Below are 72,089 nucleotides of genomic sequence, written 5' to 3'. Positions count from 1 at the left end.
CACGTTCCGGAGGTTGTCGAAGATCGTCATCACTCCGTTCTCGATATCCACCTTGCATCCATTCTCGTCAAGCTTCCCGATAGAGATGATGTTGTTGCGAAGCCGTGGGATGTAGTACACTCCGGTGAGTATGCGATGTTCGCCTGTGAGACCCTCAAAGAGGACAGATCCTTGCCCGCAAATCTCCACAGCTGAACCATCACCGAACTTGACCGAGCCTTCAACATCGTATTCCAGCTCGAGGAATTTCTCCTTGCACCCCGTCATGTGGTTACTGGCACCCGTGTCGAGATACCACGACACATTCTGATCACCGGATAACTTTGGTGTCACTTTTTCCTCATGAAGTAGCACCTTCCGGCTTGGTTTCACCACCACCGTTTCAGCGAGATCACAAACTTCGGCCATCAGAAGACCTGGACCTTCGTCTTCCTGCTTTGCCAAATTTGCCTTGATCTCCCGCTTGTTAGGCTTTGGACAATCCTTCGCAAAGTGACCCATCTTATTGCAGTTATAGCACTTGACCTCGGACAAGTCCAAGTTCCGTGGTTTCTGCTCTTTAGATTGGCCCGCCTTACCACGACCTTGTGGTTTGCCTTTTCCTTCGCCTTTTCCGGTTTGTCCATCGCCCTTCGTGTTGCTTGAGCCTTCGCCACCGTCACGCCTTCCTTTGCTACTTGGGGCCTCCCAATCTGCGCGCGAGCACATGAGTTGGTCGCTACCTCCTTCTTTGCCTTTCCGACAGCCACGAGCATTCTCTTCCCATGTCCGCAAGCGTCCGATTGCCTCCGTTATGGTCATGTCGTCGATGTCGTAAAGCTGCTCGAGCGTGCCGATGATGTACGTGAATTTATCAGTCACCGAACTGAAAAATTTCTCTACAATCTCGGTCTCATCGAGCTTTGCACCAAGCGCGCGGATCTCTCCCACTAAAGTAGTAAGACGCATGGCATAGTCGTTCACCGATTCAGTTTCCTCCATCTGCAACTTGTGAAATTGGCGCTTCAGCACTTGTGCCCGTGCCTTGGTGACGCGATCTTCTCCGATCCTCATCTCCTTGAGTGCGTTCCACGCCTCTCTTGCCGTCTCGAACTCCGCCAATGTCATCAGCACGGAATCCGGCACGGACTGGACTATGGCGGCCATGGCACCTTCGTCGGACTCGTCATCGACGTCGTCGTCCGTGATTGCCTGCCACACTCGGAGGGTTCGGAGAATAATCTTCATCTTCACCGCCCACACGCCGTAGTTGGCGTCGGTGAGCATCGGGTACTGGATGGGGATGTTGTGATGCGCCTAGACGTTGGCGCCGCTCGTTCCTCCACCACTGGTTGCTGACTTGTCGCCGTTCTTGCCGGACTTGACCGACTCAGCGTCGCTGTCCGTCATCGTAGATCGTAGATCGTCGAGGCTCTAGATACCAATTGTTGGCTTTTGAACGTGCGTATGCAGCTGTACATGCGTGCCTACGCGATTCTTGCTTCGGTCGGCTACTTGACGGAACTTGCGTAACTAACGACATGAATAAAACTGATCGATGGATTTGATGGCTAAAGGCCCGTGTCGAGCCTTTGCTTTGTATTGCTTTTCGTTTTTTCTGATGTTACAATCAACACCCCTAGGGTGTCTTTTATACACGTCCACAAGGGACTATGAAAATAGACTAGGACTAGGAATCCTAATACTATTAGGACTCGGTTTGGCTTTCTTTCCTAATCCTAAATAAACAACATGATTAACTTCTACAGCGAGATAGCTAATGGCGTGGCGGAGCGGGCGTTGGATGACTCGCGGTGGCTGGAGTGGAGTAAATGCATATATTTCCATGGTCTTCTCTCCGGTGTCACTTTCATATATACTCTATACGTATTTCATAGGGGTACGTCTAGCATTGCTCCTTGGGTGAAAATCTTTCCTCCAAAATACTCTTAATAACTAGTCTATCGTCTACCCGAAAACAAAAATACTCAACTAGTCATGTGATGAACATGACAACATGGTGGCCAGAATTTTCTCCTGTTGATTTTTAGATGATGACGCGCACACGATCGACCGATACTACGCGGGTCCTTGGTCGCCACCAAAGGATGTGCAGAGCGACCAACTGTTCTATGGTTTCCAGCCAGGGGCGGAGCCAAGGAAATTAAGTCCATGGGTTCATTCATTGACTTCTTTGAGAATCCAGTATGAATTATATAAGTGTAACGTCAAATTTCACACTATCATATAATAAGAGTATAGCACTAAAAGATAACACAACAACGGAAAATTTGATATCGCATATATATATATATATACTTTTACTTTAAAAACAAAAATAATGCAAGATATACGGGTTGGATGCATATGCATTGGGCTTCTCACGTTAAAAGTGTGTGGACTAAAAGGTCTATTCCAACTTGCCGATAGGTTCATCCTTGTATTTCTATTGGGTTCAGAAACAAAACTACCAACCTGCATGTGCGTGGCTGGAATATTTCGTTGGGTTCAGCGCCACAACGCTGGCTCCGCTCTTCCAGCGATAACATTTTCTTTTATTGACATGACATTTATCAAATTCATTCAATTAGAAAAGAATATTACACGTAACACACTCAAAGGAACGATTAATACATAAGGTGAGTGCCAAAAAGAAAAAGGAAAGACAAAAAGAAAATGACCGATCGGTTTATCAATGAGAACCAAGCGAAAATATAAACACCATCTATCTAAACGAAGCCTAAAACACCGCATTAGATACAACATATCAGAAGGCAAACACCCCAGAACACGCCTGGCCTGGTCCCGGTTTTTTGGTTTCACGTATGCTGCTGCTGCTGCTACTTAAATTTGGCCTGGATGGGTCCAAGTCAGATTTGCTATTGCTTCTTAAAGTCAGATTTGCTAAGCCCTGGACAAAGTCTGGTCAATACGACAGTTAGCCATCCCCTTTTACAATTTGTGATAGCTTCTTTTACCCTATTGTGAATCTCACTTTTTACCCTCTTTTTTTTGTAAATTCACGATGGGGCTTATTCCGTCTTAATCGCGCTGCCACATCTAATTTACTCCAAGGTTTTTACATGGTGTCAGATTTGGGAAAAGTTTACCATCATCCGGCGGATGGCAATGTCCGCGTCCGTCACGTTTCGTGCATGACACGTGTTCAACTGAGGGCCTGAATTCGAATACCGTCCTTCCTGAACAAATTCCTGTAACAGGGGCTATGTTTCTGAAACATACACATTGTTGCAATGATCTACGATAGATCCATGTTTTCCAAAAAAAATCATTGTGACGGAAATTTTCTGCAAAAAGACGCCAGTTACAAAAAAAAAACAACTTGCAACAAAACTTTAGTTGCAAAAAAAATTTGCAACAAAAAATTCTGCAACAAGACATATAGAAATAATTCTGCGATAAAACATGTGTTGCAGTGATGAAGACGCGCTCGATTTGCTCGACGTGCCAAATTTGATGGCTCACGACCCGACTGATCTTTTAAAAAGACTAGTAGAGTGCCTCCGTGTGTTTCCACGAGCCTTAAAAATTGAGAAGACATTTCTTTTTTTTGATATTGTTACCAGTATTCGATATTGGGTTATTCATACCTTCTTTGCATTGTAGGTATACGAAAAATAATAAAAATCGGCTTCACTTGCAATGGCATTTGGTAACATATATTCCAGATCTAATGCACAAAGTATAGAAAGTGGTACAGAAACATAAATCTCTTTATTGTGCATTGCATTACAAAAAAAAGATGGCGCATGAATGCCTTTTTGTACTTAAGATGAATCATGTCATGAAAGCATGTTTATTGCTATTATCCGTTAATTAAAAGATGACAAATGTAGGATCGTGTTCCCTTATTCCAAGATGTTACAACCAGAAACTTGATTGCCTTATGCAATTCCCTGATAAACTATTACACATAAAATTAGGCACATGAAACCATACATGTTACCATACCATTTAGGAACTACTGTAATAAAACACATACCTCATACAATTTAACAACCATGGCAACAAGAAATATTTCAACCCTATTCCATCTACTATTCATAGTTTGGACATGCCCCATCTACTTATTGGCTCAGAAGGACTAAGGCCCGAGGCCTCTTCTTTCAAGGCCTTAAAACAGTCATGCAGTAAGATCATTCCTGATTGTAAATGGCATTTATAGTTAATTGATATTTTCATATGCAATATCTAAATTGTAAAGTCTATAAATCAATATTTTAAAAAGAATTAATGCTGCGGGACAGGTATTTTGGCTCCCGGGTGCATTTGCACCCGGTTAAACAGTAACCCGAAAATTAATAGTAAATGTTTTCAATTAATTCTGAATTTATTAATAGATATGCGTGTTACTTTCTCAAGCATGCTTGACAATTTTCTCGGGAAACATAGCAGTGGTGTTTAGTCGGTGAAGTAAATAAATTTGGGTATTACATTATTGATGTTTAATTTGTTTTTTGTTTTTTGCACGCGACAAACAAAAGAGCTTTCCATCATGCCCTAATGGAACCTCATAGGCTGAAATGGACATGCGTGATCGTATTCCAACGGATCCAGATATCTTGGGCAAGATCTCGGACTGCAGTTCCGAAACATGTCGATGACCAGATCGAGGAGGACTGATCATGCAGGAAGTTGTCGTGATGCAAGGGGAGTGCGATGAGCTCGAGGACAGCTACCATGGCCAAGGACAAACCAACCTAGATCCAGATCTAGATCGATGGGGGGGGGGGATCACCACGACTACGGGCTGCATACATGCGCAGCCACCACCGTCCTTCCGCCGCCCAGGCACCCACGACTGCACGAAGGAGTGCAATGCCTTGAGCTGCCGCAACATCCCCCAGCTCAACGACAGTCGCCCAGGAATGCCACGGCGCTGCCCCCGCCCGATCCATGCGAACTTTGCCTGGCAAAGAGCATAGTGCGGCGGCGAGGGGAGGGGGAGCATGGGGTAAGGCCTTGAACGGGCATGGATTCTCCTCCGCCCGAGTGGCACCGGGAAGGACGACACGGGGGCATGAGTCCTTCGTACGCCTACAGTATAAGGTTCGCTTAACAATGGCGATGTGTCTCACTAGTAGTAGATACATATATTATGATCGTTTTCTCTTTGGTGTCACTTTCATATACTGTGTACGTATTACATAGGGGTACGTAGCGTTGCCCCTCGGGTGAAAATCTTTCCTCCAAAATATTCTTAATAACTAGTCTTTTGTCTACCGTTTACCAGAAAAAAAAATAGTCAATCATCTACCCAAAAAAAAAAAACAATACTCAACTAGTCACGCGATCAACATGACAACATGGTGGCCAGAGTTTTCTCCTGTTGATTTTTAGACGATGACGCGCACACGATCAACCGATACTACGCGGGTCCTTGGTCGCCACGTAAGGATGGGCAGAGCGTCCAACTGTTCTATGGTTTCCAACGATGACATTTCCTTTTATTGACAGGAGATCTGTCAAATTCATTCAATAAAAAAATGTATTACAAGTTACACATCCAAAGAAACGATGTAAGCATAAGTTGAGTGTTAAAAAGAAAAATAAAAAATAGAAAAATGACTGGTCGGTTTATGAACAAGAACCACACGAAAACATAAACATTGTATATCTAGACCAAGCCTAAAGCATATCTAGACCAAGCCTAAAGCACCGCAATACAGACATCAATTCAGAAGGCAAACACCATAGAACAAACCTGGCCTGGTCAGGCACCCAAACACTGACACCGCTATCAAAGTGCACTCCCAAAACCCTCGTATATATTAAACCAGGCTGCCACAAGCATATTTTTAAAACTCGGCGACATCAAAGAGGATTGCTATGTGCAATCACTTCTGCTTCGGTACACCCCGCCTAACATGGTCATTTCACGTATACGCTCTAATTGTTTTATGTACACGCACACCCTCCCCTTATGGGCCGGCCCATTCATGCTTTGTTTATTTTTATTTTTGAAACAGCAAAAAGAGAATGTGTTGTGCAGGATTCGAACTATCCACCTTTTAGAATTACCACAGCCGCACAAACAAACTAGGCACGCGATTTGACATGCTACATACTTTTTTTTTTTAACACAAAAGTGCTATTCACACTATTCTTTGTTTGTTTTTCTTTTTCTCTTTATATTTTGGAAAAGTCTATCCTTCAACCGGCTGATCTGCGCAATCCATCCACCACCTGCTCGTCCGTTCGATCCCGCCATCGCAATCGTTTCTTGACGTTTTCTGAAACTGGATCGTTGTTTCCGCAACTGGAGCGTTGTTTCGGAAAACTGCCCAGTCCATGTCTCCGCCTCCGCCTCAGCCCCGACAACCTCGCCGCCGCCGGCCTGCTACGGCTCGCCGCCCTCCGCCGTCGGCCTCGCGTGCCCTCCGTTGCCGCCCCTGCTCGTCGCCCGCCCGCGGTCCCACCGGCCTGCCACAAGGCCCGCAACCCCTGATCGGCGGCGTCGCCGGCCTGCGTGTGGCCCCGCCGCACTCCGCAGCCGGCCTGCGCGCGGCACCGCCAGCCTGCCAGCGGCCTCGCGTGCCCCTCTGTCACCGCCCCGCCGCCCCTGCTTCTGCAACGTGACTTTCGTTGCAAAATTTTCTGAAACTCGACCGTTGTTGCAAAAAATTCTTCCGTAAAAATACTTATGTTACAGAAAGATGAAGAAAAAAATTCTGCAACAAGCAAATTGTTTCTGAAACTCGACCGTTGTTTCAGGAATTAACGGATCCAAAGTTTATTTCTTGCAAAAAAGCGAAAGTTTCTGCAACTCGAGCGTCGTTTCAGGAATTAAGTACAGGAGCGGATCGGACGCTACGCGCGAGATCTAATGGTTGTCGAGGCGGTGGATGTTTAATAAATATCCACCGATAGATGCGTAGCAGCCCCCTTATATTTTCCTTATATTTTTTTGGTTTCCTTTTCCATTCTAAATGCCCGAGCTTTCTAAAACTGGTGACATTTTTTCAAAATTGATAATTTTTTCTTCAATTTCGTTAATTTTTTTTCAAAATCGGTGAGCTTTTTCCAAAACTCATGAAGTTTTTGCTAAATTCGTAAACTATTTCCCAAATAGGCAAACTTTTTTTGAATGTTAATGAACTTTTTTATAAAATTGATGAAATATTTTTCAGAATAATTAACCTTCTTTGAAGCATCCATGTCAAGTTTGGAAGAAACAATATATTTAAAATCATAATTTAAATAGGTACTTAAAATTGTTATTGGTTTGGTAAGAAACTGTCTCAATCTAATGATGCCTAGACCACCACAACCCCATGGGGGGAACGGGTAGAATTTATTGAATAAAAGGTGAATCAACCTAGGTATGTGTAAAAGGTAGGTGAGTGATGGAGGAGTTCTTCAATGCCCACACACCGTACTGCATTTTTATTCACCTACCTCCAGCTTTGACCGTCTTGATCACTACATGGCTATTATAAATTTGCACTCGGTCATGATCGATGTTAGTGTTCACCTGTCTTGCCTAGGCTAGGCAGCTACATTCGAGCGGTTGTGTCGTCGCTTCACAACATGAAAGGGTTACTCCCTGAATGCTAGCCATGTATGAGCGCACGCCATTGATTAACTAGTATGAGGTAGGATTGTGAGGTATCAGAATTTTGACACAGCAGTAAACGAAAGGAGGTATCTGCACAAGGGCTTCTATGTGTACGACTAGTTCATGCGCAGTTATAGAGGTGATAGATGCTCCATCCCAAGAGCAAGGAACGGGAAAAAAAGGGAATCGAGCTAGGGTGAGATTGCGGAGTTGTGTGGTGAGCGTGTTAAGAATGTGTCGCGGATGGAAGAGACGGGCTGGCTCGCTACGGTTTGAATGAGCTTGTCATAATCAACGGTGCTGCTCCACCAGGGAGACCGTTAGGCCTGGAGCACAGTAGGACACTAGTGTTTGCATGCTCACTTGAGCGCCCCGACCTTCATGTGATGAGATCGTTGTGGTCACGCCCACCTCTCTATGAAATTGGGATTATAGGTAGTTCTCTCTCTCTCCCTCCCTCCCTCCATCCATCCATCCATCTCTCTCTCTCCCTCCCTCCCTCTCTCTCTCTCTCTTCCTCCCTCTCCCTCTCCCTCCCTCTCTCTCTCTCTCACACACACACACATACACACACACACAAAAACATCATGCGATATTTTGAAAGAAGACAAATTTTGACAAAAATCAGAAAATGTGTCACCAATCACAAAACAAGAGCGGACGATGGATACATATGCATGGTATATCACGAGCATGATAAACGGAACTGCTCGGCACATCATAAGATTAACGGAACTGCTCGGCGCATGATATTGGTGCACGATTTTGTTACCAGCACGACGTGGCGGATGCGTTGCTTCGAGCAATTCATGTAGGCGCACCTCTCCTTGATGGCAGGTTGCACCGCGTGATTGACGGCCGCCTCGATGGAGCTGACGAGCTGGGCTTTCCAATCCATGGAATTATTGATGAATGGTGAAATTGGAAGGAAAGGAAGGTGGGAATGGCTCTGAATTTTAATTGTTAGCAACACTCTAGTATATAGACCAATTGTTCACTGATTCTAACTATAAGCCATTGATTCCAACGGAGTATTCTCAGTTAAATCTATGTACACGGATCTCATTAATAATGCACTAATATCTAGATCGCTCCATATATGGAAAATCAAGATGCCCCTAAGGATTAAAGTTTTCATGTGGTTCATACACAAGGGTGTGGTATTAACCAAAGATAATTTAAAAAAACAAAGATGGAGAGGCAGGGTGAATTGTTGTTTTTGTGAGCAAAATGAAACGATTAAACATCTTTTCTTAGAATGTCCGCTTGCAAAACTTTTTTGGCGCACACTACACATAGCTTTTAAAAAATCTCCACCTACATGTATGAATTCGTTATTCACAACGTGGCTCAATGGAGTCGACGGCAGAATATCGAAACTTATTAGAATTGGAGTATGTGCGTTATGTTGGGCTATATGGAATGCTAGGAATGACATGATTTTTAATGACAAGAATTTCAACAACTTTTTGCAGGTTATTTTCAAAGCAACGTCCTAGATCCGTATGTGGTCGTTACTCAGTCATGTGGACTCCAGGGATCTTATGGATATTGGGTGCAACCGATGGGAGACGGCCGCTCGGGTTATCTTCATCCGATTTGGATGGCGTGCTAATAATAGGCTAGATGTATAGGCATCGTAGTCTGTTATCAGTTGAGCCGGATGGGCAATTTATTTGTTTAATTTTTATACTCAGATTCAGAGATTTGTGGACATCACATACTTTACGTTTATTATTAATAATATGGCTGCATGCATCGATTGATGTAGAGGCCGGGGGCTCGTTTCCTCCTTTTCAAAAAAAAAGGAGAGGATAGGAACACGAAGAGAGGAAGCAGATAAGATGAGGAGGCAGAAGACGTCCAAATCCTAGCCGAGTTGTTCATAGCCCGTTCACTTGTATTTGTAGTCGCTGCCTTCCGTTCCTTCCCAGCCAGGCCCAATAGACGCACCAATGGTCCAGCCCATGATAAGAGTAGGGTTTGTTGCTAACAGATTTTCACACGACGAATGGATCCGGCGGTTGTTGCCTTTCACTCCCTCCGTTTCTAAATATAAGTCTTTTAAGCGATTTTACTAAGGGTCTACATATGAAACAAAATGATTGATCTATACTTTAAAGTATGTCTATATACATCCGTATGTAGCTTACTAGTGAAATCTCTACAAAGACTTATATTTAGGAATGGAGGGAGTAACTTGCATGCATGTGGGACTCTAGATTTTCACCGTCATCTTTACATCGTTCGAGTTCTGTCGTTCGAATAACATGGCTCTAAGATTAAAATCTCACAATACAGCAAAGAGGCGCTGGCATCCTACAATAGTGGGCACAGGCATTTTAGAACAAACCTACCAGCCCCACGAGGAAATGGATGTGTCTATATATACACATCACGACGGGTTTTGCCTTTTAATACGGTGCATGCACGAAACGGCTAAATCATGGCAAATAATAGTGCGAGCAATGTTGGCAAAATGACCCATTTTGCAGCACCACACTGGGCTACTGTGGCAAAGCCCAAAAACTGCAATGACACAGAACCAGCGTGAACCTCTACCTATGTACTGCACCATCGCGGCCACTGCTAGGAATCACCGCCAAAACCATCATCGGAGAAGCTCCACGTAAGAGATGGAAATCGGCGACGACCGAGGAGAGAGAAATGGCGAGAGGGAATTGAGTGACAAGGGGACTTGGAAGAGAGGGTGATTGGGTTAGACAGAACAGATGCAATTGTTCACTCAGTTTTTTTTATCCCTGACTGAACGTTTTTCTGATGAAGACTTGACAATAGCACTTGCACTGAGATGTGTGCAAAACATCTAACGTGTCGACACGTTCACCCGAAATTACTACAATACATGTGTTTTTCTTCGAAAAGGAGGATAAACCTCTGTCTTCTATATCAATTGATGCACACAACCATACTACATCTTCATGTATCATCTTAAAAACAAAAAAAATGATTTCTTTAACAGAGTACTTCTATTAAAGCCATAATATAAGACGTTTTTATGAGCTAGTACTACAACAACCAACATCCATGGCCCCGGAGTAAAAGACACCAACATCACTACGACAACCATAATATAAGACCTCTTTACAAACTAGTACTCCTACGAAAGCTAGTGAAAGAAATCATTTTTGTTAAACCTGCTTACGATGTACTTTTTTAAACCTTGAAAAGTTATTGCTAAAAAATATAAGTGTGCGAAAAAACTCCTACAGATTCGATCAAAATACAAATTAGAAACACCAATTGTTATCTAGCAATCCACCGGCAAACAAACCCAAATCATCCCCAAACAAGGGGCAAGTACTCTTGGATCATAGCTAATTCATACTACTCAACTGATTTCACCTATCACTTTAGAAGTTTAGATGCTAAGCAATAACAATAAGAGCTTGGAGTCCTGACTGGATCACTGGAATTAGAGTGGACGGCAGCCGATGAGAATCAGAGAGTGATGTTGGTAATCGTAGTCGTCGGGGCCATGGATGAATGTCGGGCACCGGTACCGGCGGCCGGTAGGCGAGCGACGCACCGTGGTCACCGTCGCGAAACTCAAGCAGATCCGGGAACTCCTGCATCCACCGATTGTCCGGCGGGGCCAAGTACACCTGTGACCACGGCTCCAAGTACAACACGCCGTCGTCGCCGCCCTCTTGTATCCACTGTCCGTCGAACAAATCATGACCCACCTTCATCGGCAACCACAATAACGACAGCTGGTAGTGTTCTCCGGCGTCGTCCTCTTCCATCCACTAGCCGTTGAACAAATCATGACCCGCCTCCTCCGCGGCACCAGCGGTGGGAGCTGATACGGTTACCCAAAAAGAGTTTTCTACGCTTTATATACAAAGCAACCAACAACGTACAGAGATCATTGTTGGGGCGAACAACACATCAAAAAGGAAAAAAGAAAAAGAAACAAATGCCAACAACATTAGCTCGACATAGAGCGGATGACCCGCCATCGCTGCGTCTTCCGGAGACAAACAACCACAGCTCGAGGCTCCGATCCGCCGCGCGCCAAGCAGCACCTCCAAAAAGGGATGCGACATCGACGATGCTGATGCCCAGACGAGTCCTAGGGTTTCCGCCGACACGTGGAAGGAGGTAGTGGATGGCTACCACCGACACCCTCCAGGAAAGAACGGTGGCACCCGCCGGTGTCACCGCATCGAAGCGGGACGAACCCGCAAGGATTTCTCCCGCACTCCAAACCCCACCGCCCAACCAGAGCAGACCAGCCAAACCACCGTCTAACCCCATGGGCAAGCACGGTTGCGCCACCATCCACGTAGTCTCACTGCGAACACCAACACGAGGCCAAAGAGACCGGGGAGCTGCGCCAAACGATGGATCAGCAGCACCGAAACTGAGCGGGAGGAGAACCACCTCCATCGCCGACGTGCGGGAGGCCCACACCTCCGGCACCGTCGCGGTCACCGATCGGAGCCGAAAGCAGGGCATACCAGGCGACCCCTGGCACAGACGGGCCCAAAATGGGCCCTCTAAGCCCTACTCGCCATGTTGCAGCGGGCTGACAACGGCGCCGCCAGCACCCAGCCGCTCGTCGCCGCTCCCCTGACTCCCAGAAATTCCGCCATAGACCCGCTCCGCCTTTGGCCCGCCCAGGCCTAGATGGGCCCCGCAGGGCCCAGATATGCGCTGCGAGATCGCGACGCAGCGTTACCCCGCTGCCAGCGACGCCGCCGCCGTCCAGCCGTCCGCCCACGCGGCGTCGGGGAGCCCCGCCGCCACGTGAAACGCCGCCGCCTAGGAGCACCAACTGGTGCAGCTCCGCCCTGCGTCGGAGAGCCACCGGGAGGGGAAGGGCAGGGGGCCGCCGCCACCAGCGAACCCTGGCCTAGGCCAGCAGCGGGTGCTAGCGACGGCGGCGGAGAGGAGAGGGGGGATCTACTAATTATGAAGTCTTGAGGCTTGTTAGACATGACATGATGCGGTCGCGGGAGAGATGATACGGTTTGCCGTCGCTGGCCTCCTGCATCCACTGGCCGTCCAAGACATAATAACCCAACTCCTCCTGCGGTGGCACCGGCTGCGGGAGTTGGTGGGCATCAGCGGCAGCAGGTGCCAGAGGATGCCCCGCCCGTCGGAGGAGCATCAAATACAGCATGGCCCTCCTCCTCCGGCGGCGGTGGTTGCGGGAGCTGGTTGTTAGCGCACCTCCTTGTGCAGTGCCGGTTCTTCTTCTTCCTCTTGACTGCCTCTCACTGCCTCTTTTTTGAGTTTGGATCATTCTGAAGCTCCTGTTTGAGCTTGTTTTGAAACCGAAGACTATGTTATTGCTTTCTTTTATTAAATGGGCCGCATGCATCTTTTTATGTAGGGCCGGAGGTAACCTTCCTTTTCTAAAAAAAAGCTAGTGACGGGACTGGCATCCACAATATGTAAATGCAGCTAATGATGGGACTCAAGAGCACATTTGTAATACTGATCGTGCGTGTTTTTTTACCAACATGCAACCACAACTCTGCTCAGTCTTTTTTTGTTAGCGTTGGATATTGGGAGGTCGGTATGAATTCGGAAGCTTAATTATCAATATTTGTTTTCCGTGTAACATTTTTCTCAACACCAATGTCTAATTAGGCTGACAGGTAGGCAAAGCAAAGTGCAAAGTGCCAATGACATACCTAATTAATGTACTATATATATTTTTCTTCACGCACAATGTTGTAGCTATTTGTTTGCTCTTACCACTATGTCATTGCTTTTTGGATGATGTACCATATAAAGTTTTGGCTTGTCTGGATTTCTCAAGTAGATAAAATATCCTTGTCATTGTTTCCTAGTGGCGTACGCCATGAACTAGCTAGCGCTGCCTCATTTCATTAATAAAGATCCAAAAGCGTGACAAAATTAACAAATAACATACAGTTTCAGAAATAATGACCAATGTGATCGTGGACCTTAACCCCAACAGTCCCACCCTGAACATAAGATGCCACTTGTCTCATATATTCAGCTGCAAAATCTTTCATGTGAAAAGCTTGTCGAAGAAAAGTCAAATTAACTTTATTGTAAGCCTTTTCAAAATCCTAACTCCATCGAGCTTCGTAGTGAAGACCTCATGAATCTTCTGATCAAGAATAACAACACCCTCAATAATATTATGTTCCATGTGGGAAATATGGCAACTTTTTCCATTTTTCAGGAAGGTAACGCCCACGTAGCATTTTCCTCGATGTAGAGTTAAGGGTCATCATGATAAGCTTCTTCAACCAAGGAAACAAAACTTATGGAAACAACATTTATCAAAATTACTGATCTAAGACTTTAGATGATGCTGATCCACACAATGGTTCCCTCATTCCTCAAAAGCTGAAGGCTTATGCAGGTACAACTATCTGATCATTCAGACAGCGTTAGATGGAATTTAACTGTCAATGGGGTTTTTTCAGTTAAATCCATGTACACAGATCTGGTTAATTCAGGACCATTAGCTAGATCGTTGCATATTTGGGATATTAAAGTGCCGTTAAAGATTAAAAAATTTATGTGGTTTTTACACAAAGGTGTGGTATTAACCAAAGATAATTTAATTAAGCGTAGTTGGAGAGGTAGATCCAATTGTTGTTATTGCGATCAACATGAAACTATCAGACACTTGTTTTTGGATTGCCCCCTCGCAAAACTACTTTGGCGAACTATCCATATAACTTTTAACGTGATCCCGCCTACGTGCATCAATTCAATGTTTACAACGTGGCTCAATGGAGTGGACGTTAAACTATCCAGACTTATTAGAATAGGGATATGTGCTCTCTTGTGGGCTATATGGAATACCAGAAACGACATAATATTTAATGGTAAGAAATTCAATAATTTTTTGCAGGTCATTTGCCGAGCAACGTCCTGGATCCGTACGTGGTTATCACTCAGTCTTGCGGACAGCAGGGAGCTCATGGCTACTGGGTGCAACCGGTGGGAGATGGTCGCACGGGTTATCTTCAACCGGTTTGGATGGCGTGCTAGTAATAGACTGGGTGTATAGGCATCGTAGTCTGCTATTAGTTACGCCGGATGTACGTTTTTTTATTATGAGTTTGTTTAGTTTCAGATCCATTTTATTTTCAGCCTTCAGGCTTGCTTTGAACTATTTTGTTACTTTGGATTTTTAATAATATGGCTGCATGCATCGATTGATGCAGAGGCCGGGGGCTCGTTTCCTCCTTATCAAAAAAAAAATCCTCAAAAGCTGAAACATTCTTTTCTTCCAATGTTTTCCATTTGCCATAAAATGGAGGAACTTCGTGCTATTAGAGCCTTTGCGAACAAACCCATCTGTTGTCTGTTGGTCGCATTTAAATTCATCTTCTTCCAAAAGCTTATCCAAAAAAATTGATCACTTATCTCCCTTCGCTTCACGTCCATTGTAGAAAGAGAGAGAGAGAGAGAGGAGGGAGGGAGGGAGAGAAGGAGAGAGAGAGAGATGTGATTCCGCCTTAGGGTCTAAAGCATTAACAAATCCGAGGAGGCGATCCTTTTCCAGTTATACTCACCACTAATACACGTATCCCAGCTTTGTAAGAATTGCATCATGAATTAATTTAAATCGCCACTTCTTAATATTAGTAACTCCACTGGCTTCCTTAGATCATAAAAAGTACTATATTTCATACTATAACTTGGCACTTCAGCGAGATGCTCCATTCTCACGTGCCAGACTAAAATGCTAAAATAGCGACAGTTTATTCATAGGCTTGTATGACTTCATGGTACCTCCCAATTCTATTACACTAGTATCTAAGTTTTCAAAATAAGATATTTTCTATACCTAGTTGGATGATATATACAAATAAACTAAGTAAAGGAGGTCTGCATCGGAGACCAAGCAGAGGCAATGGAGGCCAGTATGAGTATGCGTTTTTGCTGCATGCTCATTTTGTATGGAGGCTTGCTTCGTCGCAAATCGTGTATCGAATGGTTGTTCTGAAAAATTATTACCACGAATCATGATGAATTAATTATAGAGATACCAGTTGTTGGGAATGTACTACAGATTCAATGGTCCCTTGGTACATCACACAAATTAAAGTTATTTGTGCGGACTGTCCTCTACATTTCACAATTGTGCATTCTGGAAGAGAGGGTAAACTAATATTGTCTAAATAACCTAGGGATTAACACTCAGAAAGATATGAAAATTACATAACTTCGTGCGTGATGGTTTTTATGACAGTGATAGATTAATACGAACTGTCATCCAAATCTACTCGAAAGACCAGATCCACAAATACTAGCTGAGTACTTGAGCACTATATGAATTTTAAAATGAAAATGGAAACAGAGAGTAAATAAATCCTCTGAAGCAAAGACATAATTGGAAGTCTGGTTATTTTCCTCAAGCAGGTGTCTTTGTTTGCTGTGTGCAACTTAACCTCTTTATTTCTGCACGGGGCAAAGTTAAATGATTATCACTTCATCAACAATCTGTATTCTATTGGTCAATTCAATACAAACAATTCCACAAAAGCACATTGACGGTGACGCCCAACGGCTGCTTCCATCGCCATCAAAATGTTTCCTTGGTCACTTGCACAACTATGTCCTAGTAAGATAAAATAATGGTGGATACTATTAAGCAAATGATCTTTGAGTGTACCCTGGATAAGGGACTTCAGATTTTTCTTGGAGTTTAGGATGTCATAAGGAGATCCTGTATTGTTGATCATGTTGGTCGTGCAATCTTGCTGGGGTTCTTGCTGAACATTCTAGAAAATGAGGTTTTGGTGCTAGGACAAGTAAGATTCAAGGAAATTGATGCAATTCCATCGTGGTGTCTTTCTTGGGAATGCAGGAAATTGAACCAGGGTGAGCATACTCAACCAACGAACGAGGTGTTACTATCGGCGAAAACTCTTGTGGTTAACTTCTCACTTGTGTCTTCCCCTGTGGCCATGTCAAGTACATTAGGATGCTCAAGACCGAGACGAGACTATGTGAAACTCAATATAGATGTCATGTTTGATCTTATTCTATGCGGGGTGCGTTTAGTGCAGCGATGAGGGATAGTAATAGAAAATGTCTTGTTGTTGTGAATGAGAAGATTAAGGCTTGTTACGGGCATTAACAACATGAGCGACTTCACTGAGGTTTGGCTTGGATCTGCCACACACAATTGGATGCAGCAAACTTCTGATTAGTTCAGACAATATGGAGTTGATTACCACCATGCAATAAGGGAGCCCCCTCTTCTGCCAGAAATGCGATCTTTGATGGTTTCTTCTTCATGTCATTAGATGCTACTCGATTTATTTATGTATTACATTGCTATAGGGAGTCAATCATGTTGCACATGTATTGGATAGATTATGTCCTTCTAGTCTTTGGGTTGACTCAACTCATGAGGACATAGTTCCTTTCCATGTAAATGATGCGAAAATTCTTATGAGTGAGTAAAAGAGGAGTGAAGTTTCAGAAAAAGGGCAAATCATTGATTGGGCTATGGTAGGAGAAACTACGCTTGTCTAGCGGGTTGTAGTTAGCAACATAAGCTCGGGAGGTTCGAGAATGATCGCCTCTATAATGGTCCGTGCACATGATGCTACTTCATCGTGAACAAGGATGTCTATGGAAACATTGAATTCTCTGGTTGCCTGAAGGTAACAGATGGCCTGAGAATGATTGCCTTTGGCAGGACCACAGATTCATGGGATGAGTACATGGTCAAGTTTTCTACTAAAAAGGTCAAGGTGTTTAGAGCGGATTACTTCCCAACTTCATGAGCACAATCCAACGATATTCGTGGAATTTATCCAAATTCAGCTACAAATTTGTTATCAAGCAACTCATGAAAAACTCCAGAATGATCTGGTTCAACTGTGGTTGACGATTTGAGTGGAGATCTGAAAAATATGCTCAAATAATTTGAAGTTAAATTTGAATTTTTTTATTGCATAACTTCATATTTTAGTTGTAATATTTATATATTGAATTATTGTTGGATTGCAATATTCTCACAACATGATTGTGGACGAAGTTTGCTATTTGTCTTACTTTATTTTATTTTAAGTGTTTCGGCTATAAGATAAAAATAGAGGCAAACATTTGATGTATAGGGTATGGGACAGCCCATATAAGACCCTAATTAAGAGTCATCTCTAGATCGGTTTTTACATGGGATTGTCAGGCCTGTTTTTCCAGTTTGTTTTTTTCTGTGTTATTTGGACGGTTCTCACCAGGTTTTTTGTTGGCTCTTTTTTACTTTCTTTGGTTTTTTTCTATTTTTTTAGTATTAACTTTTCTTTTTATATTTCAATTTCTGAACTATTTTATTTCAAATCCATGGACATTTTATGAATTCTTGAATAATCTGAAATTTCATGAATGTTTTTTCAAATTTTCTAACGTTGTTTTAAAGAAATTAACACGCTTTTGAACTCTTGAACAATTAATTATTTCATAGACATTTTTTCAGATTTGCTAACGTGTTTTTATAAACCCACTAACATTTTTCTCAATTCATATTTTTTTTAAATCCGTGATTTATTTTTAATTCTATGAACTTTAAAAAAATCATAAACTTTTTGATAATTGTGAATTTAATGAATTCTCTTTAACTTCATGATTTATACTCAAATTCATGTTCTTTATATAAATCCGTGAAATGTTTCTACCTCATGAATAAATTTTTATCCATTTAGATTTTTTTATTTCATGAACATTTTCAAAACAACAAAAATGGGCGGACCATTTTTTTCCTGAAGTAGCAACATACCAAAGTCGGGCGAAAAAAATAGGGGGTGAGCAAGATGAGCTATGTGCCTATGTGCGAAAGAGCATAGAAGATCGACTGAGGGAGGGAGCGAAGCTTAATAATGAGCCACAACTAGTTGGTCTTATGGAAGCAATTTCATGTTGAAAGCAATGTATAGGAGCTCCAAGAGTACCCGGTGCACAAGATTTCTCGTGCAGTGTATCATGCCAAATTTGACAATTCAGATTTGTATTTCTTTTTTCTAAACAATATAGAACTTAGATGCTCGTATCTTACATGTTGCAAATTTCAAATTGGAACTCATAACACGGCTCAAGAAATAAAATTGACATATTGTATGCTGAATAATACATAATGTAAATTCGTCTTTAAATTAGGCCCATCACTGCTTTTCATAATGTAAATTTCAAGAACCTTCGAGTTGTGCTTCTGGTTTCTACTTAACTGTTTTGACATTCTATATTCGTGTTAGGTCTATGCCTTGATTGTTTATCGTATTTATTTATTTTGAAATTACCGAAAGCGTCAGCCGAAGTCAGGTGCAACAGGTGCGCAAGAAATCCCAGTGCACTGGATACTTTACCGTGCACCACACTCTTTTTTCTATCTTGAGAAGTTACCTTCTTAATCGAACTCTTAATCTTTTTCATTGATATGACGCTCCATATCTAGTGAGCATGAAAGTCTACAGCACCCGATCAATTCAGAAGCAAACACAAGTAATGTGGGGGGGGGGGGGGGGGGGGGGATTCTCTATGTGAAACATGGCGAGGACACAAAATTGTGTGTACTCACACCAGCTGGATTTTTATACATTATGTGTAGGAAATCCTGACAGGAGAACGCCCACAAGCAAAAACGATGAATTCGATTATGACTTGAATGAAGAAGATGTCATTACAAGTGTAGTCCATTGGAAGCATACGCCCTCACACTGCATATTGAACTCGGTCATATGGAACAGGAATTACTAGTAAGGACCAATGCATGGCTCATTGGCTCGTCTCAGTCTCCCTGCGTGTATGACGATTCTTCAACAGCGAACCTGGGCCATGAATGTTAGGCATCCACTACTCAAGTTTTGGCAAGTCGGTATTCATGATACCTCCCAAGCCCCATTTCTGTACTTGTGCTCTCTATGGCCTGCAAGGAGCTCCACCTGCCCAGGTGCTGGCTGAGGCAAAATGCTGCCAGTATGGAGGTCACCATCTTCATGTCTGACCGCAAGATGAGGGAGCACTGCACTGTTTCAGCACCAGGGCTACTGCCGAAGTAAGAACCCTTACTAATGGTCAATGACAGGGCGACGAAATCAGGTCAATTGGCCGGCCTGGAGCCTCACACGGGTTAAAATTGTACGTGCATATATAGCACACATGCCCTCCTCGATGACCAACTTCAATTGGCGGTTGGTCACAAGCAATGTGCATGGAAATTCTAGTCACATCCCATCACACACGATACAGGAAAGTCGTATAGCAAAGAAAAGCAACTCCAAGTTCAGTTCTAGTAGGAATAGTGGATCAAATGGTGAACTCCTGAGACTCTTGGATCTCTTTTCGTGTGTGGTTTGGATGCAATATTGTTTGCTGGCTGGCTGAGTGCATATCCCGATGTAACTTAATATATAGTAGTGGTCGATGGAACCGGCACATGCAGTAGCGTACTTGCGTCAATGTGCAGTTTTCTTTTCCATCGTGTTACCAACAGACACGCATTTCCTATTGTGGGCCCATTTTATGTATATAACATCCAAGCATGTAAAATTATTGTAGGGATGAATAAAGATCTCAATATATATATTAGAAAACCACACAAGTCACTGATGGAAAAAGAATGCACAACATTATATTTTCAAAAATGGAAGATGCGCACACCTGATATGGAAAGCTTCCAAGCTCATCCTCCTTGAGGAACTTACCTTTATTATCTTGTTGTGCGGCCATCTAATAACAACACTACTAATCGGTGTTTCTTGCAGTACCGTCGGGCGACATCGGAGTTGTTTCTCAGAGGCGGGCATGGTAGATCGAGAAGGTGATGTTAACAAACATGCCATTTGCCTAGGCTCCGGCCTTCCGGGAGAACATAACACCCTACTCCTGCCTCTAGTGTTAAATTTGAGTGGTGTTCGTTGGGGATCAGGAAGATCTGCGGTGAGATCTGTACATGAGGTTACATACCCTCAGAGTGGGGGCGAAGAGCTCCAGGTTGTTCTCTTTTGGGGCCTTCCCTTCACCCGCCTTATATCTCCGGTCGACCTTTGGTTACAACACTCCCTAGTGGTACTTGAGTGACCCCGTCGAGCCAATCTCTGCCATGATGGTATCTTGGGTATTCCATCTCGATAGAGAACTTATACTCGGCCTTTCTTTAGGTTTTGAATTTCGCCCGAGTTGTACTAATCAGCCTCATTCCCCTCGTTAGTAGCCCCAAGTGTTGACCTACTTTCTGCTGAGAAGTCGTGCAAGATTCCATGAACTCCTGCAAAAGCGAGGATGACATAAGGGAATAAAAAGAGGGATCCCTTTGAATTCCGTATTAGAATGGAGAGCTTTTGATTCCTTGGTTTTGGAATTTCTTTCAGAATTTGAAAAACATGTTTATCCTCATTCTTCTTTGCTAAGCGTAGAGCAAGTATTGTTGTCTTGGTAACTGCATGGTGGTTCGTTCATCCAACCATTGTTTCAGATCAGGAGGAGCAAGGTCGCCAGGCAGAGGAATCCCAGAGCCCTTTGGTTTTTGACCATACCCACATCAGACGGAGCGTGTCCCAAACGCTGAATGGAATGTTGTGTTACACCAAAACTCTGCCCCTGGCAGCCAATTTACCCAAGCTTCGGATAACATGAACAGAACAGCGTAGGAATGTGTACATCTTTGATTGTGCCACCTCGGACAGAGTTTGCCATCTTTACTGCTCGCCGCCTCGGACACTGATCAATGCGTAAATCTTTGATTGTGACAGGTAAACAACAATACAAGATGCGACATGATGTATGTGTGATTTCCAGATTGATGAATTTGAACATTGAACTGATATTGAATAAGAAAAGCATGTATGTATGTATGGATTAAATGAAAAATGATGCATATTTATATCTGTTTTATTTCCTGTTACATATGACAAATAAGATGCAGATATATTTTGCATGCAACAACAGTCAATGACATATGGGAGGAATATGGATGAAGCAAACTATTGACTTGCTATTCTTTAATATCACTAATTATTATATGTATTTTTTCATCATGTTTTCTCTATTTTGTTTGATACATAAGTAATGAGTTTAAGTTCTATATATATTGCGCAGTTGAACAAATTTTTGTATGCTTTCCCATGAGGTGTTTCTTGGATAGGTATGAGGCATCTTTTTAGATAGTCCTTTAGTATACAAAATTTAAAATTTTAGGACCCCATTTCGCATTTTGCCCCGGGCCCCCAATTTTTTGAAGAGGGCTCATGAGATTTGCGATGCTCACACACCGTACTACATCTACATTCATGTGCCTCCAACTTTGACCATCTACATCTCTACATGGCCATTATAAATTTGCACTCGGTCGTGGTTGATGTTAGCGTGCACCTATATTGGCCAAGCTAGGTAGCTACATTCGAGAGTTTGTGGTCATCGCTTCACAACAGAATACTGAAGGAATAGTCCGTGCCCAAGCTGCATCAAACTCTTCTACCTATATTCAAGCGATTGTGGATGCGTCTTCATTGCATGACTGAGTCGCTCTGGGACTGCTAGAGATGAATAAGCCATTGACTAATTATAACCTATCCATGTAGTATGGGACGGGGAGGCAGCAGAACTCTGATTGGGCAGTGCAAGAAAGGTAAATGTGCATCAGCGTGGGTTTTCCCTTTTCGTACCTAATGCCAAATCACTGCAAATAATAGTGCGAGCGGTGATGGCAAAATGACCCATGTTGCAGCAGCCTGTTGCGCCGCTGTGGCAAAGAGCAAAAACTGCACCAACAAAAGAGCATGTGCCGGCCTCTGCCTCTGCACTGCACCTCACGCTAGTGCCGGGAATCACACTTTTATTGCGTAGAGCAAATATTGTTGTATTAGTAACTGCATGGTTGCACGTTCATCCAACCATTGTTTCAGATCTGGAGGAGCAAGGTCGACAGGCAAAGGAATCCCAGAGCCTTTTGGTTTTTGACCATACCCACATCAAACAGAGTGCGTCCCAAATGTTGAATGGAATGTTGTGTTATACCAAAACTCTGCCCGTGGCAGCCAATTTTCCCAAGCTTCGGACTAGCATGAACAAAACAGCGTAGGAATGTCTCAAGGCACAGATTCGCATGCTGGTTGTCTTCCCACTGTAATTCATTGTCAACATTCCGCTAATTTTGAGTTTTGCTTCTTCTGTTCTCACATGCAAATCCTTTCTTCCATCTTTGTTAATTATGTGATGTTTTGTTTTGGGAAAGAAAAGCAAGAACAAGAATCATACCAAAAATTATTCGGGTGTGAGATGGCATCTCTCCCGTTTAGTTATTCGGGAATACCCATTAATCACCGTTAGCTCACAAACAAGGAAAGGAAATGTATTGAAGATATGTTCGAGAAGAGACTAAGTTGTTGGAAGGGCAAGCTGATGTCTTATGGTGGTCGCTTAGTGTTAATCAATTTGGTTTTGACTAGCCTGCCAATGTTCTTACTGTCTTTTTTCAAAGTACAGGTAGGGGACGAAAAAGACTAGATTTCTATCATTCTCGATTCTTTTGGCAAAGTGATGATACAAAGAAGAAGTACAGACTTGCTAGATAGGACATAATTTGCAGACCCAAAGACCAAGGTGGGTTAGGGATTGAGAACTTAGAAATTAAAAATAAATGTCTCCTCAGCAAATGGCTCTTCACACTGTCTGTTGAGACGGAAGGAACGTGGGTACAAATTCTCCGGAATAAATACCTACAATCTAAGACTTTGGCACATGTTACAGTTAGGCCTTCTGATTCACCTTTCTGAAAGGGGTTAATGAAGATGAAAATTATTTTTTTCCATAGGGTAAATTTTAATTTTGGTAATGGCACCACTACTAGATTTTGAGAGGATACATGGCTAGGGAATATGCCCTTGGCTCTTCAATATCCATCCTTATATAATATTGTGTAACGTAAGGAAGATTATGTTGCTTCAGTATTACAGAACGGTTCCCCTGAATAAACAATTCAGGAGGTCTTTAGTGGGGGAACAATGGGATTCTTAGCTGTACTTAGTCCCTAGGTCGATGGAAGTTGAACTCACGACGAGCCCGATACTATCCACTGGAAACTAACTGCGAATGTCAGCTTTTCTGTGAAATTGATGTATCTTGATCTCATTGTTGGAATTATGCCCTAGAGGCAATAATACATATATAGTTATTATTATAATTCCTGTATCAAGATAATCGTTTATTATCCATGCTATAATTGTATTGAATGAAGACTCATTTACATGTGTGGATACATAGACAAAACACCGTCCCTAGCAAGCCTCTAGTTGGCTAGCCAGTTGATCAAAGATAGTCAGTGTCTTCTGATTATGAACAAGGTGTTGTTGCTTGATAACTGGATCACGTCATTAGGAGAATCACGTGATGGACTAGACCCAAACTAATAGACGTAGCATGTTGATCGTGTCATTTTGTTGCTACTGTTTTCTGCGTGTCAAGTATTTATTCCTATGACCATGAGATCATATAACTCACTGACACCGGAGGAATGCTTTGTGTGTATCAAACGTCGCAACGTAACTGGGTGACTATAAAGATGCTCTACAGGTATCTCCGAAGGTGTTAGTTGAGTTAGTATGGATCAAGACTGGGATTTGTCACTCCGTGTGACGGAGAGGTATCTCGGGGCCCACTCGGTAATACAACATCACACAAAAGCCTTGCAAGCAATGTAACTTAGTGTAAGTTGCGGGATCTTGTATTACGGAACGAGTAAAGAGACTTGCCGGTAAACGAGATTGAAATAGGTATACGGATACTGATGATCGAATCTCGGGCAAGTAACATACCGAAGGACAAAGGGAATGACATACGGGATTATATGAATCCTTGGCACTGAGGTTCAAACGATAAGATCTTCGTAGAATATGTAGGATCCAATATGGGCATCCAGGTCCCGCTATTGGATATTGGCCGAGGAGTCTCTCGGGTCATGTCTACATAGTTCTCGAACCCGCAGGGTCTGCACACTTAAGGTTCGACGTTGTTTTATGCGTATTTGAGTTATATGGTTGGTTACCGAATGTTGTTCGGAGTCCCGGATGAGATCACGGACGTCACGAGGGTTTCCGGAATGGTCCGGAAACGAAGATTGATATATAGGATGACCTCATTTGATTACCGGAAGGTTTTCGGAGTTACCGGGAATGTACCGGGAATGACGAATGGGTTCCGGGAGTTCACCGGGGGGGGGGGGGGGGGGCAACCCACCCCGGGGAAGCCCATAGGCATTGAGGGTGGCACACCAGCCCTTAGTGGGCTGGTGGGACAGCCCAAAAGGGCTCTATGCGCCAAGAAGAGAAAATCAAGAGAAAAGAAAAAAAAAGGGAGGAGGTGGGAAGGAAGGGGGACTCCCTCCCACCAAACCAAGTCCAACTCGGTTTGGGGGGGAGTCCTCCCCCCTTGGACTCGGCCGGCCCCCTTGGGGCTCCTTGAGCCCCAAGGCAAGGTCCCCTTCCTCCCACCTATATATACGGAGGTTTTGGGGCTGATTTGAGACGACTTTTCCACGGCAGCCCGACCACATACCTCCACGGTTTTTCCTCTAGATCGCGTTTCTGCGGAGCTCGGGCGGAGCCCTGCTGAGACAAGGTCATCACCAACCTCCGGAGCGCCGTCACGCTGCCGGAGAACTCTTCTACCTCTCCGTCTCTCTTGCTAGATCAAGAAGGCCGAGATCATCGTCGAGCTGTACATGTGCTGAACGCGGAGGTGCCGTCCGTTCGGTACTAGATCGTGGGACTGATCGCGGGATTGTTCGCGGGGCGGATCGAGGGACGTGAGGACGTTTCACTACATCAACCGTGTTCACTAACGCTTCTGTTGTACGATCTACAAGGGTACGTAGATCACTCATCCCCTCTCGTAGATGGACATCACCATGATAGGTCTTCGTGCGCGTAGGAAAATTTTTGTTTCCCATGCGACGTTCCCCAACAGTGGCATCATGAGCTAGGTTCATGCGTAGATGTCTTCTCGAGTAGAACACAAAAGTTTTTGTGGGCGGTGATGTGCGTTTTGCTGCCCTCCTTAGTCTTTTCTTGATTCCGCGGTATTGTTGGATTGAAGCGGCTTGGACCGACATTACTCGTACGCTTACGAGAGACTGGTTTCATCGCTACGAGTAACTCTGTTGCTCAAAGATGACCGGCGAGTGTCGGTTTCTCCAACTTTAGTTGAATCGGATTTGACAGAGGAGGTCCTTGGATGAGGTTAAATAGCAATTCATATATCTCCGTTGTGGTGTTTGCGTAAGTAAGATGCGATCCTACTAGATACCCATGGTCACCACGTAGAACATGCAACAACAAAATTAGAGGACGTCTAACTTGTTTTTGCAGGGTATGCTTGTGATGTGATATGGCCAAACGATGTGATGTGATATATTGTATGTATGAGATGATCATGTTGTAATAGATAATATCGACTTGCACGTCGATGGTACGGCAACGGGCAGGAGCCATAGGGTTGTCTTTATAACTAACGTTTGTGCTTGCAGATGCGTTTACTATTTTGCTAGGATGTAGCTTTAGTAGTAATAGCATGAGTAGCACGACAACCCCGATGGCGACACGTTGATGGAGATCATGGTGGGGCGCCGATGACAAGAAGATCGTGCCGGTGCTTTGGTGATGGAGATCAAGAAGCACGTGATGATGGCCATATCATGTCACTTATGAATTGCATGTGATGTTAATCCTTTTATGCACCTTGTTTTGCTTAGAACGACGGTAGCATTATGAGGTGATCTCTCACTAAAATTTCAAGACGAAATTGTGTTCTCCCCGACTGTGCACCGTTGCTACAGTTCGTCGTTTCGAGACACCACGTGATGATCGGGTGTGATAGACTCAACGTTCACATACAACGGGTGCAAAACAGTTGCGCACGCGGAACACTCGGATTAAGCTTGACGAGCCTAGCATGTGCAGACATGGCCTCGGAACACATGAGACCGAAAGGTCGATCATGAATCATATAGATGATATGATTAGCATAGGGATGCTTACCACTGAAACTATACTCAACTCACGTGATGATCGGACTTGAGCTAGTGTAAGCGGATCATGAACCACTCAAATGACTAGAGAGATGTACTTTTTGAGTGGGAGTTTAGCGAATAATTTGATTAAGTTAAACTCTAATTATCTTGAACATAGTCTAAGTCCACTTTGAATATATTTGTGTTGTAGATCATGGCTCACGCGACAGTCATCCTGAATTTTAATACGTTCCTAGAGAAAGCGAAGTTAAAAGATGATGGAAGCAACTTTGTAGACTGGGCTCGTAATCTTAAGCTAATCTTACAAGCTGGGAAGAAGGATTATTTCCTTAATGCTGCGTTAGGAGATGAACCACCCGCTACGGCTGATCAGGATGTTAAGAACGCTTGGTTAGCACATAAGGAGGACTACTCAATAGTTCAATGTGCAGTCTTGTATGGCTTAGAACCGGGACTTCAACGTCGCTTTGAGCGTCATGGAGCATTTGAGATGTTCCAGGAGTTGGAGTTTATCTTTCAGAAGAACGCCCGGATCGAGAGGTATGAGACCTCCAATAAATTCTATGCTTGCAAGATGGAGGAAAACTCATCTGTCAGTGAACATGTGCTCAAAATGTCTGGGTACTCAAACCGTCTAGCTGAGCTGGGGATTGAACTCCCGCAAGAAGCTATCACTGACAGAATCCTTCAATCACTGCCGCCAAGCTATAAAGGCTTTGTGTTGAACTACAACATGCAAGGGATGAACAAGTCTCCCGGCGAGTTGTTTGCGATGCTGAAAGTCGCAGAGTCTGAACTCCGTAAAGAGCATCAAGTGTTGAATAAAGCCACTAGTTTCAAGAGAAACGGCAAAGGCAAGAAGGGCAATTCGAAGAAGAGCGGCAAGCCTGTTGCCAATCCGACGAAGAAATCCAAAGCTGGACCTAAGCCGGAAATGGAGTGTTACTATTGCAAGGGTATGGGTCACTGGAAGCGCAATTGCCCCAAGTATCTAGCAGATAAGAAGGCGGGCAAAGAAAAATCAGGTATATTTGATATACATGTTATTGATGTGTACTTAACCGGCTCTCGTAGTAGTGCCTGGGTATTCGATACCGGTTCTGTTGCTCATATTTGCAACTCGAAACAGGAACTGCGAAATAGGCGAAGGCTGGCGAAAGATGAAGTGACGATGCGCGTAGGAAATGGTTCCAAGGTTGATGCAATCGCCGTCGGCACAGTGTCACTTCAGTTACCGTCAGGATTAGTGATGAACTTAAATCATTGTTATTTAGTGCCTGCGTTGAGCATGAACATTATATCTGGATCTTGTTTATTGCGAGACGGTTACTCTTTTAAGTCAGAGAATAATGGTTGTTCTATTTTTATGAGTAACATCTTTTATGGTCATGCACCGAATGTGAGAGGATTGTTCATATTGAATCTTGATAACGATGCGCATATACATAACATTGAGACCAAAAGAGTTAGAGTTAACAATGATAGCGCCATATTTTTGTGGCACTGCCGCTTAGGTCATATTGGTGTAAAGCGCATGAAGAAACTCCATGCTGATGGACTTTTGGAGTCACTTGACTTTGATTCACTTGACACGTGCGAACCATGCCTCATGGGCAAGATGACTAAGACTCCGTTCTCAGGAACAATGGAGCGTGCAAGTGACTTGTTGGAAATCATACATACCGATGTGTGTGGTCCGATGAGCGTGGAGGCACGCGGCAGATATCGTTATTTTCTCACCTTCACTGACGATTTAAGCAGATATGGTTATGTCTACTTGATGAAGCACAAGTCTGAAACATTTGAAATGTTCAAGCAATTTCAGAGTGAAGTGGAAAATCATCGTAACAAGAAGATCAAGTTCCTACGGTCTGATCGTGGAGGTGAATATCTGAGTTTCGAGTTTGGTGCTCACTTAAAACAATGTGGAATTGTTTCACAGTTAACACCGCCTGGAACACCACAGCGTAATGGTGTGTCCAAACGTCGTAATCGTACTCTATTAGAGATGGTGCGATCTATGATGTCTCTTACTGATTTATCGTTATCATTTTGGGGCTATGCATTAGAAACAGCTGCATTCACTTTAAATAGGGCACCATCAAAATCCGTTGAGACAACACCATACGAACTGTGGTATGGCAAAAGGCCAAAGTTGTCGTTTCTTAAAGTTTGGGGATGTGATGCTTATGTCAAAAAGCTTCAGCCTGAAAAGCTGGAACCCAAAGCGGAAAAGTGCGTCTTCATAGGTTACACAAAAGATACAGTTGGGTACACCTTCTATCTCAAATCCGAGGGCAAAGTGTTTGTTGCTAAAAACGGAGCTTTTCTCGAGAAGGAGTTTCTCTCGAGAGAATTGAGAGGGAGGAAGATAGAACTTGACGAGGTTGTCGAACCTCTCATCCCTCTGGATGGTGGCGCAGGGCAAGGGGAAACCTCTGTCATTGCGACGCCGGTTGAGGAGGAAGTTAATGATGATGATCATGAAACTCCAGTTCAAGTTTCTGTCGAACCACGCAGGTCGACGAGACCACGTGCTGCTCCAGAGTGGTACGGTAATCCCGTCTTATCAATCATGTTGTTAGACAACAATGAACTTGCGAATTATGAAGAAGCAATGGTGGGCCCAGATTCCAACAAATGGTTGGAAGCCATAAAGTCCGAGATAGGATCCATGTATGAGAACAAAGTGTGGACTTTGGAGGTACTGCCTGAGGGCCGCAAGGCCATTCAGAACAAATGGATCTTTAAGAGGAAGACGGACGCTGACGGTAATGTGACCGTTTATAAAGCTCGACTTGTGGCAAAGGGTTTTTCACAAGTTCAAGGAGTTGACTACGATGAGACTTTCTCACCCGTAGCGATGCTTAAGTCCGTCAGAATCATGTTAGCAATAGCTGCATTTTTCGATTATGAAATCTGGCAGATGGATGTCAAAACGGCGTTCCTTAACGGTTTCCTTAAGGAAGAGTTGTATATGATACAACCCGAAGGTTTTGTCGATCCTAAGAATGCTAACAAGGTGTGCAAGCTCCAGCGATCCATTTATGGACTGGTGCAAGCATCTCGGAGTTGGAACCAACGCTTTGATGAGGTGATCAAAGCATTTGGGTTTATACAAGTGGTTGGAGAATCTTGTATTTACAAGAAAGTGAGTGGGAGCTCTGTGGCGTTTCTAATATTATATGTGGATGACATATTGCTGATTGGAAACAACGTGGAGTTTTTAAAGAGCGTAAAGGATTACTTGAATAAAAGTTTCTCTATGAAGGACCTAGGAGAAGCTGCTTACATTCTAGGCATTAAGATCTATAGTGATAGATCAAAACGCCTGATAGGACTTTCACAAAGCACATACCTTGATAAAGTTTTGAAGAGGTTCAAAATGGAACAGTCCAAGAAAGGGTTCTTGCCAGTTCTACAAGGTACAAGATTGAGTAAGACTCAGTGCCCAGCAACTGATGAAGATAGAGAGCATATGCGCTCCGTCCCCTATGCTTCAGCCATAGGTTCTATCATGTATGCGATGCTGTGCACTAGACCGGATGTTAGCCTGGCCATAAGTATGGCAGGTAGGTTCCAGAGTAATCCAGGAGTGGATCACTGGACAGCGGTCAAGAATATCCTGAAGTACCTGAAAAGGACTAAGGAGATGTTTCTCGTGTATGGAGGTGACGAAGAGCTCGTCGTAAAAGGTTACGTCGATGCAAGCTTTGACACAGATCCGGACGACTCTAAGTCGCAAACCGGATGCGTATTTATTCTTAATGGGGTGCAGTAAGCTGGTGCAGTTCCAAGCAAAGCATCGTAGCAGATTCTACATGTGAAGCGGAGTACATGGCTGCCTCGGAGGCGGCTAAGGAGGGTGTCTTGATGAAGCAGTTCATGACGGATCTTGGAGTGGTGCCAAGCGCACTGAATCCAATAACCTTGTTCTGTGATAACACTGGTGCCATTGCCTTAGCAAAGGAACCACGGTTTCACAAGAAGACCAGACACATCAAACGACGCTTCAACCTCATCCGCGACTACATCGAGGGAGAGGACGTGAATATATGCAAAGTGCACACGGATCTGAATGTAGCAGACCTGCTGACTAAACCTCTTCCACGGCCAAAATATGATCAACACCAGAACTGTATGGGTGTTAGATTTATTACAATGTAATTCACATGGTGATGTGAGGGCTAGATTATTGACTCTAGTGCAAGTGGGAGACTATTGGAATTATGCCCTAGAGGCAATAATACATATATAGTTATTATTATAATTCCTGTATCAAGATAATCGTTTATTATCCATGCTATAATTGTATTGAATGAAGACTCATTTACATGTGTGGATACATAGACAAAACACCGTCCCTAGCAAGCCTCTAGTTGGCTAGCCAGTTGATCAAAGATAGTCAGTGTCTTCTGATTATGAACAAGGTGTTGTTGCTTGATAACTGGATCACGTCATTAGGAGAATCACGTGATGGACTAGACCCAAACTAATAGACGTAGCATGTTGATCGTGTCATTTTGTTGCTACTGTTTTCTGCGTGTCAAGTATTTATTCCTATGACCATGAGATCATATAACTCACTGACACCGGAGGAATGCTTTGTGTGTATCAAACGTCGCAACGTAACTGGGTGACTATAAAGATGCTCTACAGGTATCTCCGAAGGTGTTAGTTGAGTTAGTATGGATCAAGACTGGGATTTGTCACTCCGTGTGACGGAGAGGTATCTCGGGGCCCACTCGGTAATACAACATCACACACAAGCCTTGCAAGCAATGTAACTTAGTGTAAGTTGCGGGATCTTGTATTACGAAACGAGTAAAGAGACTTGTCGGTAAACGAGATTGAAATAGGTATACGGATACTGACGATCGAATCTCGGGCAAGTAACATACCGAAGGACAAAGGGAATGACATACGGGATTATATGAATCCTTGGCACTGAGGTTCAAACGATAAGATCTTCGTAGAATATGTAGGATCCAATATGGGCATCCAGGTCCCGCTATTGGATATTGGCCGAGGAGTCTCTCGGGTCATGTCTACATAGTTCTCGAACCCGCAGGGTCTGCACACTTAAGGTTCGACGTTGTTTTATGCGTATTTGAGTTATATGGTTGGTTACCGAATGTTGTTCGGAGTCCCGGATGAGATCACGGACGTCACGAGGGTTTCCGTAATGGTCCGGAAACGAAGATTGATATATAGGATGACCTCATTTGATTACCGGAAGGTTTTCGGAGTTACCGGGAATGTACCGGGAATGACGAACGGGTTCCGGGAGTTCACCGGGGGGGCAACCCACCCCGGGGAAGCCCATAGGCCTTGAGGGTGGCACACCAGCCCTTAGTGGGCTGGTGGGACAGCCCAAAAGGGCTCTATGCGCCAAGAAGAGAAAATCAAGAGAAAAGAAAAAAAAAAGGGAGGAGGTGGGAAGGAAGGGGGACTCCCTCCCACCAAACCAAGTCCAACTCGGTTTGGGGGGAGTCCTCCTCCCTTGGACTCGGCCGACCCCCTTGGGGCTCCTTGAGCCCCAAGGCAAGGTCCCCTCCCTCCCACCTATATATACGGAGGTTTTAGGGCTGATTTGAGACGACTTTTCCACGACAGCCCGACCACATACCTCCACGGTTTTTCCTCTAGATCGCGTTTCTGCGGAGCTCAGGCGGAGCCCTGCTGAGACAAGGTCATCACCAACCTCCGGAGCACCGTCACGCTGCCGGAGAACTCTTCTACCTCTTCGTCTCTCTTGCTGGATCAAGAAGGTCGAGATCATCGTCGAGCTGTACGTGTGCTGAACGCGGAGGTGCCGTCCGTTCGGTACTAGATCGTGGGACTGATCGCGGGATTGTTCGCGGGGCGGATCGAGGGACGTGAGGACGTTCCACTACATCAACCGCGTTCACTAACGCTTCTGCTGTACGATCTACAAGGGTACATAGATCACTCATCCCCTCTCATAGATGGACATCACCATGATAGGTCTTCGTGCGCGTAGGAAAATTTTTGTTTCCCATGCGACGTTCCCCAACACTCATTGACTCTGGGACATTACCGTCATCTCCTCACATTTGGAAGGTTAAAGTTTCATTAAGAATCAAAAAATTATATGGTTCGTTCACAAGGGAGTGATTTTGACGAAGGACAATCTCATTAAGAGAAGCTATGTTGGAAACACCAGATATTGTTTCTGCGATCACAATGAAACTATTAAACACCTCTTTCTTGACTCCCGCTTGCCCAATTACCTTGGCATGCTTTACATATAGCCTTTAACATTGGTCCTCTAATTAGTATGAACACGTTATTCGAGATGCAGCTAAATGGAACACAATCAAATATTGCGGGTCATATTCGGATAGGAATATGTGCTTTATTCTGGGCTATATATATATGGAACTACAGAAACGATATCATATTTAACAACAAAAACTTCAACAATTTTTTACAGGTTATCTACAGAGCTACCGCATGGATCCGTACATGATCATTACTCATAACTGTGGAATCCAGGAAGCTTTTGACTACTGGGTGCAACCGGTGAGAGACGGTAGCACGGGTTATCTTCAACCGGTTTGGATGGTGGCTAACTAATAGGCTAGGTGTTTAGTCATCCAGGCTTATTGTTGTCGTGGCCAGATGTGGCTTTTATTATTTTCTTTTACGGGTTCAATTTGTGAAATCTTCCAAATTGTGCACTTGTGTGGAACTTGTACTTCCGTTCTTTAATAAAATGGTTGCATGCATCATTTTAATGCAGAGGCCGGGGGCGATCCTTCTTTTCAAAAAAAATGTGCTAGTTCTGATGTTCTGCTTTGTTCCAAATGTTGGTATGTTCCTTTGTTCCTTGGCATGAACAAAAGAGGGTTAATCAAACAACATCCTTGTTGAAGAAAAAGGACATGTATCCTATCAATTCTAGCATGCTCAAGAATTGTGATTTATCATGTGAGATTAAAAAAGTGTTACTCATGTAGGTTATGACGGATATTTAACCTAATTTTGAGTTCCACGCGATTGACACATACATGCTAGCTATAGTGAGTTTTTACACTATGGGCACCATGGGTCATCTTAGATATCCATTGTAGTGTTCCTTATTCTGTACCGATCAAGCATATATGTGGTGGCAAACCAAGTGCTTATGTAGTATACATATATTACATTTCATGCAAATCCGGCTTCTGTTTTTCTTTCTTGTTGCTACAAATGTATATATGGTGATCTATACTCAAATAAAACTTATCTTCTTTCATGACATTGCGTAATGGACGCAACTGAAGGAAAGGTGGACCAAGCTACGTACATATAGAAGGTAGGTGAGCGAAGGACGAGATTTGCAATGCCCACACGCCATACTGCATATTTATTCGCCTGCTTTGACCGTATACATCTTACATGGCCATTATAAATTTGAACTCAGTCGCGATCGATGTTAGCATGCACCTGTCTCGGCCAGGCTAGGCAGCTACACTCGAGCGATTGTGGTCGTCGCTTCACAACATGAAAGAGTTCCCCCTAAATGCTATCCATCTATGAGTGCGCGTCATCGATTAACTATTACATGTTGGGATCGTGAGGTAGCAGGAATTTAACCGAGCAGTAAAGGGAAGGTATCTGCACGAGGGCTTCTGTAGATATGGCTACTGCATGTAGAGTTACAAAGGTGGTGGAAGCTTCATCCCAAGAGTGGGGAAAATGGAAAATAGGGTATCGAGCTAGGGTGAGATGGCGGAGTCGTCTAGTGACTATGTCAAGAGGGTATCGCGGTTGGAAGATATGAACCAGCTATCTGCGGTTTGTATGAGCATGTCGTCCTAGGAATCATTGTTCCACCAGGGAGACGGTCAGGACCGGAGCATAATAGCACACTAGTATTTGGATGCCCATTCTCGTTCGCCAATCTTCATGTGCTGAGCTTTCTGTGGTCACGTCCACCACCTCTTTCTCTCGGACATGTGAGAGACCGCGATTATAAATATTGTTTTTTCTTTGGCTTTCTTTCTTTCTCGATCAGTCTCTCTCTCTCCCTCTCTGTCACACAAACGCACCTAACGAAACATCAGGTGAATCATTGAAAGCCTAGCAAAGCATCATGCGATACTTTGAAACAATACAAATTTTGATAAAAGAAATGATACCAATGATGGAATTTCATTGAAGCTTCGGCAAACACAATATGGTGCTTGAGAGAATCCTCCGCTTGGTGTAAGTAGGCATGCTCAGCTCAGGAAGACGGGAAGGCATGAGATGCTATCAAAATGAGGCGGATATGTGTCGATTGTGTTCGCCAAGCGACCATTCAAAGGTCACAAAGAATACGAGACGGTCTCTTTTATGGAGGGCTCCGGTTGATCAACACATCCAGTCTACGTATTAGTGGTAGCGGACACGTCAATAACCATTATACCCTTGGTAACACGATCTAGGTAGCATCCCAAGTTCCCATAGGTTGATGCGCATGACAATAGCCCAAATTATATAGGTTTTTTTTTTTGCGATGCGCCCAGATTATGTAGTTGGTAGTCATATCTGTAAGTGAACTAGATACCTCTGATTTCCCAATGACATGCCTAGGTAACATCATGAATGTCACACATCATCTTGCGTCATCCATGTTTTTGCAGAGGAAGAGTGATAAAACGTGTAGGGGAGCGGGATCCTTCATTAACAATGGCCATATAAGTTGTAGGTGCTCTAGGGGATGTAATGGTTCCATCAATATCAACTTCATTAAGTTGCACCAAGATATTTAGGTATACACATCAACATAGCTAAAAGAAGGACATTTTTTTCAATGCTCTCGGTGACTTCTACACGGCTTTAATCGGACAGAAGAGCACATTTGTAATATTGATCATGCGTTGTTTGGTTGCCTTCGAGCAGCCACTTCACTACCCAGTCTTTTTATTTGTGTGTGACAATGGGAGGTCGGTATAAATTCTTTATTTGTGTGTGACAATCGAACAGAAGAGCATATATATTTGTGGCACATGGATGCATGTGTGTGGGTGTGTGTGTCTTTATAAAAGCTCCACAAGGTAGTCCGTCTAGTAACACACACAATAGACACAAGATTTGTATGGTCAAGTTCAAGAATCTGATGTACATGCTGCGTGAATCGGAATTCATGACAACTATTTACCATTCGTTCGGGAACCCTGGCTTGGCATCATGGCATAGGATTGAGAGGCAAGTGGAAATTAGATGCCTGACCAACAGAAAAAGCCTGCACCACATCAAGAATGTGTGGTCCCTGTTAAAAGTATAATTGGGTTTAAGTAAGAGATAAGGAGATAGAGATAGAATTAGTTTAAACCACATGTAACTCGTCTTGTACTCCAAGCCTCTACCCCTCATGTACTCCTATATATACCCCTACAAGGGTTAGATCAAAATGAAACAACAACACCACAACACAATATTCAACCATCCATATTTTCCACAGTCCCTTAACGCACTGAACAACTCAAACATGATGATCGATATCGAAGGTTTGTTCTGAAGCAGAGTAGACCGTCTATTATTTGGACCGAGATGCATGTGTGGTCCCTTAACGCACTGAACAACTCAAAAATGATGATCGATATCGAAGGTTTGTTACTCACATTGGTGATGCAATATGTAATGTAGTATAATAATGTATAGCAACATGTTCTTTTCCATCTCGATCATCTCGCAAACTTGTAGGAACATAACTTTCCTGACCGTTGGGCTAGGATTTGATAATTCCTATAGAAAGGAAGAAAAATGCAATGACGTGGGAGGGAAAGAAATGCAAGCACATTTTGTTAGAACCGGAAATTGAAAGCATATTTTGTTAGAACCGGAAATTGAACATTTTGTTAGAACCGGAAGTTGAACATTTTGTTAGAACCGGAAATTTCATTTTGTTAATATTAGAGATATCTGCTTTCAGACAAATCAAATCAGAGCAAATACGATAATATCAACTCACACATATCTGACACCAACACTCCAAGTTCAGGATTAAAGACTTGACTGATGGTGCTCTGCCTTGTTTGGCGCGGAAGTGAGTGAGAAGACTGCTTTGTTTTTCTTGTCCATCAGGCTGAAATCTGTGGGCTCGATACACTACATTACTACCCATGAAATTGGACGTAGCTCAGAGAAAACTGCAAGCCACGAAATCATTTATGAACTCAATTGTATCCCCAGCCAGAGGCCGACCGATAAACATTCTTCATTCAAAACCTCGCGGCGGCCTGCATCATAGAGACCTGCTGCAAAAGCAAAAAGGCAGAGTCTCCATCATAAGTGCAAGCAAGCAGGAACAGAGGGCACAATCAACAATTAACAGGGTCAGGGAGACGTATCAATGTTATTAACAGAACAATAAACAGTCAAAATCATGTATTTATGATTACATCATTGTGTGGTCTACAATCTGACTAGAATATGCTATTCGCAGAACAAGCCATCTTATAAAATTTGTGAAATACTTTCACTTGATTCAATTCATACAATATATTACGCTGCAATACATTGAGTGCCTTAGTTTACTGTATAAGCTACAAATAGCACCCGCGACTAGTACAAAGTAGTGCACACACACAAAAGTAACAGTTACTCTTCAAATTACAAAGCATTAACATACAACTCTTCAGAAGCTCAGCTGAACACGAAGCATCGGGCTCTTCACGCTGTGTCACCGTGGGTCTACTTCATCAGGTGAGCCCAAGTTATAACCACCCGCACATAAGTCTCATCATAGAGCTTGTCAATGACCTGAAAGTAGGCAATCGCCCAGGTTCTCCTCAGTAACATGGTGCAAAACACAACCCAAAGGCCAACCAAAAATCCTATGCCCATCCCAAGGTAGAGATATGAGATATGATATGCATCTTCATGGTTGAAACTTTGCGCTGCATTAGTAGAACCAGCAGAACAGTTCTTGGAAAGAGGGTAGCCACATAGATCGGGGTTGCCAATGTAGGTATAGTTCAGGTTGTTGAGAACCTGCAGCTGTGGCCCGGAAGGTATCACGCCTGATAAATTATTGTATGACAGGTTCAATTGGGTCAGAGAGGTTAGAGCCGAAAAAGTTGGTGGGATTTCACCACAAAACTCGTGGTAGGATAGATCGAGGGACTCCAACTGCTTCAGATCACCAATCTTGTTTGGGATTTTCCCAATCAACTGATTACATGATAGATTCAAGTTGGTAAGCCCAATCAGCAAATGTATTTCCTCTGGAATCTGTCCCGTTATACTGTTACATGATAGATCAAGATTCACCAGTAACTGGTAGGTTTCAATGGAATATTCACGTGTTTGGCCTTTTGTGATTACTTGTATGTTATCCTCAAAATCGTAGGCTGGGTTATTATCATATATGATTCTCATTGCTTTCAAGTTTGATAGTGACCATGGTATGCTTCCTGATATATTGTTACGGGCCAAGTCCAAATAATGAAGTCTTTCAAGGCAAATAAGGTTCTTAGGAATATGACCACCAAACATGTTTGATCTCAACCTCAAGATTTGCAATAGTGGCATTTTTCCTGCTAACCACTTTGGCAATGTTCCAAAGAACCTATTGTATGAGAGATCAAGGAAACCCAAATGTGAGGCACTACGAAGAAATTTAGGGAATTCCACTGAGAGATCATTGCTGCTCAAGGATAGACTATACATCATTGAACCAAATGTATTTATAGATCTTGCACCAAGCACTAAAGAATTGTTATCTGTATCCTTCCAGCACTGCATAACACCTCGTGTTAAATTGTTTTTGGATAGGTCCAACCATCTTAGACTAGTCAATTGGCACATAGATGATGAAATGGTACCTATAATTTGATTGTTTTCCAGTAACAACACCCCAAGTTGTGGAGCTTTTATCTCTGCTGGCAATGACTCTAATAAATTTGAAGACAAATCCAAGTGTGATATATTCATAGGGAAGAGCCATGGAACTTGACCAGTAAGCTTATTGGACCCGAGATATATAATGCTAGCTGACATGTGTTGTAGATTTGTTGGTAAGGAACCATGCAGCGTGTTTCTTGATGCATCCAAGACCGAAGCTCGGGAAAATGTCACCCAGAACCAATCAGGAATAACATCATCCAAACTTGTATTTCTAAGACCAAGATAACCAATGTCGGTCTGCCATCTAAGCCACTTTGGAAAATGGGGGCCCATTGAGCATGACTGTAAGTCCATGTACTTCAGTTTAAACGGAGGAACCCAATTAGATTCAGTATCCATTTCCAAGGAGTTTTCCGATAAGTCCAAGTTCTTTAATTTAAGTAAGCCTGAAAAATGATCCTTAGTAAGCACACCACTGAGTTTATTGTAGCTGAGATCCAACATTGTCAAGTTACCAAGTGCTCCAACTCCCAGTGGTACGGTGCCAGTTATCATGTTTCCACCGATTGAAAGAATGCTAAGACTGGCCATGTTCCCAATCCAGATTGGTAGTTTTCCAGTCAAAGCCGTGTCCACCATTGACAACTCTTGTATTGTACCCCATGAACACCTTGGCAATCGATCCATGAACTTCCCTATGGTCGCATTCATGTACCAGTTATCGTTGAAACGCAACACCTCCAAATTGCACAATTTTTCCAAGTTGTTTGGTATCGAACCCACCTGATGATTTTCACTTATATCTATGACTTGTAGGGATGTCATGTTTCCTAGTTCTTGGGGAATAGGACCATGCCAGTCGCAGCTAAAGAGGTGAAGCTCCTTATGGCTTGTGAGGTCCCAAAACCAATTGCGCTCTAGTGATGTGTTAAACAAGTTGGCTGACAGATCAAGGACTTGGAGACGTGTAAGGTTTGATTTTGAAGTAGTGGACATTGTGTTGGTAAGCCCACAATCTTCTAAGCGAAGCACTCTTAGAGAAGAAAGCATGTTAACCATGTAAGCCCAATCCCTCACAAGACTGAGGTTCATTCTGCTCAAGTCAAGATAGCTCAATAGTGATAGACTAGACAACCATGCAAGATCCACTGCATGCATATCATTGGACATCCCATCAAAAACATCAAGATATTTCAAGTGTGAGAGATTACCGAGTTGGGAAGGTATTCTCCCACTGAAGTCTGACGACGAGAGGTCGAGATACCTTAGGTTCTCGAGAGAGCCCATGAAGCCAGGTATGCTAGCGCCGCCGAAGGCATTCCCACTCAGATCAAGATACCTCAACTATTGCAATGCAGCCAAAGAGGAGCTCAACTCATCTTTGGACAAGCTAAGGTTGTTGTTGTAGTCATGTGTGTTCCGGAGGTCGAGCTTTAGGACATGGCTTGTTCTGTTGCTGCACCGTATTCCCTCCCACTGACAGCAATCTTCCCCGTGCCATGACGAGAGACGGCCAGTAGGGTCCAGAAGGTCTGCCTTGAAGGACAGAAGTGCCTCCCGCTCCCTGGTGATACACGTTCCAGTCTACAATATCCCTGGTGATGCTCTTTGGCTAGGTGACGAGCCTCTGGCCCTTCAATATCCGCAGCTGTATAACATTGCCCAGCGCAGACAAACGACTGTTGCGGCAGTGCTACGTGAGACGCCTCTCAACATTCAGTTTCGCAATCCTTAGTAGGTAATAGATGGGTCAGATGGCTACATCTAGTCAGAAGGCTAATGGATGTTAGTCTTTCTGATGATCCGGATAGGATTGCTTGGAAACTGACCTCCAATGGTACATTCTCGGTGAAATCAATGTATGACCATGTTATTGATAGTTCACTTATTCCAAAATCTACACATATTTGGAACGTTAAGGTTCCCCTTAAGTTAAAAATCTTTTTTTGGTTTGTCCACAAAGGAGTTGTTTTAACTAAGGATAACTTGGCCAAGCGAAATTGGAAAGGAAATCAAAGATGTAGCTTCTGTCAGACGTATGAAACAATCAAGCACCTCTTTCTGGACTGCCCCATGGCTAAAATATTATGGCGCTCAATCCATATTGCTTTTAACATTACCCCGCCTACTAGCATTAACATGTTATTTGGGACGTGGCTTGACGGGGTTAATGTCTCTTTCGCTAAGCTAATTCGAGTTGGAACTTCTGCACTTTTGTGGGCTATATGGAACTGCAGAAATGGCCTAGTTTTTAACAGACAACAATCTATTAACTTTTTGCAGGTCACCTTCAGGGCTACCGCCTTGATCCGCATGTGGTCCTTACTCACTCCTGTGGAAACCAGGGAGCCTTTGGTTACTGGGTGTGCCCGATGGGAGATGGTAGCTCAGGCTATCTTCAGCCGATATGGATGGCGACATGCTGATAGAATAGGGAATTAGTCAACTACTCCTATTCATATCTTCGGCTTAGGCGTTGATCGCCTTGTAATTTCTTTTTCCTTTACTTTCGACTTTGTACCTATTTTGGATCTTTTCAGTACTTAAATAAATGGTTGTATGCATCACTCGATGCAGAGGCCGGGGCGAGGCCTCCTTTTCGAAAAAAAAGGATATTGCCATCCTCAAGTCTTGGTCTGGGCATGCACACTTTGACTTTGTTTATTCAGCAGTAGTTTTTTTAGAAAAGGAGGCTAAGCCCCGCCCTCTGCATCGAGTGATGCATGCAGCCATCTTTATTACTTATTCAATAAAGGTCTGACAAGAACATACATCAAACCACCCGAAGCCCCCTCTCACACCTACAAACCGAGATAATGTGGAGTGCTCTCACTCCCCATATCTAAATCCGGTGTCGTCTCCGATCCATCCACATGACGTATCGGAACTCACAACCGGTGCAGCAGACCTAAAGCGTACACCACATGCACACGTTTTAGAAGCCGCCATCATCATCGAACCGTTGAACCATCTTCAGGAGAGAGATCCGCATAATCCTTGTCAGTCCGGCCGTCCGTCGATGCCACCACGACGCCCAACAACACCACCTCCCTGCGCTCGTCCATCCAGACGCGAAGACTCAATAAGATCCGTCGTGCGTAGCACCTGTCGGCCAGGCATGACAAAGCGTAGCACCTGTCGGCGAGGCATGACCTGACATCACCACCGAAGCTCCGTGCAGGACGAAGACGCTCCACCTTCTGCCTCCGTCTTTCAGCGCTGCTCCACAAACGATGCTCCCTAGAGAAGAACGACACCGCAATGCCGCCATCGTCCGATCTGGAAAACCAGATCCTAGAGTTTCCCCCGGAGCAGCATGAGTGGATCAACAGTAGTTACAGAACGAAGCCTTCATCAAGGTAACGGTGCAGAAAGCCGCCATCGTCCGCCGTCGGCTCGGTTTTCACCGGCAACCATGTCTCCCCACCATCAGACCCGTCATCCCCGGCGGAGGGGACGCCGCCGCCACCATGGTCCCGGGTTAGCCGTCGTCGTCAGCACCGCCAAGACCGGATTAGATCCGGCCAGCAAGCACTAGGAGAAGGCACCTGGAACCAGTCGCTGGCGTGGTGGATCGGGCCTGATCGGCTACCACCGTTGTACCTACGCGCACTGGACATCCAGCAGTACCAGGCGACGCCGTCCTGGGAGCCGAAGCCGCGCCGCCCCGGGCGCCGCCGTCCAAGCCCTAGAGCCCCGCCGCCACCGGGAGCCGTCGTCCCGGTAGCCGAAGCCGCGGCCGCCTCGGGCGCCGCCATCCAGGCACCGCTTTATTGGTGTCACCCATTGCTGTCATTCCACCCACACCATCCAACCAAAGTCCAGATCGTTGTACAGACCGAGCCTGACGGCAGATCTGGACGGAGATGGAGGAGAGGGTGGGATGCGCGCGAGAAGGGCGGCCGGCCGCTGCCGTCGTGGTGGCTGGTGACGGCGGCGGCCAGCGGATCTGGCTAGGAGGGGACTCGGGAGGACGGCGGCTGGGACGCCTCGGAATGGCCAAGCAGCGACCCGGAGGCAAGCGAGACTGAATAATAGTAGGGCATCTCTTTTATTCAGCAGTAGTGGCTTGTGAATCTCTTATGATTAGCTCAAAAGTTGGGCGCCGACCAATCAATATACAATTTCAAACCAGAGTCCAGGATTGTCTCTAACAGGGTCAAACATGGCAGCAGGCAACGCATCCCCATTCGATTTGGATGTGTCACTCACTGCAAGGTCACATCATCGCTCATCAATCTTATATTGAAAAGTAGCATCACTTGCTCTACACTCGAGCTCTCTGATTGTATTCCCTAGATCAGAAGTTGAGTAATTTCCACACGTAGAGTTTATAAAAAAAATCAGTAAGCCACACAAAAGGTACTTGATGTTCCCGCAAAAAAAAAGGTACTTTATGTAGAAAAGTATCATGTTTCAATTCAGAATTTCCAATCAAAGTTAATACTTAATACCAATCATGCTGTGTCTGACTATCAGGTTTTCTCAACCAACAAAGGTGAAACCGACTAGAATAGGCTGTTTACAGAACAAAACATCTTACTAACATTATCGAATATTTTCACTTCATTCAGTCCATACAATATACTGGGCTACAGTACATTAAGTACATATGCAGGTAACAGATCGATAATAGCACCAGAAACTTGTACATAGTTGCAGTACACACACCAAAGTACCACTTATTCTCCAAATAACAAAGTACGTACTAACATACAGCTCTTCACCAGTTGAGCTGCACATGAAGCAGGCTCCTCATGCTGTGTCGTCGTGGGTCCTCTTCATCAGGCGAGCCCAACTAATAGCCACCCGCACATAAGTCTCATCATACAGCTTGTCGATGACCTGAAAGTAGGCAATTGCCCAGGTTCTCCTCAGTAACATGGTGCAAAACACAACCCAAAGGCCGACCACAAATCCTATGCTCATCCCAAGGTAGAGATATGAGATATGATCTGTATCTTCATGGCCGCCGCTTTGCTCCGCATCAGTAGTACTAGTGGAGCAGTTCTTTGAGAGAGGGTAGCCACATAGACCAGGGTTGCCGATGTAGGTATAATTTAGATTGTCGAGAACCTCTAGCTGTTGCCCAGATGGTATCGCACCTGATAATCTGTTATATGACAGGTTCAAGTGGCTCAGAGATGTTAGAGCCGACAAACTTGATGGGATTTCACCAGATAACTTGTTGTAGGAGAGGTCGAGGGACTCCAACTGCTTCAGATCTCCAATCTGATTTGGGATTTTGCCGGTCAGCTGATTACTTGACAAGTTCAGATTGTTAAGCCCAATCAGTAAACTTATTTCCTCTGGAATCTGGCCTGTTAAACTGTTACATGACAGATCAAAATTCACCAGTAGATGGAAGATTTCAAAGGTATATTCTCGTGTTTGGTCTTTCATTATTACTGCTATGCTCTCCTCCAACATGTAGTCTGACTTATTCTGATACATGCCCCTCATTACTGACAAGTTTGATAGCGACCATGGTATGGTTCCTGATATATTGTTACGGGCTATGTCCAAATAGTGAAGACTTTCAAGGCGAGTAAGATTCTTCGGAATATGACCACTGAACAGATTGGATCTCACCCTCAAGATTTGCAAGTCTGGCATTTTTTCTGGTAACCACTCGGGCAATGTTCCAAAGAACCTGTTGTATGAAAGATCAAGGAACCTCAGTCGTGAGGCACTCTGAAGAAATTTAGGGAATTCACCTGAGAGATTATTGTTGCTTAAGGATAGGGTATACATTCCAGAACCAAATTGATCTTCCGAATTTGCACCGAACACTGAAGAAACGTTATCTGGCTTGTTCCAGCACTGGATAACATCTCCTGTTAATTTGTTTCCAGATAGGTCTAGTCGAGCTAGACCAATCAACCGGCACATAGATGATGGAATGGTGCCTGTAACTTCATTATCCGCGAGCAACAACACCTCAAGCATTGGAGCTAGCATGGATGGCAATGACCCTGAGAAAGAGTTTGAAGACAGGTTCAAATGTGTTATGTTTATAGGGAGACGTGGAACTTGACCTGTAAGATTATTGGACCCAAGAAATATATAGCCAGCTGACATTTGTTGTAGATTTGCCGGTAATGAACCACGCAACTTGTTTCCTGATGCATCCAAGTTCCAAGCTCGTGAAAATGTCACCCAAAACCAATCAGGAATTACGTCATCCAAACTTGTATTTGTTAGAACAAGATCAACAATGTCAGTCTGCGATCTAAGCCAATCAGGAAAACGGGGGCCCACTGTGCATGATTGTAGGTCTAGGGACTTTAGTCTAAATGGAGGAACCCAGTTTGGTTCGATGTCCATTTTCAAGGAGTTGCCCCCCAATTGTAGATCCTCTAATTTCAATAAGCCTGAAAAATGCTCCTTCCTAAGCACACCATCGAGTTTATTGCCGCTGAGACTCAACACTGTCAAGTTGCCAAGTGCTCCAACTCCCATTGGTACATTACCAGTTATCATGTTATCATCGGCATAAAGAACACTGAGACTGGTCATATTACCAATCCAGATTGGTAGTTTTCCGCTCATGCTTGCAGTACCCACTGAAAACTCTTGTATTGTACTCCACGAGCACCTTGGCAATCGATCCATGAATTCCCCTATGCTCGCATTAATGTTCGTACCACCGAAAAGCAGCACTTCCAAACTGCACAAATTTTGTAAGTTGGTTGGTATCAATCCCACAAGATTATTGTGAGCAAAATCTATGACTTTAAGGGACGTCATGTTTCCCAGTTCTTCAGGAATATAGCCATGCTGATAGCTAGATTCCAGGTAAAGTTCCTTAAGGCTTGTGATATCCCAAAACCAGCTTTGTTCTAGTGATGTGATAAACACGTTGAATGAGAGATGAAGGACTTGGAGATGTGTGAGATTTGACTGTGAAGTACTAGCAGACACAGCTGTGTTGTTCAGGCCACAATTTGCCAAGCGAAGCACTCTCAGAGAAGAAAGCATGTTCACCATGTAAACCCAATCATGCACGGCACTGAGGTCCACATCGCTAATGTCAAGATGACTCAACGATTGGAGACGCTCCAACCATGCAAGGTCCACTGCGTGCAGACTACTACCAACATAGTTATTGTCAATCAGATCAAGATATTGCAATTTTGAGAGGTTGCCGAGTTGGGAAGGCATTCTCCCATTGAAACCTGATGACGAGAGGTCGAGGTACCTTAGCTTCTCTAGAGAGCACACGGACACAGGTATGCTGGCGCCGCCGCCAATCAAGTAATTCCCACTCAGATCAAGATATTGCAATTTTGAGAGATTGCCTAGTTGGGAAGGTATTCTCCCACCAAAATCAGACGACGAGAGGTTGAGGTACCTTAGGTTCTCCAGAGAGCCCACGGACACAGGTATGCTAGTGCCGTTGAAGTCATTCCCACTCAGATCAAGATACCTCAGATGTCGCAAAGCAGCTAAAGAGGAGCTCATCTCAGCTCTCGACAAGCTAAGGCTTTTGGACCAGTCGACGTCGTATGTTTCCTGATACATGTAGGTGTTCCGGAGGTCGAGCTTTATGACATGGCCTGTTGTGTTGCTGCAGCGGACTCCCTCCCACCGACAACAGTCTTGGCCATACCATGACGAGAGACGGTCAGCAGGGTCGAGGAGGCCTGCCTTGAAGGACAGAAGCGCGTCCCGTTCCGTGCTGATGCAGGTTATAGCCCCGCCCGAAACCCTTGCTTGAGCACGGGAGTCGGCCGCTGCTACATGGGAAATCAGCAGGCAAAGTATCGCGGCAGCTGCTCGGGCGAGGTGCCCAAGCTCAGCAGCCATATTGGTTGGAAGAGGGAGGAAACAACTAGCTCGTGAATGGGAAGAAGACTGGAGGTCACCAGTGAGATCCCAGAACAAAAGCACAATGTATGGTCTACGATATCGCTATCCCAAGTCTTGGTCTGGGCATGCGCACTTTGACATTTCTTATTCAGTAGCACTGGCTTGTGGAATTTCCTATGATTAGCTCAAAAGTTAGGCAGCAACCAGTGGATGAACATGGATGGGAGGACCATGGCCACCACCATTTATATCAAAGACCAACTCAAGAAAAATATTTCAGGCATAAGAGAGAAGGAACCACACACACACAAAAAAAGTGCAATAATCCAATTCAGAAAGGGAAATTTCCAAGCAAAGTCCAGGATTGCCTCCAACTTGCCTGAAAAAGGTGGGTTGTCTCAGTCAACAAAGGTGAAACTGACACTACAAGGTCGCATCAGCACTCAGCAATCTTGTATGAAAAAAACCGCCACTAAAAGTTGAGCAACTCTGAAATCTGAATGTACTGCATCATGATTGATTAGTCACTAATTGCATGGTCAACAGCTAATAGACATTGCCAGTTTTCAGTACGTACTAATTCACTCGCATTTTGCAGGTTCGGAACCCCAACCCAAAAAAGGTATCAAATCCCGCCTATTATTCACCCTAGAACTAATCGGAAAGTCAGGAGAAGCTGGGCGCACCCACTTCCGAGCCGAGACTCCTCCCCGGAGTTAAGCATTGCGCCGAGGCGGACGGCCCGCGGTGGTGGTGGCCGAGACTCCTCCCCGGAGTTAAGGTTGTCGAGAACCTGCAGCTGTTGCCCGGATGGTATCGCGCCTGATAAGTTGTTGTATGACAGGTTCAAGTGGCTCAGAGATATTAGAACCGAGAAACCTGATGGGATTTCACCAGATAACTCATTGTAGGACATGTCGAGTGACTCCAACTGCTTCAGAGCGCCAATCTGATTTGGGATTTGGCTGGTTAACTGATTGCTTGACAAGTTCAGATTGTTAAGCCCAATCAGCAAACTTATTTCCTCTGGAATCCGTCCTGTTAAACTGTTACATGACAAATCAAAATTCACCAGTAGCTGGTAGATTTCAAAGGCATATTCACGTTTTTGGTCTTTCATGATTACTGCTATGCTCTCCTCCAAAATATAGTGTGACTTTTTCTGATATATGCCCCTCATTGCTGACAAGTTTGATACAGAGGATGGTATGGTTCCTGATATATTGTTACGGGCGAGTAAGATTCTTAGGAATATGACCACTAAAAATGTTTGATCTCACCCTCAAGATCTCCAAATGTGGCATTTTTTCTGGTAACCACTCTGGCAATGTTCCAAAGAACCTATTGTATGAAAGATCAAGGAACCTCGGTTTTGAGGCACTCTGAAGAAATTTAGGGAATTCGCCTGAGAGATCATTGTTGCTTAAGGATAGAGAATACATGCTAGAACTAAATTGATCTTCCAAGTTTGCACTGAACACTGAAGAAATATTATTTGACCTGTTCTGGCACTGCATAACATCTCCTGTTAATTTGTTTCCAGATAGGTCCAGTCGAGCTAGACCAGTCAACTGGCACATAGATGATGGAATGGTGCCTGTAATTTGATTATCTGCCAGCAACAACGCCTCAAGCATAGGAGCTTTTATCACTGATGGTAATGTCCCTGAGAAAGAGTTTGAAGACAGGTTCAAATGTGTTATATTTATAGGGAGCCGCGGAACTTGACCAGTAAGATTATTGGACCCAAGAAATATACTGTGAGCTGACATGTGTTGTAGACTTGCCGGTAATGAACCATGCAACATGTTTTCTGATGCACACAAGGATGAAGCATGGGAAAATGTCACCCAGAACCAGTCAGGAATAGCATCATCCAAACTTGTATTTGTGACATCAAGATCAGCATCAATGTCGGTTTGCCATCTGAGCCACTCCGGAAAACGGGGGCCCACTATGCATGATTGTAGGCCGATGGACTTTAGTCTAAATGGAGGAACCCAGTTTGGTTCCATATCCATTTTCAAGGAGTTGCTCCCCAATTGTAGATCCTCTAATTTCAATAAGCCTGAAAAATGCTCCTTCGTAAGCACACCATCGAGTTTATTGTTGCTGAGATCCAACTCTGTCAAGTTACCAAGTGCTCCAACTCCCATTGGTACAGTACCAGTTATCATGTTATCGCCGGCATAAAGAACACTGAGACTGGTCATGTTCCCAATCCAGGTTGGTAGTTTTCCGGTCAATTTTGAATTATACATTGACAAGAGTTGTATTGTACTCCATGAGCACCTTGGCAATCGATCCATGAACTCCCCTATGCTCGCACTAATATTCATACCATTGAAAATCAGCACTTCCAAACTGCACAAATTTTGTAGGTTGCTTGGTATCAGACCCACAAGATTATTTTGACCAAAATTTATGACTTCAAGGGACGTCATGTTTCCCAATTCTTCAGGAAGATATCCATCCTGGTAGCTAGATTCCAGGTAAATTTTCTTAAGGCTTGTGAGATCCCAAAACCAGTTGTGCTCTAATGATGTGATTTTTTTTTTAAAGAAGGAGGTTAAACCCCCGGCCTCTGCATCAATCGATGCATGCAATCATCTTATTAATTATTTCACAAAGGTATAACAAGAATATACATCAATCCACCCAAAGCCACCACTCACACCTACAAACTCGATAATGTGGAGTGCTCTCACTCCACATATCTAAGACCGGTGTTGTTTCCAATCCATCCACATAATGTATCGGGAACAACAGCCGGTGCAGCACACCTAAAACGCACACCTCACGCACACGTTTTACCAGCCGCCATCATCCTCGAACCACTGACCCATCTTTAGGAAAGAGATCCGCATCATCCTTGCCAGTCCAATCATCCGTCGACGTCACCACGACGCCCAACGGCGCCACCGCCATGCGCTCATCCGTCGAGATGCGAAGACTCTGGAAGATCTGTTGTGCGTTGCACCTGCCAACTAGGCATGACTCAGCGTAGCACCTGTCGGCCAGGCATGACTTGACAGCTCCACCAAAATTCCGTGCAAGACGAAGCCGCTCCACCTCCTGCCTTAGTCTGCCAGCGCTGCTCCACAAACGATGCTCCCAAGAGAGAAACGGCGCCCTTGACCAGATCCTAGGGTTTGGAAGACCGATCCTAGGTTTCCCCCATCCTCCGATTTGGAAGACCAGATCCTAGGGTTTCCCCCGAAGCAGTGCCCACCACCAGCAACCGTTCAGGACCCACACAGTGCCCACCACCACTCGGCCCTCAAGGCGACGCCTTCAGGAAGGTCACGACGTCAAGGCCGCCGCCGCCCACCGGAGTTAGGATTTTCACCCGAGAGGCAAGGAAGGGGAGCAGAGGAGCAGATGTATACCGACGTCTCCAAAAAGAATAACGGCGCCCTTGAGCGTCGTCGTCGGCGCGGCCGGCCTGGGCCAACCAAGGGGTTTCCCCCAATCCGAATCTCCTCCACCGGCTTCACCCGCAGGAAGGGCCCCGGCAACCACGCCGGCACCGCCAAGAATCCGCAGGAGAGAGGCCCACAGATTAGGACCTGGTGTGCGTAGGTGGCGGTGCAGGCAGTAGCCGACGAAGGGGAACAGCACACCTCCACAGCGACACTTCCAAGAAAGATAGCGGCACCCGCGGGCGTCGCCGTCGCGGCTTCGATGAAGACCGGAGCAAGGATTTCTCCCGGAGCTACGCTGGATATCCACCGCCACCGACCGCTGAGCATGGCCGCCACGCACCATCACGACCCCCAGCCAAGGCCACTGCACCGCGCGCCCTGGACACGCTCGTGCCCAGCCGACCAGCGCAGCCGCGCCCGGCTGCCGCTCCCTACCACCAGGGCCGAGTGCCCTGCCAGATCCGACCATGGAGCCCCGGATCCGCCCTCCGCCGCCGCCGATTGGCGAGATCACACCGGATTCCGCAACCGCCGACGCAGGGCGCTACCGTCAGAGCCCGAGGGCCGACGTGAGGGGCCCCGCCGCCGCCATCCCCGGGGCGCGCACGGCTTCACCGGCGTCCCCTCCGGCAGCGGCGAAGCGGGAGGGGGGCGGAGAGGGGGTCCGGTAACGGCGCGGTGCATGTCTCCAGATTGGTGCGTATCACCGAGATGAGCGCTTGACTCTGGAGCCGAGCCTCTCGTGCCGATCCGAAGGAGTTCCTGATGGGGGCGGGCGGCCGGGTGGGAGGCTGCGTGACGGAGCTCTCGCCCAAGGGCGCGGGCGGAGGCGGAGGCGATCCGATCTGAGGTGGGAGGCGGGCGGAGGCGGAGGCAGCCAACTAGCCCTAATGATGTGATAAACTGGTTGGATGAGAGATCAAGGACTTGGAGATGTGTGAGATTTGACTGTGAAGTAGCAGAAGTAGCAGACACTGTGCTGATAAGGCCACAATATTTTAATAGAAGCACTCTCAGAGAAGAAAGCATGTTCACCACGTAAACCCAATCATGCACAACACTGAGGTCCACACTTCTCATGTCAAGATGACTCAACGATTGGAGACACTCCAACCATGCAAGGTCCACTGCGTGCAGACTATTCGAATAATTGCTACCAAAATATCCATTCTCACTCAGATCAAGATATTGCAATTTTGAGAGATTGCCTAGTTGGGAAGGTATTCTCCCACCAAAATCAGACGACGAGAGGTTGATGTACCTTAGGTTCTCGAGAGAGCGCGCGGACACAGGTATGCTAGTGCCGTTGAAATCATTCCCACTCAGATCAAGATACCTCAGATGTCGCAAAGCAGCTAAAGAGGCGCTCATATCGTCTATCGACAAGCTCAGGCTCTGCTCAATCTGGTCGATGTAGGTGTAGGGGAAGTCTGGTATGTAGGTGTTGCGGAGGTCGAGCTTTACAACATGGCCTGTTGTGTTGCTGCACCGGACTCCCTCCCACCGACAACAGTCTTGGCCATGCCATGACGAGAGACGGCCAGCAGGGTCGAGGAGGTCCGCCTTGAAGGACAGAAGCGCGTCCCGCTCCCTGCTAATGCAGGCTCCGGTCTCGCCTGATATCCTGGCTTGAGCACGGGATTCTGACACTGATACATGGGAAATCAGCAGACAGACAGAGTATCGCTGCAGCGACTCGGGCGAGATGCCCAAGCTCAGCCTCAGCAGCCATATTGGTTGGACCTTGGACGAGGGAGGAAACAACTAGCTAGCGATTGGGAACAGCAATGGAATAACCGGAGAGAGTATATGGTCTAGGATATTGCTGTCTCAAGTCTTGGCTTGGGCATGCACACTTTGAATTTTCTTATTTAGAATTTCCAACCAAAGTCCTTGGTTGTCTCTCTCTACTTCCCTGAAAAGGGTTGTCTCTAGCTAACAGGTCTCAATCAACAGGGTCAAACATGGCAGCAGGCAGTACAGTAGCATCCTAATTCGTTTGCCACTCATCAATCTTGTATGAAAAACACCATCACTAAGCACTTGAGCACTCTGAATCTATTGCATCACTAATTGCAAGTGTAACAGCTACTACACATTGCCAGTTTTCAGTACTAAGTGCATCATTAATGGACGAGAAATAGCACCTTGACAGTTGGGATCCGGTCGAATTCCGTCGACGAAATCAGGTTAAAATTGCACGAACAGACAGGGAACTAGAGACGCTAAAATTAATGTAAATAAGGAAAAGGAAAGAAAATACAAGATAAAGGAAGAAGTGACAGGGAAACAGGAGTTACAAGGTAACAGTTAACTGAAGGTGTCAACTCTTGAGACACTCACATTCAGACTCAAAGTAGAACCCGTTCAAAGGAGATTCAGGAAGGATCCTAGCCTGCATGTAGAGCTCGAGCAACGGCCGGAGTTGCTTCTGGTTGGCACAGCACCAGTTACACCTCCCCGGCCGTCGTAATGCCCGAGTACTGACTGCCCTCAGGTGCTGATCCTGTCTTCTTACAGACATCTTACAAACATTATCAAATATTTTTACTCGATTCAAGCCATACAATACATTGTGCCACGGTACATTAAGTAACTTTACAGGTAGCTGATAATAGCATCAGACACTAGTAGTACATAGTAGCAATACACACACGAAAGTACCACTTATTCTTCAAATTACAGAGCAATAACATACAACTATTCAGTAGTTCAACAGTACATGCCGGGGTCCTTCACGTTGCGTCGTCGTCGGTCTTATTCATCAGGCGAGCGCAAGCTGTCGGCACCCACAAATAAACCTTGTCAAACAGGTTGTCGATGATCTGAAAGTAGGCAGCCGCCCAGACTGTCCTCAGTATCATGGTGCAAAACACCGTCCAAAGGCCAACCACAAACCCCATGCCCATCCCAAGATGGAGAGGCACGACATGATTTCCATTTTCATGGTCGACACTTTGCTCCGCATCATTGGTACTAGCAGAGCAATTCTTGGGGAGAGGGTAACCACAGAGATCAGGGTTGCCGATGTAGATATCAATCTGGTTGTCGAGAGTTTGCAGCTGCGGCCCAGATGGTATCGGGCCTGACAAGTTGTTGTATGACAAGTTCAAGTAGCTCAGATAGGTTAGAGCTGACAAACTCGACGGGATTTCACCAGAAAACTTGTTGTTGGATAGGTCGAGGGACTGCAACTGCTTCAGATCACCAATCTTATTTGGGATTTTGCTAGTCAACTGATTACTTGATAAGTCCAAACCGGTGAGCCCAATGAGCAAACTTATTTCCTCTGGAATCTGTCCTGTTAAACTATTACATGACAGATCAAAATTCACCACTAGACTGTAGACTTTAAAAGTATAATCACGTGTTTGGCCTTTTGTGATTACTGCCATGCTATCCTCATAAGCAAGGTGTGCCACATACTTAGATGTATCTCTCATTGCTTTCAAGTTTGATAGAGACCACGGTATGCTCCCTGATATATTGTTACTGGCCATGTCCAAATAATAAAGTTCTCCAAGGCAACTAAAGTTCTTAGGAATAGGACCACTAAACATGTTTGATCTCGCCCTCAAGATTTGCAATTGTGGCAGTTTTTCTGGTAACCAATTTGGCAATGCTCCAGAGAACCTATTGTATGAAAGATCAAGGAAATTCAATCCCGGGGCACTCTGAATAAATTTAGGGAATTCACCTGAGAGATCATTGTTTCTCAAGGATAGAGTGTGCATGCTAGAACCAAATTGGTCCGCAGAGTTTGTGTCGGACACTAAAAAATTGTTATCTGACTGCTTCAAACACTGCAAAACATGTCCTGTTAAGTTGTTTGCCGATAGATCCAACCGCATCAGACCAGTCAATTGACACATGGATGATGGAATGGTTCCCGTAATTTGATTATTATCCAGCAATAACATGGCAAGGAGTGGAGCTTTTAGCTTTGATGGCAACGAACCCGAGAAAGAGTTTGATGACAGATCCAACCATGATATGTTTATAGGGAACTGTGGAACTTGACCGGTAAGCATATTGGACCCCAGATATATACTATCAACTGACATGTGTTGTAGATTTTTTGGTAATGAACCACGCAACATGTTATCTGATGCATCCAAGAGTGAAGCTTGGGAAAATGTCACCCAGAACCAATCAGGAAGAACATCAACCAAACTTGTATTTGCGAGAATAAGCGTATCAATGTTGGTCTGCCATCTAAGCCACTCTGGAAAATGGGGGCCAACTGGGCATGAATGTAAGTTTACCATTTTTAGTCGAAATGGTGGAACCCAATTTGGGTCAATAGACATTTTCAAGGAGTTGTACGACAAGTCCAGATGCTCTAATCTCAATAATCCTGAAAAATGCTCCTTCACGAGAACATCATCAAGTTTATTTTCACTGAGATCCAACACTGTCAAGTTACCAAGTGCTCCAACTCCCAGTGGTAGCTTTCCTGTCACATTTGTCTGTGACATCAACAACACTTGTATTGTACTCCATGAGCACCTTGGCAGTCGATCCATGAACTCCCCTATGCTTGCACTAATGTTACTTTGTTCGAACAGCAACACTTGCAAATTGCACAAATTTTCTAAGTTGCTTGGTATCAAACCCACTAGTCCATTTTCACTCAAATCTATGACTTCAAGGGAGGTCATATTTCCTAGTTCTTCAGGAATAGGTCCATGCCATTTGCAATAGGAGAGGTGAAGCTCCTTAAGGCCCGTGAGATCCCAAAACCAGTTGTGCTCTAGTGATGTGTTAAACAGGTTGGATGACAGGTCAAGTAGTTCGAGATGTGTGAGGTTTGATTTTAAAGTAGCGGGCACTGTTTTGGTAAGGCCACAATGTGCTAAGCGAAGCACTCTCAGAGAAGAAAGCATGTTAACCATGTAAATCCAATCCAGCACAGGACTGAGGTCGACACCGCTCATGTCAAGATTATTCAGCAAAGGGAGACCCTCCAACCATGCAAGGTCCACCACGCTCAGATTATAGGAATCATAGTAATAATTCTGATTAACATCAAGATATTGCAATTTTGAGAGATTACCGAGTTGCGAAGGTATTCTCCCGCTGAAACTTGAGAAGGAGAGGTTGAGATACCTAAGATTCTGCAGAGAACCCAAGAACACCGGTATGCTTGTGCCATTGAAGTAATTCCCACTCAGATCAAGATACCTCAAATGTTGCAGGGCTGCCAAAGAGGAGCTCATCCCACCCTTGGACAAGCTCAAGAAGTCATGCACATCATATATATAATTGCCGCGGAGGTTAAGGTTGACGACATGGCCTGTTCTGTTGCTGCACCTGACTCCCTTCCACTCACAGCACTCTTGGCCCTGCCATGACGAGAGAAGGCCAACAGGATCGAAAAACCCTGACTTGAAGGACATAAGCGCATCCCGCTCCCTGCTGATGCAGGTTGTAGTCCCACTCCCACCTGATCCCCTGGCTTGAGAATGGGAATCAGACGGTGCTACATGGAAAATCAACAGGCAGAGTATTGCTGCAGCTGCTCGGGCGAGATGCCCATGCTCAACAGCCATATTGGTTGGACGACGGTGAGATGGTAGTACGTGGATGGGAAACAACAATGGTTGGAGAGAGCAGCAACCAGCTAGCTCATCTTGGGTTCACCCACAAGCACAATATATGTATTTTTTTCGAAAAGGAGGCATCGCCCCGGCCTCTGCATCGATTGATGCATGCAGCCATCACAATATATGTATGGTGTACGGTATTTTCCAAGTCTTGGTCCTGGTCTTGGCACACATATATATATATATACTTTTCTTATACAGAATCTATGGCTGGAAGTTCTTATATATGTGCTTAGGAACCATGGAAATGCAATGGACGTGTGAGGAATAAAACGAGGAACTACAAAATCAGGCACCAATCCACGGATGGCCATGAACCAGCACACTACCATCTCTATCAAAGACCGACCCAAGGAACAGAGAAATGGAGTAATTTTCGCACGGTGACTTTTGTCAGGAATTTTGTGGCCGCATACTTTTCTTACACACAAGTTGTGGCTCGGCTTTGTTATGCAATGCATGGTAGAGGGAATAGACGAGGAGCTCAAAAAGAATCGCGCCATCTCAGTTCAGCATTAACCTTCCAAATCAGGTGCAGAACAATCAGGTTGTCTCAATCAACCGAGGTGAAATATCAGTACCAATTTTTAAGGTTAACAGCCACACATTTAATTACCAATTTTCAATAGCGTTGATACCCCAACTATAATGTTCTTGAGAATCATAGCTAGGCATGATATCCCACCTATAATGTTCTCTCCGTAGCTGCACGTCCAGAAAAATTGCCGGGTTGTCCGATGGTGCTTCAATAAACAGATTGTCTCGCTTCTCAACAAAAACCTATGACTTGAAGGGACGGCATGTTTCCCAATTTTCAAGGAATAATAGATCCATGGCAGTAGCAAGATGATAAGTAAAGTTTCTTATCGTGATCCTTAGAAATCTTTTTTTGAACGATCACCGGGGGGAGAGGATCCCCACCTGAATATATTGCTCAAAAAGCTGTCATAGCCAAGAGCCACCCCTTGAGCTTTGGCTGATTCAGTTTATAAGGGAAACCCGGATCAAAAACCTAAATAAGTTGACCCTGTTTATGAGGTAAACTGGACCAAAAACCATACATGTAACCTTGTTAATAGAAGATGAGAAAAAATTGTCATCCTGAAGAAGACATGACCAAGATAGGAGGCAAAAAGACCAACACCACCAGAGACACAAATAGATGTGGGATGTTGTGGAAAGATCATAATATTAAGACTCTGCAAACAACCCGACACACCGCACCGGCGTGCGTACCGAGGCCCACGGCACAACAGAGAATCAACCATTATCGACGAGTGCTAAACCTTAACACAAACCTTGCCTGCTAAACCTTAAAAGTGGCGCGTTGCCGCCGCTCGCCGCATGCTCGCCCCTTCCATCCTCTTCTCCCATTTCTCTCGACTCCACTGCCGGAAACTTTCCCGAGTCCACGGCAGGGTGGTTCTCCGGTGACGGAGCGGCCACCAACGGCTTCGGCCGGCGGTCGTTGCACGAGTGGGAGGCGCACGCCCTCCACGAGGCCAACTACCCGGTGCCGCCAGACATGCGTGCGTCGGGCGTCTGGAGATTGAGCGTCGGAGGAGTCTCCGTGCCCCCTCCGCCATCCGCCGCGAAACGCCGTAGCGAGATGGCGCGCATCCGGGCGTCTTTGTCGGAGCACGCGGCAGGAAGAAAGGTACGCCGTAGACAATCTTCCTCCGTGGACGGCGTACTTCCAGCGCCGCCACGCCAACCAACTCGCCTCAACTCCGACAGCCATCATCAGTGGTTGGGCGTCCCTGGGAGCACGCTTCACACCGTCCTCGAGCACATCGAGGGCGGCAACAAGCCACCGCTCTCATGTGTTTTTAAGTTTGTACAAATTTTAATGAAATCGTCTAAAATTTGTCCAAAATCGTCTAAATTTCTTTGAATTTGGTTCGGTTTCAATTTGAAAAACATCGTCTGGGGGACAAACTTGGGGGGCGGCTGGGAACCCGAGCCCCCCAAGCCGATTTTAACGCCGCTTCGGCTCCAAGCGCCGCTATTTCAGGGCGGGGAACGGCGGGAGATGCCCTTATGTAGCTTTCATGAAAGGAAAAGAAATCGATCGGGGTCGGGGAGCCGGTCGGAGTCTCTCCGACTCCTACTCTTTTCTGCATTTATATTTACGACAATGGAAGAAGAACATGTACGGCGCCACACAAACAGTTAACTCCAACCCATGCATGTCGGTTTAATTAGCAACTCTAAACCTTGGTGGTTGTCCAGTCAGATTCATCTGAAGCTCATTCAGTCTTATCAAACAACAGCTTGCTTAAGTCTGTTTTGGGTCAGTAAGTCAATTAGTGTTAGAGATCAAAGGGTTAATGACTACTAGGGAGTTTTTACCTCAGAAAATTCATCGTAGTCAGAATGGATCTAGAGCTGCAGATCGGTTGATCAGTTATAGCCGCTTCGAGAGAACTACAGCTGTGTGATTGAACTCACTTTCACCTTGTATTGAGGAGTTGTGGCCTCTCGATTGTAACACTATTATATTGCAATAAAAACTCCCTTCACACCGCAAAAGAAAAGAAAAAAGTTGTTAGGAAGTATTAGTATTAGTCTAGGAGTCTTTATTAGTCTATGTTTACTTTTCTTGCACCTCAAGTCATGTGTAATATATATATGCCCCTTGGACCTTCAATGAAGATAAGTTGCTTTCCTAACATGGTACTAGAGCCTTAGGTTATTTTTTCGCAGGCGCAACTCGGGCAGATCCAATTTCGCGCCGCCACCAACCTCCTCTCGGCCAGACACCCTCCCCTCGCGATGCCGCCATCGTCCTCTGGTCGTCTCGCGCTGCTCTCCCTCCCCCTTCACGCGCCCTACCCAGGTCCTTTCTGGTCAAGGCTCTCTCCAGGTGAGGAGATTGGGCCGCCCCAGTCAAGGCTGGCTCCAGATCTTGCGGAGGGAGGCGAGAGGCTTCTTCTTCCTGCTCCCGCCGGATCCCGCTGCAGCTCCTGGATCCAGCCGCTCCAGGTCGCGGCGCCTCATCTCCCGCCGCTCCAGGTCGCGCCGCCGGACGGTGGCCCTGCTCCTGGACTCCCCGTCTCCTACCGCTGGACCAGGATTGTCCCGATCCCGATTGGATCTCCGCTCGCCAGATCCAAGATGGTGATGCCCGTAACTTGCGGTCGTGATGACCATCCGCCCGTGACGTGCGCCTGTCCAGCCATGATCGCCCGCATGGCAGGCTGCCGACCCGATCCGCCCAATGGGTCAAATCTCTGGCTGACTGGCTCGACCTAGTTGGCTACTGCGCCACGTTCACTCCCCTGTGCGCCAGTTCGGGATGGCCCGCGTGCGGCTCTTCCTTCAACTACTGCTAGCGGCTGGTTGCGTTTTGCTGCTGCAGGCATGCTGCTCCGTCTACTGTCGCAAGCTGGCCTGACTACGTGCTGCTGCTAGCTGCTTCCTCCTATACTATGTGGTGATGTTCCTTGCTACTACGTGTTGTTGCTAGCTGCTTCCTCCTATACTATGTGGTGATGTTCCCTGCTACTATGTGGTGCTCATACGTGGTGATGTTCCCTGCTACTACGTGGTGCTCATGTCCCCGTTGTTCCTAGTTCTTTTAGTTTCTATAATTCCGCTGCGTCCACCAAATCCGTTGATATTTTGTATTTTCTCATGCCATGCGAGTCCACCATACCTTAGTCCGTCAGCCTTTCTTTGGTCCTGATCCTTTCTATGCAACTTTTATGGCTTATTTGTCCTTGTTGTTTTCTATAGGATTTCCTGGACTTCTTTTGCATTGTCGATCTACGTCCATGGTGTCTTATCCGCCGAGCTTCTTTCGCCGACGGTTGTTGTGGACTAGATTTTACGCGCAATGGTTTATTCTCTTGATGTGCCATCGTCTTTTGACAACCCATCTTCTCTTGATACTTATCTTGTATCTTCAAGTGATGCGGTGTCTACTTCTGATGTGCCATCTCTTCGTTATCTCCTTCGACGACTCGACAAGTTTTGAAGACTCTTCATGCTACGACGACACTCTCAAGACGTGGATTTGGATTATCATTTTTTTAGTATTACACTTCTTCAAATGCAATGTTATTGTATACGCTTTGCATTTGAGGTGGGGGGGTTAGGAAGTATTAGTATTAGTCTAGGAGTCCTTATTAATCTATGTTTACTTTCCTTGCACCTCAAGTCATGAGTAATATATATATGCCCCTTGGGCGTTTAATGAAGATAAGTTGCTTTCCTAACAAAAGTAACTTCTTGATTACGGAGCAAACAAATATATCAGACATGTTGCATAGTGCTGTAGAGACTACATCAAAGTAAAAGATCAAACTGAGGTATGTTACCTTTAATTTTATCATTCTAGCATCAGTGTCCATCTCGTTGGTTTGCCAAGTGAACAATCAATAAGCACCCAAAGTTGAATTATCAAGCAGCGTCAGCCCTTAATCAATATTGCTTCACATTCAGAGTTTCAGACTCAGAGTCGAACTGTAGTACTACATAGGAGTAAGATACAGGAATGACGATAGCTTGCAGACAGGGAGCCTGAGCTGCTACTGGACCAACTAATACACAGAGCACCTAAGGTTGCGCTTATACTATCGGTCAGATACTGAACCAAGCTAAAATAGATCAGATGTCTGTGATCAGCTGGAACTAATTAAGATATACTCAGCATACTGACCTGCAAAATGCAAAATGATGTTGTCTCCTTGATTAGTGCAGTGCAGGCAGGAACACAGACCACAACACAATTTAGGAAGGCTACTGATGTCCACCAGACCGCTCTCGGCATTCTTCAGTTATCTCCTGCATAATTGTGTTGTGGTTTGTATCGGTTCTGTTTGTCAGTGGTTGTTGCTTTATATATAAAACAGAGCGAAAGCCTTTTTCAGTATTCTTCGGCTATCTCCTGCATAATTGGGAAACCAGGGTTATCAAAAGAACAAATAAACTGTGAAATGCATGGTTAGAGACCATGCCATGTGAACCATAATTCTAAGTTGTAGCTGGACACTCTGGCCAGGTGAGGTGCATGCCCGCCTGTACATATCCTGATCACGAATGGCACGCTGAACCTAGTAACAGATTTCCACACGGCGTCGAGGATGCAATGGGCCACAAATGACGAGAGTGCTTTCCATGAGTTCATTATCTGACAAGATACAAAGGGTCGTTCTACTTTTTTGCACAGTATGTATTCGTCGGGATTCAAATCATGTGTTCGCGCTTACACAATAAGGCGCCTGTCTAATTTATCAGCATAGGAACTTGTTTACAAATCATGACATCTTACAAACTTCATGCAACATTTTCACTTGTTCAAATACATAGAATACGTTATAAGTACAGCACCTGGACAAATAGTACATAGTAGTAGCAGTAGCATTACACACACTAAAGTACCACTTTATTCTCCAAACCACACGGCATCATTAACATACAGCTCCTGGACAAATTCAACTGCACCTCAAGCAGGATTCTCACGCTGCGCGTCTTGGGTCTTCTTCATCAGGCGAGCCCAAGTTATAGCAAGCCGCACATAAACCTCGTCATACAGCTTGTCGATGACCTGAAAGTACGCAATCGCCCAGGTTCTCCTTAGTAACATGGTGCAAAACACCACCCAAAGGCCGACCACAAATCCTATGCCCATACCAAGGTAGAGATATGATATATGATCTGCATCTTCATGGTCGTCTGCATCAGTAGTACTAGCAGAGCAGTTCTTGGAGAGAGGGTAGCCACAGAGACCGGGGTTGCCGATGTAGGTATAGTTCAGGTTGTCAAGTACCTGCAGCTGTTGCCCGAATGGTATCGCGCCTGATAAGTTCAAGTGGCTCAGAGATGTTAGGGCCGACAAACCTGATGGGATTTCACCAAATAACTCATTGTAGGACAGATCAAGTGACTCCAACTCCTTTAGATCACCAATCTGATTTGGGATTTTGCCGGTCAACTGATTACTTGATAAGTTCAGATTTGTAAGCCCAATTAGCAAGCTTATTTCCTCTGGTATCTGTCCTGTTAAATTGTTAGATGACAGGTCAAAATTCACCAGTAACATGTAGGTGTAAACACTATATTCACGTGTTTGGCCTTTTGTGTTTTTTTAGAAAAGGAGGTCGAGCCCCGGCCTCTGCATCGAGTGATGCATACGGCCATATATTATTAGCCAAAAAAAGTCTCCACCGAGTACAAAATGTCTGAAGCAAAAAGGGAAAAGAAGAAAAGAACGATACAAGGCATTACTCATGCCCAAGCCGGAGATGGCAAACAAATAAATAGATGACTAAACACCTATCCTATTAACATGACGCCATCCAAACCGGTTGAAGATACCCTGTGCTACCATCTCCCATCGGACACACCCAGTACCCATAGGTTCCCTGGCGACCACAGGAGTGAGTGATGACCAAGTGCGGATCAGTGCGGTAGCTCTGTGAATAACCTGCAGGAAGTGAAAATCGCGTTGTCTGTTAAACACCAAGTCATTCCTGCAATTCCAAATTGCCCACAACAGTGCACAAGACCCCACGCAAATAAGTTTAGCAGAATGTACATCCACCTCATTTAGCCACATCCCAAATAACGTGGTTATACTGTTTGGAGGAATGATGTTAAAAGCAATATGTAGCGAACGCCAAACCAGCTTAGCCATAGGACAAGTAAGAAAGAGGTGTTGTATTGTTTCTTTAGCCGGACAGAAACTGCATCTAGAGTTACCATTCCAATTTCGCTTGGCAAGATTATCTTTCGTTAGAATTACCCCTTTATGAACAAACCACATAAAGACTTTGACTCTAAGAGGGACTTTGATCTTCCAAATATGTGCCGATTTTGGAATAGGTGTAGAATCGATGAGATTCAAATACATCGATTTAACCGTGAATATTCCATTGCTAGTCAACTTCCAATATACACGGTCAGGAGTGTGAGACAGGTTGACATCCATCAACCTTCTCACAAGATGCAGCCAGCTGATCCATCTACTCCCAATAAGAGATCTGCGGAATTGAATATTCAGAGGAATCTCGCTAAGTACTGACGCAACGGATGCTTGCTGCCGTTGTGCAATATGGTACAGCTGCGGATATTGAAATGCTAGAGGCATCTCCCCTAACCAAGTATCTTCCCAGAAGCTAGTCGATTCACCATTACCAATGATGAATCTAGTTCTACAGAAGAAAGCATTTTTAGTCCGCATCAACCCTCTCCAGAAAGGAGAATCCGTTGGATGAGCTGTAACCTGAGATAATGATTTGTTCTGTAAGTACTTGTTCTTCAAAATTTGTACCCACATACCTTCGGTTTCCGAAGATAATCTAAACAGCCATCTGCTGAGTAGACACCTATTTTTAATCTCTAAATTTTCAATTCCTAAACCACCCTGATCTTTGGGTCTACAAATAATATCCCATCTAGTCAGCCTATACTTGACCTTAAGCTCATCACTTTGCCAGAAGAACCGGGATCGATAGAAATCCAGTCTTTTCCGTACCCCAACGGGAACTTCGAAGAAGGATAGGAGAAACATGGGCATACTCGTTAGTACTGAGTTTATCAGCACTAGCCGTCCTCCATAAGAAAGAAGCTTGCCCTTCCAGCAACTCACAGCTTGTTCTCAAAGCGATCCTCGATACATTTCCATTCCTTGTTTGATAAACGTCGGTGATGAATAGGAATCCCTAAATACGTAAAGGGTAATTTCCCAGTTTCACAACCGAACAATTGATTATAAGTGTGTTGTTCACTTTTGGCTCTACCAAAACAGAACACCTCACTTTTATTGAAGTTAATTTTCAGCCCAGATAGCTGCTCAAACAGGCAAAGTATGAGTTTCAAATTCCTAGCTTTAACCAGGTCATGTTCCATAAACAGAATGGTGTCATCGGCATATTGTAGTATCGAAACTCCCCCACCCACAAGGTGCGGGATGAGCCCCCAATCATATCCTTATCCTTAGCCCTCTTAATCAAAAGGGCCAACATGTCAGCAACAATGTTGAATAGAATAGGGGACATTTGGTCCCCTTGCCGGAGACCCTTGAGTGTCTGAAAGAAGTGACCTACGTCATCATTAACCTTAATCCCGACACTGCCATTTTTGATGAAACAATCGACATGCTTTCTCCAGAGCTCATCGAACCCCTTCATACGAAGGGTTTGCTGCAAAAAAGACCATTTGACTTTATCATAGGCCTTTTCAAAATCCACCTTGAAGATAACACCATCAAGTTTCTTCGAATGGATTTCGTGCAGTGTTTCATGTAGCACAACGACACCTTCCAAAATGTTCCGCCCAGGCATAAAGGTTGTTTGCGTAGATTGCACAACGGAATGTGCCATCTTTGTTAACCTATCTGTTCCCACCTTCGTGAAAATTTTGAAACTGACGTTAAGCAAACAGATTGGGCGAAACTGCTCAATACGAGTCGCCCCCTCTTTCTTTGGTAACAACGTAATAGTACCAAAATTCAAATGAAAGAGTTGAAGCTGACCTGCATACAAATCATGAAACATTGCCATAAGATCCTCCTTGATAATATGCCAACATTTCTTGTAAAACTCAGCCGGAAACCCGTCTGGCCCAGGAGCTTTACCACTCTTCATCTCCCCGATAGCCTCCAACACCTCTTTCTCCGTAAAAGGGGCTGATAATAACTCATTGTCAGACTCTCCGACTTGAGGTATATCCGCCACTTGATGCTCATCCATAGTCACAAAACTATGGTCAGAAGCACCAAATAACTTTTTGTAATAATTAGAGATATACAATTTTAGGTTCTCATGACCTACAATCGTTCCTTCATCTTGCTCGAGCTGAATGATTCTCTTTTTCCGATGCTTGCCATTAGCAATCAGGTGAAAAAATTTAGTATTATTATCCCCATGAACAATCGCCCGAACTTTAGCTCTGCTCGCCCATTTCGATTCCTCTTCTCTAAGGAGAGCTCTAAGACGTTGTTCAGCCTGATTCTTTAATGATCTCTCATTAAAATCCAGGATAATAGTCTCAGCCTTACGGTCGAGATCGTCTATAAGTTTAATGAGCCTGTCTTGCTCATCCTTATAGCTCCCAGAGACGTTCTTAGCCCAACCACGAAGGTATTGTCTAAGATGTCTAATTTTGTTTTGCCATCTATCAATGTTGGATGACCCACCCAACTCTTGATTCCATTCCCGGGCAACCAAATCTAAAAACCCCTCCCTAGTAAACCAGCTTAGCTCAAAGGAGGAACCTAATTTGTTGCCCAAATGTATAGCACTACCAGAGTCCAGCAGCAAAGGTGTGTGGTCCGAAATTGCTCTCTGAAGCGCTCGCACCGTTACTAGGGGGAATTTCTGTTCCCATTCAGTGCTAGTAAGAACCCTGTCTAGTTTTTCGAAAGTCTGGTTTTGAAGGGAGTTGGCCCAAGTAAATTTTCTACCTGAGAGCTCAATCTCCCTAAGATCGAGGCTCTCAATAATATAGTTAAACATAAAAGGCCATCTGCCATCAAAATTGTCATTGTTCTTTTCGTCAGCTCTCCTAATGATATTGAAATCACCACCAATCAACAGCGGCAATTTCTCATCACATATCCGAACTAGATCAGCCAGAAATTCAGATTTAAGCTCCTGTTGAGCAGCCCCATACACTGCAACCAGAGCCCATTGGAATCCATCCACTTTGGATTTAATTCGGAATTTAACCACAAAATCCCCCAGTACCACTTCCTGAACATGAAGTGTATCACATCTTACTCCAAGTAAGATCCCACCGGATCTTCCTCTTGGAGGGAGACAATGCCAGCTAAAATCCACACCCGCGGTTAAGGAACTCAAAAATTGGGAAGTAAAATTGTCTCTCCCAGTCTCCATGAGCGCAATAAAATCGAGGTGATGCTCTAACGTTGCCTCAGCAAGAAATCTTATTTTAGCCAAGTCCCGAAGACCTCTGCTATTCCAAAAGATGCCTCTCATCTTTCATCATAAAATTTTTTGGCAATCCTAGCGCGAGCACTCCTTCGAACCGCGGAAACCGGATATACCTTCCGTTTCCAAGGTCGTTTTGGTTTCTCCAGAACCTCCTGGTCCATATAACCAGAAGTTTTGAGGTCAACTGGCGAAGAAAGTGTCTCCTCGGAACTTAGTTGTATGTTAGAAGCCTCTGTCTCCTCCAAATCAGCAGTGATGTCTAAATTCTCACATAGAGTGTTCAGACCCCCCAGCTCATTAATCGCAGAATCATTCATAGGTTTAACGGCCGCAAGATTTCGAATAATGTCAAGAGCCCTATCTACTTCTAAGTCTAGAAGGTCATTAATTGATTTCGAAATTTGCCTACCAGTATCACCCAAGGAGACCCCAATATCGGCAGCATTATCAATAATATCATGCGGAGAGAAATGCAGAATAGAATTGTCTTTGTGAAAAGACATACCTGTGGAGTATTCCGCATTTCTAATTTTTGCAGCTCGCATTGCACGGCCCAACTGCAAGTCATCCGCGTCAGGTTGCATCTGAATACGCTGACTGGAACGCCTGTCCTGAGTCATGGGATTTGTGAGGCCCCCAAACGCAACAACATCCTCCTCAGTGAAAGATGCCACCTCCTGCGCCACCGGCTCCACTATCAGACTCACCTCTGGCGCCGGGAAAGTAGCTGACACCTCCTCCGTGAAAGATGCCACCTCCTGCTCAACTGGCTCCAAAATCGGACTCACCTGTGAGGCCGAAATAGGCGCCGACCCCTCCTCTGTCGCCAGCTGAGGCAGCACAGAGTCTAGCTGAAACATCACTCCCGAATCCTGAGTCCTCTGCTGATCGGCAACCTCCACTGGCGCAAGAGCATCAGCTGCCACCAGCACATCTGTTGGAGCATCCGGTACTCCAGCAGACGTCGCTACCGCCCCAACAGACTGGGACGTTACTCCCTGGCCTCCACCCTGCAGAGCGTGCTCCTCCACAGTGGCATCTACCTCCATGCCTGGCTCAACCTGCTGCGGCAGCATGGAGTCACCCTTAGCCTTAGCAAAATACTGCTCCAAAGAAACTGACGGCAACCCAACCACCGGCGAAGAGGGATGCAATGCCGTCGAAGATCTCTGCTTCCCAGGAATAGACAACCGGACCTTTCTACCCAGCCCGGCGTCCCTCGCCGAGGCAACGAACCTTGCAGGTGCAGAAGCCGGCTCCAAAGAACCAAAACGCACCTGTGTTACCGGTGCGGACATACCCGCTCCACCTGCAGTCGGTGTCTTAGGATCATTCGGCAAAACGGCATGGTTGGAGGCTACCCCGTCCTTGTCTGACTCCTTAGCACGGGACTCATCATCCCCATCAAACATATATGCATCTATTTGTTTCTCCTCATCAACAACCATGAGAGGTCTCTCAATCTCTAAGCGAAGAGTATACCTCATACCCACATAAACCCAAAGGACCTCATCTGGCACAAGTCCAATATCAATCACACTGACCAACATCCGCGCTTTGGCCTTCTGTGTGACTAGTATGCTCTCCTCAAAAACATAACCAATATATTTCATTTCTTGAGATATGACTCTCATTGCTTTCAAGTTCAATAGCGACCTTGGTATGCTTCCTGATATATTGTTATGGGCTATATCCAAATGATAAAGATGTTCAAGGCAAGTAAGGTTCTCAGGGATATGACCACTAAACATGTTTGATCTCAACCTCAAGATTTTCAAAACTGTCTTGTCTTCTGGTAACCACTTTGGCAATGTTCCAAAGAACCTATTGTATGAAAGATCAAGGAACATCAATTCTGAGGCACTCTGAAGAAATTTAGGGAATTCACCGGAGTGGTCATTGTTGTTCAAGGCTAGAATAAGAGAAAGGTGTGATAGCTCCCGGGTGCCTACGCACCCTCTATGAACAGTAAAATCAAAAAAAATAGAAAACAAAATCTGAAAAATCTGAAACTTTACAGCATCAACGATGATCAAACTTTGTAGGTTCCTACAAGTTTTCATGTCAAAATATCATGTAGAGAAAGATGTACAAACAAGTTGCAGATTACAGCTAAAAAGTGCTCAAAACTTCAAGCATTGAAATATTTTGTGCGTAGAGCTCCTCGAATAGTTTTTTAACATGAAAACTTGCAAACACCTACAAACTTTCATCATCTTTGATGCTGCAAAGTTTCAGATTTTTCTTATTTTATTTTCTATTTCTTTTGATTTTACTGTTCATAGAGGGTGCCTAGGCACCCGGGAGCTGAAAATCCACTCTCTGGTTCTATATCCATTTTCAAGGAGTTATCCAACAAGTCCAAATGCTGTAAATTCAGTAAACCTGAAAAATGCTCCTTAACGAGTACACCATTTAATTTATTGGTTCCGAGATACAACGACGTCAAGTTACCAAATGCTCCAAATCCTAGTGGTACTATACCGGTTATCATGTTACCACTAACTTCAAAAGCAACGAGACTGGTCATGTTCCCAATCCAGATTGGTAGTTTCCCGGTCAATTTTGAATTATACATTGACAAGATTTGTATTGTACTCCATGAGCACCTTGGCAACCGATCCATGAACCCCCTATGCTCGCACTAATGTTGTTACCATTGAAATACAGTTCTTTCAAATTGCACAAATTTTCTAAATTTCCCGGTATCAAACCCACGAGATAGTTGTTACCAAAATTTATTACTTCCAGGGACGTCATGTATCCTAGTTCTTCAGGAATAGATCCATACCAGTCAAAATTTATAAGGTGAAGCTCCTTAAGGCTTGTGAGATCCCAAAACCAGTTGTGCTCTATTGATGCGTTAAACGAGTTGGATGATAGATCAAGGACTTGGAGACGTGTGAGGTTTGATTTTGAAGTAGCAGACCTTGTGCTGGTAAGCCCACAATTTTGTAAGCGGAGAACTTTCAGAGGAGAAAGCTTGTTAACCATGTAGAACCAATCCCGCACAAGACTGAGGGCCTCTTTGATTCGCATGATTTTCAAAACGCATGAATAGGAAAAATAGAGGATTGAAGTGGCATGTCCATTTGAACCCTATAGGATTAGTAAGGAGTGTTTGATGCCACAAGAAAAACAAATGAATTGTAAAAAAAAGTTGGAGTGGATGTTAGATTTCCTATGAAATGTAGTACAAAAGATTCCATAGGTAAAATTCCTATGGGATTCAATCCTATGATTCAAAGGACCAACGTAGGAAATAATTCTAAGGGTTTCAATCCTCCAAAAATCCTATAGAATTCCTTTGAATCATAGGAGCCCTGAGGTTTGCATAGCTCAAGTCAAGATAACTCAACAATGGGAGACGCTCCAACCATGCAAGATCCACCACGTGCAGATTACTATCGGAATAATATCGCCCACTAACATCAAGATATTGCAATTTTGAAAGATTGCCTAGTTTAGAAGGTATTCTCCCACCGAAACCTGACAATGAGAGGTTGAGATACCTTAGAGCATCTCCAACGGCAGCGCAAAAAATCCGCGCCGAATAAATTTTTTAGCGCGTCACTGTAGCAGTTTTGAAGCGCGGGGACCGGAGCATCTCCAACAGACGCGCGCTAGTGCGGCACCCAATCCAGTCCGATCCAGCGGTCCCATCTGCAGCCGCTCAGAGTTTGCTGCGCGCGCAAGCCGGCGCACCAAATATGCTGCGCGCGATAGCGTTTTTGAGCGCGCGCAGCGTTTTGCAGCTTCTGCTGGAGCAGTCCGGCGCCCAAAAAACAAATCTTTTAACGCGCGGAGCAGTTTTTGGACGCCTGTTGGAGATGCTCTTAGGTTTTCCAGAGAGCCAAGGGACACAGGTATGCTTGCGCCATTGAAATCATTCCAACTCAGATCAAGATACCTCAACTGTTGTAAAGCAGCCAAAGAGGGGCTCATCTCATCTCTTGACAAGCTCAGGCTGTACTTGTAGTACTCAGGTGCGTAGGTGTTGCGGAGGTTGAGCTTGATGACATGGCCTGTTCTGCTGCTGCACCGGACTCCATCCCACTGACAGCAATCTTCACCATGCCATGACGAGAGACCACCAGCAGGATCCAGAAGGCCTGCCTTGAAGGACAAAAGCGCATCCCGCTCCCCATTGATGCAGGTTCCATTCCCACCTGGTATCCTCGCTTGAGCATGGGATGGAGATGGTGCTAGATGGAAAATCAACAGGCAGAGAATTGCTGCAGCTGCTCGGGCAGCCATATTGGTTGGACAAGGGAGAGAGCAGCTACCTACAGGATGGAAACAACAATGGAATGGATAGAGTAGTTCATCTTGAGTTCACCCACAAGTGAAATGTATGTATGGTCTATAATATTTTCCAAGTCTTTAATTGGTCCTGGTCTTGGCACACATACTTTTCTTATACAGATGTTGTGGCTGAAAATTGTTATGATTGGGACAATCAACAGTTCAACACCATGCAATGCACGGCAGAGGAATAAACGTGGAGCTCAACAATTAGGCACCAATCAATGGATGGCCATGGGATCAGGACAACACCATTCCTATCAGAGACTGACTCACGGGGACAGAAAATGGAGAAAATTCCACACGGTGAGTTCTCTCAGCAAATTCCTGAGATCATTTATATCAGGTATTCAGCATTACGATGGCTGCGCTAGAATCTTTTGCAAAGAGTCTTTTTTTTATTTTTTTTGAAAAGGAGGAAACGATCCCCCGGCCTCTGCATCAATCGATGCATGCAGCCATATTATTAAACATCGAAAGTGACAAAATAGTTCCAAACAATCCTGAAGGCTGAAAAAATAAAATGAATCTGAAACTAAACAGACTCTTAAGCAAGAACGCACATCCGGCGTAACTAATAGCAGACCCCGATGCCTATACACCCAGTCTATTACTAGCACGCCATCCAAACTGGTTGAAGATAACCCGTGCGACCATCTCCCACCGGTTGCACCCAGTAGCCATAAGCTCCCTGCTGTCCGCAAGACTGAGTGATGACCACGTACGGATCCAGGACGTTGCTCGACAAATGACCTGCAAAAAATTGTTGAATTTCTTTCCATTAAATATTATGTCGTTTCTTATATTCCATATAGCCCACAAGAGAGCACAAATCCCTATTCTAATAAGTCTGGATAGTTTAACGTCCACTCCATTGAGCCACGTTGTAAACATATCATTGATGGACGTAGGTGGGATGACATTAAAAGTTATATGGATAGTGCGCCAAAGTAGTTTTGCAAGGGGGCAGTCCAAAAACAAGTGGCTGATAGTTTCATATTGATCACAATAACAACAATTGGGTCTACCTCTCCAACTACGCTTAATTAAATTATCTTTGGTTAATACCACACCTTTGTGTAGAAACCACATAAAAATTTTAATCTTTAAGGGCACTTTGATATTCCAAATATGCAACGATCTAGCTAATGGTCCTGAATTAACCAGATGTGTGTACATGGATTTAACTGTAAAAACCCCATTGACAGTTAAAGTCCATCTAACGCTGTCTGAATGATCAGATAGTTGTACCTGTATCAACCTTCTTACTAGATGTATCCATGCCTCCCAACGTGCGCCTACCAGTGCTCGTCTGAAGTGCATATTTATAGGTGTCGATTGTAAGACTGTGGACACGTAGTCCTGCTTACGTTGCACAATGTTGTAGAGCATGGGATATTGTAAAGCAAGTGGTGAATCCCCAAGCCAAGTATCTTCCCAAAATCTTGTTAATGTACCATCCCCTACAACAAATTTCACCCTTTGAAAGAAAGTACTCTTTATCCTCATTAGCCCTTTCCAGAAAGGTGAGTCATTGGGTCTAATTGTAGCTTGAGCTAGAGTTCTTGATGTGAGATACTTATTTCTCAAAATTTGAATCCACATACCCTCTGTCTCTGTGGAAATTCTATATAACCATTTGCTCAGTAGACATTTGTTCTTTACTTCTAAATTTTCAATCCCCAAACCCCCCTGATCTTTGGGTCTACAAATCATATCCCAACGTGTTAATCTGTATTTTTTCTTATTCTCATCATTTTGCCAAAAGAAACGAGATCTATAATAATCCAGTCTTTTCCGTACCCCTGCCGGTATCTCGAAAAAAGACAGGAGAAACATTGGTAGACTTGTTAAAACAGAGTTTATTAAAACCAATCTACCTCCGTATGACATAAGCTTGCCCTTCCAGCAACTTAGCTTCTTTTCAAATCTTTCTTCAATACATTTCCATTCTTTAATTGTTAACCGTCTGTGATGAATAGGGATCCCAAGATAGCTAAAAGGTAGAGAGCCCATCTCACAACCAAATAGCTGTCGATAAGCATTTTGCTCTTCTCTTGCCTTCCCAAAGCATAAGAGTTCGCTTTTGTTAAAATTTATTTTTAACCCTGAAAGTTGTTCAAAAAGACATAAAATTAATTTCATATTCCTCGCTTTCTCCATATCATGTTCCATGAAAATGATTGTATCATCCGCATATTGTAGAATTGACACACCTCCATCTATCAAATGTGGAATGAGACCACCTATTTGTCCTTTCTCTTTGGCTCTTTCAATAAGTATTGTCAACATGTCTGCTACTATATTAAAGAGTATTGGGGACATTGAATCCCCCTGTCTTAACCCCTTATGTGTTTGAAAAAAATTAGCCATATCATTATTAACTTTGACTCCGACACTCCCTTTCTGGATAAATGTGTCAACCTGCTGTCTCCACTTTTCATTAAATCCTTTCATACGTAAGGCTTGTTGAAGAAAAGACCACTTAACTTTGTCATAAGCCTTTTCAAAATCCACTTTAAAGATAACTCCGTCTAGTTTCTTTGTGTGAATTTCATGGAGCGTTTCATGCAGAACAACCACACCCTCCAAAATGTGTCGCCCAGGCATGAATGATGACTGTGTTGGTTGAACCACTGAATCAGCTAT

General features: G+C 44.7%; 2 protein-coding genes and 3 pseudogenes across 2 annotated transcripts; all 5 read right to left on the bottom strand.

Annotated features, from left to right (window-relative positions):
* Positions 1-37,238: 37,238 nt before the first annotated feature.
* On the bottom strand, positions 37,239-42,151 carry LOC123448254 (annotated as a pseudogene).
* Positions 42,152-42,932: 781 nt separating this feature from the next.
* On the bottom strand, positions 42,933-46,202 carry LOC123446850 (receptor-like protein EIX2). Its single transcript, XM_045123387.1, has 3 exons — positions 45,648-46,202; positions 44,992-45,497; positions 42,933-44,898 (listed from the first exon to the last, which is right to left on the bottom strand). Exons 1-3 carry the CDS (start codon positions 46,200-46,202, stop codon positions 43,149-43,151), a joined length of 2,811 nt encoding a protein of 936 aa, XP_044979322.1. The 3' UTR covers positions 42,933-43,148.
* A 646-nt stretch (positions 46,203-46,848) lies between these two features.
* Positions 46,849-51,600, bottom strand: LOC123448253 (annotated as a pseudogene).
* Positions 51,601-51,710: 110 nt separating this feature from the next.
* LOC123446849 (receptor-like protein EIX2) lies at positions 51,711-55,304 on the bottom strand. Its single transcript, XM_045123386.1, has one exon. The coding sequence runs from the start codon at positions 55,180-55,182 to the stop codon at positions 52,366-52,368; it is 2,817 nt and encodes a 938-aa protein (XP_044979321.1). The 5' UTR covers positions 55,183-55,304; the 3' UTR covers positions 51,711-52,365.
* Positions 55,305-60,283: 4,979 nt separating this feature from the next.
* On the bottom strand, positions 60,284-69,469 carry LOC123448244 (annotated as a pseudogene).
* Positions 69,470-72,089: the final 2,620 nt, after the last annotated feature.

This window comes from Hordeum vulgare, chromosome 4H (assembly GCF_904849725.1).
Source record: "Hordeum vulgare subsp. vulgare chromosome 4H, MorexV3_pseudomolecules_assembly, whole genome shotgun sequence".
Taxonomy (NCBI): domain Eukaryota; kingdom Viridiplantae; phylum Streptophyta; class Magnoliopsida; order Poales; family Poaceae; genus Hordeum; species Hordeum vulgare.
Note: the sequence above shows the minus strand (reverse complement) of the source record. Positions and strands in the feature narration are given on the sequence as shown.

Excerpts from the sequence above, each read along its gene's own strand:
- LOC123446850 (XM_045123387.1), bottom strand. The coding sequence starts at position 46,202 with ATGGCTGCTGAGCTTGGGCACCTCGCCCGAGCAGCTGCCGCGATACTT. Across the intron at positions 45,498-45,647 it reads ATCTGAGTGGGAATTACTTG|TATGTTGGTAGTAGTCTGCA; the intron begins ATTGGCGGCGGC and ends ATTGACAATAAC. Across the intron at positions 44,899-44,991 it reads TTCATGGATCGATTGCCAAG|TGTTCTTTATGCCGATGATA; the intron begins GTGCTCGTGGAG and ends GACCAGTCTCAG.
- LOC123446849 (XM_045123386.1), bottom strand. The coding sequence starts at position 55,182 with ATGGCTGTTGAGCATGGGCATCTCGCCCGAGCAGCTGCAGCAATACTC.